The sequence below is a fragment of the Pteropus medius genome, unplaced genomic scaffold, assembly GCF_902729225.1.
Source record: "Pteropus medius unplaced genomic scaffold, Ma_sr-lr_union100, whole genome shotgun sequence".
NCBI classification, from domain to species: Eukaryota; Metazoa; Chordata; class Mammalia; order Chiroptera; family Pteropodidae; genus Pteropus; species Pteropus medius.
Genome location: NW_024354500.1, coordinates 4,617,583 through 4,672,963, shown reverse-complemented (window position 1 = coordinate 4,672,963; position 55,381 = coordinate 4,617,583). Strand labels below are relative to the sequence as shown.

The following is a 55,381-nucleotide window of genomic DNA, read 5'->3' as shown; positions in this document are numbered from 1 at the left end:
TAAGATTATTAATATTCATTCTGTTAAGGAGGCATATTGCCATACCAAGCATGATAAGTTGTAAATAATCAATATATGTAATTACAATTATTTTATTAACAATTACAGAAAAAGAGTAATAAGCATACAAATTTTTTTCAGTGTTAATCAAAATAACTAATAAAAATTATTCAAAAATTACCCAAATATTTGACAGTCGACCAAACTAAATATCACCTTTGGTTGGATATTTTTGAAAAATACTAATAAAAAAGTTTATTTCTATTGCATAAATATTTATTTTTTCAAAATAAACAGTTTTAAATAGTTGTAGTGATCAATATGTTGTGTTATAAACATATTTCTGATAAGAAGGTGAATACTTGTGAAAAATGTTATAGAGTTTCAAAGAGGACAGTTAGTACACACTTAATTTTTTAAAATAGAATTACTTTCTAACTATGATTCAAAACTTCATATTTATAATTTTTGGTGATTTCTTTCTTTTCAGAAAGGGCACGATAGTAATTTTGAAAATAAAGACTTAATTGAAAAAGAATATGTGAAGGAATTGGGATATAGAATTCTAAATTTTAATAAATTATTAGTCAATTCTCATGAGGATGCTTGGAAACATTCTGACTTTTTTCAATTATATAAAGCTACTTAATTATAATCATATCAAAATGCAAAAACTGACCATTTTAATATGCGACAGATATGACATGCAGTAGGATACAATATCGTATTAAAACACTAAATTAATTCAGAAAAAATGATAAAATAATTTTTTTATAGTATATGAATTTAATTTGTCTCTTCTCATAAACTAACTCTGTTAGACTTTTCCTGTTATTGGAAAGAGTGTTGTTGGGTAAAAGCTTCTGCTGTGATTACTCACTCTATTGCAGCTGCTCTTCTAATTGTCTAGTAATTTCTAATTGCCAAAATATCTTTCGCTAGTCCTCTTCTTAGAGGAGCATGGGTAATAATTTCAAACTCATGAAGTTAGTGTTTTCGCCACCCATTGGGCATGCAAGAATTTAAATATCTATGTGGACACCATGAGATCCTTGACAAAATAAGTAATTTCATGGCTGTAGTAAGGAATATGTAATACTTGGTATCTGGAAATGCTATTAACGCTGACTCTAAAGAATATTTATATTAAATATCTGGAAAGAAGAGTAGGCATACATAGGTATCTTAATTAGAGGAAATCACCAGGTAGCCTGTGATACTAAAAAATGGCACCAGCACAATGATGTATCTCATAATATGCTAAAAATCACTCATAGACATTTTTAATGGGCATTTTAAAGACTAATATTGAGAATTTATCAGTAAACCAATCTTTCCATGTCTTTCCAAAGGCAACATAATGGCTAAAGTGATAAACTTATGACTAGATGAGCAAAATATTATTCCTTTAATTCAGGCAATGTGCAAGTAGAAATTGACTACTATTACTCTCTGAAAGTCTGACAATCAGATTTTTTGATTTTTCTAAACCAACCGATATTGATCCAGAGCTACCAAGAGATGTGATGGAGAAAAAAATTTGCAGAAGGTACACTGTGATTCATAGTCTCTTAGACTAATGAAGGCAATATTTATATAAGCAATTGTGGGGATCTGGCCCAAGATAAATGTCTATTCCCATCACCTCACCTCTAGGAAAAAATGATAGGCTAATTAATATACAGTAGTGATTCACTAGAAGTAAGGGAAGGGGTTATTTCTATGCTTTAAAGTCTGTGTTTTAAAGTCTATGTTTTAAAGTCTGTGTTTCTCTGTATATTCAATTCTTGGGTACACCTGTCAGGAATACTCCTTGAATTAATGCTTCTCTGCCATGAAATACACACAAGAATCAATGGTTTTACTACAAACATTAATGTATGTTCAATTGCCTGTGGGCTGCCACGGCACTAACAACAGTATAAACTCTTGGGACTACAGGTTCAGTTCTACACCAAATTCATCAGACTCTTCATATTTGTAAAGAAAGAGATTTATTATTATTGTCATCGCTATTTCTACCTGTGGTAGGAAATTGTCTTTTCAATATCGAAAATGTGAACTACCCACTACATTAATGTTGTAGATTTTGTTATGTTTTGTTTTTTCAAATAAGCAGCTCCCTATGTGGTTAAAGCAGACTTGAACCTGCATTTGCATTAGTGATAATGATAGGTCTATAAAGATGCTGCAGATTGATAGGAAATGGAATATTTCTTCACAATGACAGTCAATGAGTGGTGAAGATTCTGATTTAGACCCAGAAATATAATCTGCAATGAATGTGCTTCTCCGTCCTTCCTCCCTTATGAAATTTTGAAGGCAAAGGTTGAAAATTACTAACTTATTGCCTCATGAATTCATTTGAGGTGTCATATATTGAAATTGAAAGCGCTATTACATAGGTAGCCCATTGTACATGGTGATAAAGAAGCTATTACTTAACTTGGCTGAACATCTGTCAAGAATAGCTCTTGAAATGAGTCCTGTGCACACTTAGACTCTCTACAAGAAAAACAAACTCATTTTTTTTATAACAAGAGATATCAAGTCATGGTCCCCAAACATGTGCAGGTCCTGCTGTCTGTGTCCCTGTCAGAGGAACATCAGATCCATGTGAAAAGCACTGAGAATTATGAGTTATACAATTGAATAGTTAATTCTTCTTTTTTTGATAAATTATTATTATAATTACTCAGTATCGACAATTATATCAGTCAGGATAGATTAAGCAATGCAAAAGACCTAAAAAAACCTCAGTGATTTTAAAAATAACAATGGTTTATTTTTTGACTATATGTCCATCATTGGTCAGCTGTATCCCCTTCTCTCTCTCTGTCTCCTGATTATCACCTTGGAACTTAGTGTGACAGCAGCTCCTTTCAAGAATATTGCCATGCTAATGAAGAGGCTAAAAAGCAAGATAGCAGAAAACATAATAGCTTTCTGCTCAGAGGTGGCACGTCACTTCTACTCTTATTTCATTGGCCAGAGCACCAATGGCTCTGTTTATGAGTCCCTTATATGAGCATGGAATCGTTAAGGACGAAAGTCGTCTGACCTTCATTGAATGAGTCATCTTATCCTTGTTATTTAGTGTCTCTTCTGTGCTAAATAGGTATTCGTCAGCACTGACAAAAGATTTATGCCTTTGTGTCCACTCACACACAAACTGGATGAGGCAATAGGTTTTTCAATCTCATCAGCTAAACTGACTTTTAGCTCACTCTCACTTGATCTTTGTAATTATATAGGTCAATGATACCCTTGTTGGCAATCCGTATTTCTCACTCATAGGACACCATAGTCTATTAGCCATCCACACAGAGCCCTGTAAGTCAGGACCTTTGGTTACCATTTTGGATTTATTGCCTATTATGGCAATTATGAAAACCTCATCTCTGGCAGTTAGTCACTATCATCTGATTTGTGCTATTCCAGAATTGTATCCTTTTTTTTTGCCACCAGCCAACTTCCCTACCATCAACTGTGACCTACCAAAGAAAAGGTAACAGATGAGTTTCCCAGTAATGCCAGTGCCTTTACCACTTGATCATTCCTTATTTCTTTAGTGAAAGAAGTATCTTCTAGGTCCTCCTGGTAAGCATAGGCAGCATATAGGGTTCACTGATGATATATAATAAATTCATTATAGCATGTCAACCTCTCTGAACCCCTTAATCCCTTCCTCAATACTCTGCCAAAGCAAATTTCACATTGACCTCTCTTTTTGCTTTTGGCCATCATGTTTTCCAAGCTTCAAGAAGCCATTTTAGCCATGTATCCAGATTAGCTCCTGGTACCTTTATTCTTTGTTAAATCTTGAATTATAGAAGTGTGTCACTCATGAATAAATTCCAAAGAATCTCAGATTTGTCTTTTTTTTTTGCTTTTTTAAAAATAAAATGCTTGGACATATTCTGAAATTCTTAATTGTACTTAATGCTCTAGTCAAAACGAAGGATGTTAATTCTTTAGTTAAAATTTACATTGGAAAAATACAGTGTGAAGTCTGATTAATGAAAACCAGACACTCTACTAGAAAGTAAAAATATTACCTTTTCTGGAGTGTATGCTTTCTGGCTTCTAATCTGGTGGCATGTGCAGGGAGCCAATTTAGTTTACTGACTATGTGGGAACAGGTACTAAAAGTGTTTTTAGCTATATCCATGTGAAAGGAGATTAGAGATAGTAGTACTGGTATTCCAAGACAAGGGCAGAGAGTTGGTCCACATGGTGGGCACTGAGTGCTTTATAATTTGTTAATTGTAAAGATTGTCCTCTCTCTTTAAATATTACTATGACCAAGAGACACCTGTGAATATGATGGAGGGCCCATTGTGGTGGGTTTCCTTAGATGCCAAAAGATATTCTTGGGAGAGGAAACGTATTTTGGTAACCTACACCTCCAAATACATGTCATGATTGGTAAACCCCATAGTCTGTTGGGTCTCTGCTGGAGCCACAATACTAATTTTAACAGAGCACGGAAGAGCTTAAATCTGCTCCTGATATGTCAAACACCATGTCTAGGCTTAAAAGCCATGTCTATAATAAAACTAACACTGCATTTAAGCATTGGTACATCTGTATAAGGGTTTACAACTATTTTCCTTTTCTTTTTCTTTTCTTTCTTTTTTTCTTCATCTAGGAAAGAAAGATTTCCCCCTCTCCTAACACTACCAAACACATGAGACCCTGACAGGTCCAACAGTTTTTTGGTTATTTGTTGATTTTTTAAAATAATATACAGCTGATATACCTTATTCTAGTCACCTTTATGGCAGTAGATAAGAACATACTCTGTATTTGATAGTTCTTATAAAGGTTATGTGCACAAGGCCAAGATATACTTTTGTTGTCACTCAAGGCTTCCATTCCTTGATAAGACCTCACCTTCTGATCTTATATTGAGACATAATAGCATAATGATACAGTTTTTGAATTTAAGTTGATTTTTCTTCCAAACCCTTCCACTAATTAGATACATGATATATTCGATAAGTCATGTAACTATCTCAACTTGTTTATCAGTAAAACAGAACAAGTGGTGAACAAATTATTACTATTATTGTTATCATCATCATCATTATCATTATCATCGATATCATCTTATGTATAAATAGGGCTTACTGAATTTTTTCTAGGCATGTTTATTTTTTATGTATCTATTTTTATTTACTTGTGAGTTTTGGGTTAATGTCAGCAGTAACAAGAATATTTTGTCTTTTGAGGGACTCTTATTTTTTTAAAAAGGTGGATTCAAGGGATATGATAAATTTAGGATGATTCATGTGGTTTGATAATAAAGAAGTGTATTGTGATTAATTTGAGTAGAATGATGTTTAGTAATAATTAATAATAAGTATTATTAAAAAATCTGGTTTACTAATGGATTATATAATAAAAAAAGAGGACAAATTCATGTTGTCAAATCCACTATCGGTAAGTAGTTTTAATAAGTAGTGATAAAAAGGGAAACAAAGCACTCAGTCATTAGACAATGATTGGGTGTTATCTTAAGGGAAATCAAGGACTGAAATGTTTTTATTTTCCTCAACTGACCCAGAACTTATAGCACTTGCCTGAATTATTATGAGTACATAACAATAATTTCACTCATTATACAATTTCTATTATGGAAGGAAAGGTCATATGAAGTGAAGAAATGTAAATTGGATATGTACTCATATGAAGAGTAGTTGAGTAACTCTTATAGTCAGACATTTAATTTCAAGCTATACTTTTTAGTAGAAACACTTTTTAATATACTCTGGTCTGTTGTATGCTAGTGAAACTTTTTGCTGGAATTCCTTATATTTTGATGAGCATACCAGCTCTATACTAGTTATTTTACTGAAATTCGATGCACTAGTGAGTCTGCAGTAAGGAATTCTTTCAGGCACACTTCAGGAATTTTTTTGAAGGGATTCATCTCCAATAAGTAATCTTTTACAATTTCACTTTGATTATATCACCTCAAAGACATGGGAAGAAATTTTTAAAATTATTTAAGTATAACTTCACATGAAGCATTCCTAGATAAATTGCTATCAAAAAGCAAGGGCAGAGAGCACAACTATATATGAGGTAATCAGAGATAGGGTACATTTTTCAACAAGAATAATCACTTAGAATATAATGCAGGACAGTTTGATGAAAATAGTCCATGACTGTAGCATCAAACTAAAGAATAAGCTTCACAAGTATATCATGATTCGGAAGTATGGAAGTGCTTTGACAACCTCCTCCACATAGTGCATTATTATTGATTTATAACAGATTTCACCATGATCCATAATAATGACTTTTTATAAGAAGTAAGTAACTGATGATCAAATTTTTGTGTTCTTTATAGGCAAGTAATATTGGATGTTCTGAAATATATAATATCTGAAAAACATAATCTAATGGTCAATTTCCTTAAAATTAATTAACTTCAGTTTTCTCATCTGTAAAATGGGAAAAATAATAATGCCTATCAAGTAAGATATCAAGTTATCAGGAATATTATATAAAATCTCTGAAAATTGTGGCAAAGTTCTGGGGCAAGAGTGTTAGAGGTGTGTGTGTGTGTGTGTGTGTGTGTGTGTGTGTGTGTGTGTGTGTGTGTGTAGAAGGGTTTCATTGAGAAGCCAAGAGCATAAATCTAAGTCCAAGTGTCAAAAATAGGGAAGGCAATTTTTTATTCGTGCTCTTATACTTTCCCATATAACATGGATGCATCTTTGCCAGTTAGATTGCTATAAAAGTTTTGAAAGACATAACCTATCATAAATTAAAAGTTATATTAAAGCAAAATTATTAAGATATTGTAGTATTGATGCTAGAGTTCTTTGATTATAGGTAAACATTTATGGACATGGAGGAACTTCGAGAATGTTGTTCCCATGTGACTGTCATGAAGAACCAACTAGAAAATAGGATTCAGCTATCCAAGAGAAATAACTGATGAAGTTTTGCCATGATAGTATTGATGAGCATATAATAAATTTAACTTTATACCTAGGACTAGGTAGTAGGCATAGAGATGACAGACTTAATGTTGCAACAAGTATAAGCATAGAATGGGGCGATTCCATGGAAAGTAGAATAAGCTCCCTGATTATTACTTCACAGATGTAACCTGAGACTAAAGGTAATCGGTCTAAATGCGATACTAGGGAAGAAATATAGGAACTTATTGTGATTCAGTAGAGTCTGAAAAGAGAGGGAACTAAAGATGATCTATTAAGAAATTAGTATAAATATATTTAATAAAACATTATTACATTCCTAAAAATTAGAATATACATAGTAAGAAACATTAGTGATGTGTGTGTGTATAAAAATATGAAAGAACCAATACCAGTTTACTATTCTCCAGTAGAAGTACTAGAGTTCTTGGAGAAATGATTGATTACAATTTTAAGACAAGACTGTATGAAATGGGTATGTAACAGCTTTTTGAGCCAGAAAGCAAATATGTTCAAAAACTAATATGGCCAAGTCAAAATGACACAGAAGACAAATAGAAAGAGTGACCAGTTGCCAAAGTTGAGACGATTTAGACATCAATCAATCAATCAATCAATAAAGACTACAACTAAATGCGACAGGTTCAGCCAATAAGAACCATATACACAGAATAATTTTAAATAGCAGTAATAGTGATTGCCTTGCTACTTTTTCTCCTAATTATAATGGAGCTGCTTTGAGTAGTTCACCATTAAATGATTTTTTCTATTTCTAATATGCCATGAGGATTTGATTTTAAAAATCAGAAAAATTTTTTAGGGTAAAAAAAGAAATTTCAAAAATAAATATACTTAAGAACTTGTTTGTTTTTGTTTGTTTGTTTTAGATTTTGCATATAAGAAAGATCATTTGTTTTTCTCTGCCTGACTTATTTCATTTAGCATGATGCCCATGAGGTTCATTCATTCATCCATGTTGTTGCAAATGACAATATTTCATTATTCTTTATGGCTGAAAAATATCCCTCTCTGTGTGTGTGTGTGTGTGTGTAACAATTTATTCATTCATCTATTGAGAGACACTTAAGTTGTTCTCATACCTTGGCTATTATAAGTAATACTGCAATGAGCCTGGGGTGCACATATCTTTTAGAGTTAGTGTTGTCATTTTCTTCAGATAAATACTTAAAAGTGGAATTGCTGGATCATATGTTAGTTTTATTTTTAATTTTTTAAGAAATTTTCATACTGTTTTCCATAATGGAAATTTACATTACCACCAGCAATGTATAAGAGTTCCCTTTTCTCCATACCCTCACCAGCACTTATTATTTTTTAATTTGTTGACGAGAGCCATTCTAACAGATGTGAGGTGACAGTGTGGTTTTAATTTGCATTTTTCTGATGATTAATGATGTTGGGCATCTTTTCATGTACTTGCTGGTCATCTGTATGTCTTTTTTGGAAAAATGCTTATTTAGATCTTCTGCCTGTTTTTTAATTGGATTTTCTGTTTTGCTGAGTTGTATGAGCTCTTTATATACTTTAAATATCAGCCCCTTATCAAATACATAATTTGCAAATATTTTCTCCCATTAAGTAGGTTGCATTTTCATTTTGTTCATGATTTCTTTTGCTGTAGAGAGCTCTCTAGTATGACTTAGTCCCACTTATTTATTTTTGCTTTTGGTTTCAGATTTTAAAAAAATCATCACCAGGATCTATGTCAAGGAGGTTACCACTTATGTTTTTTAACATAGTTTTACGGTTTCAGGCCTTTAATTCATTTTGAGTTAAATTTTCTGTATGGTGTAAGATAGAGGTCTAGTTTCATTATTTTGCATGTGGCTGTCTAGTTTTCCCAACATCATTTATTGAAGAGACGGTTTCAGGTCTTTAATTCATTTTGAGTTAAATTTTCTGTATGGTATAAGATAGAGGTCTAGTTTCATTATTTTGCATGTGGCTGTCTAGTTTTCCCAACACCATTTATTGAAGAGACTGTCCTTTTCCCATTGCATATTCTTGCCTTCTTTGTTGTAAATTAACTGATCATATGTGCATAAATTTATTTCTGGGCTGTCTCTTCTGTTCCATTAATCTATGTGTCTGTTTTTATGGTAATACCATACTGTTTTAATTACTATAGCTTTGTAATATAGTTTGAAATCAGGGAGCATGATGCCTCCAGCTTTGTTCTTTCTCAAGATTGCTTTGGCTTTTGGGTTCTATACTAATTTTAAGATTTTTTTTTCTTTTTTTTCTTTTTTTTTTTTGAAAAATGCCATTGAAATTTTGATAGGGATAGCATTGAATCTGTAGATTGTTTTGGGTAATATGGACATTTTAACAATATTTATTACTCCAATACATGAGCATGGAATATCTTTTAATTTATTTGTGTCTTCTTCAATTGCTTTCATTAATGACTTGTAGTTTTAAATATATGGTTTTTCATCTCCTTGGTTAAATTCATTCCTATGAATTTTATTCTTTTGATGCAATTGTGAATGGATTGTTTTCTTTATTTATATTATTAGTGTATAGAAATGCAATAGATTTTTGGGTATTGATTTTATCTCCTGCAACTTTACTGAATTCATTTAATAGTGCTAATTGTTTTTTGATGGAGTCTTTAGGGTTTTCTATACATAACATGTCATTGGCAAATAGTGGCAATTTACTTTTTCCTTTCCAATTTGGATGACATTTATTTCCTTTTATTACTTAATTGCTCTGGCTAAGACTTCTAATGTTATACTGAGTAGAAGTAGTGTGACTGATCATCCTCATCTTGTTCCTAATCTTAGAGGAAAGGCTTTCATGTTCAGGTATATTCTCTCTATATCCACTTTGTTGAGAGTTTTTATTATAAATGGATTATGATTTTTGTTGAATGGTTTTTCTGCATCTATTGAGATAATCATATGATTTTTATCTTTTATTTTGTTAATGTGGTGCATCGCATTGAATGATTTGCAGATGTTGAAACATTCTTGCATCTCTGGAATAAATCTCTCTTGATCTTGGTGTATGATCCTTTTAATGTATTGCTGAAATTGGTTTGCCAACATTTTGTTGAATGTTTTGGGGATTTTAAAAGAGATTTCTTAATTTTTATAAGTTAATTAATATGCATAAAATTTTTACATAATTTGAGAAAAATAAAATGTATTTTAATAACATTTATTAAGTTAAACCACCTATTTACTCAGATTAATGCTACTCATTAGTGTTATTAGAAGTAGAAAACAACTTACCTATAAAACTATCTACTTGAGAAGTCTTGTCTTATCTAATTGTTTACTGGATTTTGATTTGTTCATACTATTTCCTCTTGTATATTTTACTCTTTAAAGTCTTGCATAATTTTTAAAATAACAGTGACACTGCTTTTGATGAAAGTAGCAACTGTTTTTACTTCTACATTTATTTTTATTTATTTATAGGTTATCCAAGATTACAGAGATTTCAATTTCATTGTACCAGAGACTTTTTGATTTATTTTGCTGTAGTCATAAGATACCAAAACACTGTTTATTATTATTCTCATGGTTGGCTTTGCTCTCAGTTATAGGCTATATGTAAATAGTAAGCTGAAGAAGTTTTAGAAGTGCTGTAAATACACAATTATTAATTGTTGGTCTAAAGTTTTATAGGTAATTAAATAAGAGTTATTTTTTAAAAACATATATACATTGATCCCCTATAAGGTTTGATAGTTGGGTCATATTTTTTGAAGTTCCTTTTAAGATTCTTGATTCTTTGAATAGTTTAAGGGAATATAGATATGTGAAGTTAAAAAAGCATCTGCTTATTATTTTTTAATATAGAATTTTGTGATCTGAGAAAGTCAGAATGTATATTTATCTGTTCTAGTCCATCAATATATATTTATTTACACATATTTTTTCTTAGGGAATTGAACCCTGCAAAAATCTCTCTTGAAAAAAATTTTGCAACAGTATTAGAATGTAGAATAGAATCATTCAACTCTCTGAATGTTGACATGGTTAGAGTTATCAGTAGTGTTATATTAGTAAAATAATTTGATATCATAGATCATTGGTCATATATGGGTTAGAATATCTTCATTACTGTTTACATATTCATCATAACTGTTCTTAATTACTACATACACATATATTAGCTACTCGCCAAAGCTGCAATGAATCCTCTTGAGTAGAGATAAGTCATATTTGTATTAGAGATTCATTGCAGTTCATAGTCTATCTTAGAAATATGATAGACATTTAACAAACATTTTTAATTGAATAATTTTACAATTATCAATTTTAAAGATTTTACTTTAATGTTTTGTCTTTTGACCACTGAAATAGAAATATATATTTTCTATTTATTTTTATCATCCAATAATCTCAGAGTCACCTCAGCATTAGATGCATTTTCTTCTTTGCTACATCTCAGGATACCATTAATACATTCACAGTAATGTTTACTCACCTCAATCTATTACTTTCTGACATTGCCTTTTGATCTCTTCAACCTTGGTAACTATTATCACATTAAGCAACCTTTTACAATTATTAGTATTTAGAAAAGAATAACCCAAGGAGCAATTAAATGCGTTGGCCTTCTCGTAGTCTGTAATTTTCCCTTTTCCTATTAAATAGTGGACTTATACTCTTCAGTGACATTCTTTTGATTCTCAGGCACTTAGAATAAGTGTTTCTTTATTTCTTTTTATAACCTCTGCTAATCGAGTTTCATTCTGTGACTCTGTCTCATGCCTTTGCCCTAACATAGACCACGTAATTACTACTCTTACATTTTTACCTTGTAACTACATTTTCCTTGCGTTTTTAATGTAATTTAAATAGTGCCCTATTCTCAAGTTAGGGCACTCTAGGTTTCTGAAGGTGATTTTCTGAGATGAGACATATAATCAAAGTCCTAACTGCTTCTGTTCACAACACTTATTGGAATACATTGTACACTAATCGTTTTGTACTTAAAAACATCAGAAATTTGAAACATTTATTTTGAACAATAAATAAATAGCATTATGAATATTTGGCTCATTTTTTCAGGAGCAGTCTTGTATTAAAACACTGCATTTGAATCTGTAAATATAAGACTAAGCACACAAAAAATTAAATTATGAAGTTGACAAGTTTTTTTGTTGTTGTTGATTTTGTGTATATTTGATTAATTCTTTGAAAAAAAGGAAACAAAATTCCAGAATAAAATGAATATTTCCCATTGTCAATTAAGGTTAACAATTCACACAATTCCAGGTATAGTAAATTGTTCAACTTCGTAAGAAGTGTGTGTATGAAGAACTCTGGTAGTGAAACTAAAAGGTGAACAGTTAATATACTTCCAAGGGCACAATCTAGTTCCAGACTTTATTAGTCAGCCTGGCCAACCACATATCTATCTGGTCAACTGGCCTTGGCAGTGGGATGAGAACTTCCTGAAACGATCTATTTTTCATTCCCTAAGTAAGAATTCTTAAAACACTCCTCAGGTTATCTTCCAGAGATTTATTTCAAAGTTGATCTCTTGGATAGTAAACATCTCCTAGGTCATTTTGGTTTATGAAGGGAAAATACACACAGACACGTGCACGCACAGAGACACACATATGCACACACTGTACTTAGGATTTAATTTTAAGTTCACTAAAAGTCTATTCATTACAGTGCTAATCAAGTACTTATTTTGCTTTTCTTCAGCTTTCAAATTCTCTGAAAATTACATTTGAAACACTGAAAACAAAACAAAACAAAACACAGCTATTTTCTTTGGGAAAGTGGTAAGTGAGATTGATCACTCAGCCTAAAACAGAATGTGCAAAGCAGAGATAGATATTTGCTTTGATTTATGGCAATGTGTGTATTTCAGGTTAATGAAGATTTTACTCCTGGGGACAGTTAGAGAATGGATTGTAGTGTTTTGATATAGAAGGGCAAAGGGGATCTTGTTTTGTTCTGATTGGTTTCCTGGTTTAATCTCAGACTGTCTCAGGAAGTTGTGCAGCAATCGTTGAATATTCTTCAAAAAGGAGCTGAGTGTTTGAAATTTATTACATGGAAACTAAAACAAGGAAACTTGCTTTGATTGGATTATGGAACATTTGGTATATTAGACATTTGCAGAGTGACTCACATGGGAAAGGAATGCAGTTGTCCAGCAAAAACTTTGTCCCACCAGACATCTTTTTATATTATGAATGTTTATGATTTTGCAGGAATATAAAAGAATCATGATTGACAACTGAAAACCTAAATATGCTGCTGAGGCAGCACAGGGCAGCAATGGCGCAGAAGAGAGAGAAAGAGATTGAGTGACTGTCAATGATCATAATTGTGTGCATAGCTCCGGTAGCTCTGTGCGCAGCAAAGAGTCTAAATGAAATATCTCTCTCCATGGGTCTTAGAGTCTGATGTGATCATACTGACAACCAAAAAGGGACTCCTTTATTTATTTATTTATTTTGAAAAAAGAGTTTCTTTTTATTTTCCTTGTCAGTCAGTTGGTGGTGGCATCTCCCCGACTGAAGGAAATGCATGAGCCATATCTAAATGATCAGCATCCAAAATAGAACTGAGTAAACGTTGACTTTTGATATAAGCTTTATTGTCTTTTGTTACACAAAATTAATTTATATATACATTTTAGAAAATTCAAACTATCACAAAATGAAATTTAAAATTATGCATAACTACATTATCCTGATATAACCTCTGTTAATATTTTGTTTATATCTTTTCAAACTATTATCAATTTGTCTATTATGCATATAATTTAAAAAAATTTAGACACAGTTGGGGTTACAGTCTGTATTTTTAGTACTTTGCCATTTTTAACTCAACATATTACTAACAATTTTCTATTGTTTTAATGATCCTTCTCTATGATCATATTCACGGTTTGGCAATCCAATCCTGTGGATGTTCCAGAGTTTACTTGTAAATTATATTTACAAAAACCTATTCTCAGGGTTCAAAATAGGAATGTCTGAAACTAAACATTTTGGTGATGAGTGGAGAGAAGTACTCATTTTATTTGTTTGTTTTCTCTCCTGTCCTATTTGCTGAAATCACTGACTTTCTGCTTTTTTGTATTCCATAACATTACAGTTTATTGTGTGGTTTGGTAGTAAGGAATCAAATGTACAGTCTCTTCTTTCAGCCAAAGGTGACTTTCATAGTCTTTTATAATTTCTTGCTACTAACATTATTAGGATATTATTTTTTAAAAAGAATATTTATAATAAAGATACTTAGAAATAATATGCTTTAATATTTAATGACTTAAGAAAAGTTCCTAGTGTTCCTACTATTTGTTAAGGGATGCATTATTTATTTTAGTGGAAAGATTGTCTGTTATACAAAAACATTCATTTTAAATGAACAGAGAGGAAGCTCCAAATCACTGCATTGGCAATGTATGGTGAGATTTTAGGTAAATAATTAAACTTCACTGAGACTATTTTCTTATCTAAAATAATGAAGCATATTTTATAGGTTTATTAGAAATGAAGATAATAAAATCTATTTTTCAGAATTTTTAGAAAGTTTAGTGATGTGTTATTTATTAATATATCTATATATAAATTTTCCCCAGTGTATAGAATGCTCAAAAAATCATAGATACTGATATAATCAGTAATCCAGTTCTGTTCATGCTGTTCCTGATGAGGATGCTCCTTCAATAGCTTAGTTTCTTTCTTATCTTTCTCCTTTATTTTCCCTCCCTCATTCCTTCCCTCCCTCCCTCTGTCTTTTTTTTCTTTCTCTCTTTTTTTCCCCTTATCATTCTCTTATTCTCTTTCATTCATTTTTTTGTTCCCAATGACTATAGGACTAGGCTACATTTCTTTAACAAAAACTATGCAGAAGCCATACAGAGGTGATCAAAACACGCGTTACACACACATTCTAATTCCATATTGTACATTCTTTATTCTTCCCTGAAGCTTATGCCTGGTTACTTACTTAATAATATTTGCCACAACCTTATTTGCAAGTTTGCTAATTTTAAGTGTTATTTGTAAAAAAATGTTATGTTCTTTCTACCACCATTGATTTAATGTATTTTCTTTGTAGATAATACTCACATGGCATCCTAAATTGTTGTGTTTTTTAAAAATACAATATTCTGCCATTTATCCAAAAAGTTATTTCGTATAATTGAGAAGCACTTTTTTCCTTTTGATTTCGATTAAATACCATGGCTTGACATATTTTTTGCCAGTTAAAAGTCTGTTAAACACCTCAACATAACTATGATTAAAGATTCCTGTCTACAGAAACAAGCAGAGTTTTCGCCAGGTTTCTGGAGGAAAGCAGAAAGAGGAAGCTGACTAGGGCAAAATATTCGGTTTAACATGGACATTATAGAAGTATATTAAAGAGAGAAAGGAGGAAAACTATGTAAAGTAAATTTCTGCCAGGATGGAAAAGGAGAAAGGTCACTAAGCTTGAAATTGGAAAACCTGGGTTCAATTCCCAGAATTGCTACTTACTCATGTTATAGTATTATAGAAGCCACTTAACCTTTCTTAGCCTTTGTGGTATTATAAAAGTCACTTAGCCTTTTTAATCTTGGTTTCCTCATTTATAGATTAAAGATAAATAATACCTATTTTGAAAAACTGTTACGAGAATTAACTGAAGTAGATTTAAGTGACTTGTATACTGTCATCACATATATTTTTAAAATAAGCATTTATGTTTTAAATGGCAAAAAGCAACAAAGCTTTAGAAATAGATATAGTACAGAGCTGGGTACAGGAACCAGATGTGGGATAAAAATTAAAATCGGGTCCTTACATGTAATCCATCTAAAGGTAAAACAGTGGTTGAATTAAACTTATAATGGGGTGGGGGGAAGAAGAAAAAAAAGAATTACTACTTAATGAGTGTATTAGACATTTTTACTCATGTCATATTATTAAATCTTTAGGACAACTTGAAAGTAAGTTTTATTATCCTCATTTCACAGATGATTAAATAGATGCAAAATAAGTTTTCTAAGTTACTTGTTCAATATCACACAGCAAATGAAAAGGAGATGGAAATACATCAAAACTAGACCATCATGCCCCAAATGTGCTCTTCCTATCATACTACTTCTCCAATACAACTAGCAAAAGGCATACAGCGATATATTAGCAATTTGCTTATTCTTTTCTTAAGAATTCTGTTAGCCAATGAGATAAATAAGGAGTCAAAAACAAGGGCCTTAGTCAGCTTTGGAGTAAAATTACTAAGGAGAATAGGTTCTCTCTCATTAACAAAGAAGCCCAAATGCTAATACCTTCGATGTGCTCTGTTTTCATGGCAATATGTATTTCAAGACCAGTAACTAGAGTACCATACAAATTAAGTAAAAAAAAGTACTTATTTATTTATTTTTTAATAAAGGAGACATTGTCTTGAGAAAATTACCAAGAGGGTAAATATTTGAGGATGATAGTAATAAAATCATTCTTTTAGATGTGAACAAATCACTTAAAATATCTTTTCCCCAAACGATAGCCCATATTCCCCTGCTTAAGGTGAGAGAAATGAGGGACAGCGAAGATCAATGGTCCAAAAGGGAAAGACAAACTAATACATTAGAAATATGAAAATTTGAATTAACACCACCAAAAAGTAAGTAAACTTACCTTACTTTCCCCAACTTAGATTGTATAGGATTCCTTTGACTTAAAATAGTTAAAACTTTTTTTTTTTTTAATTATGTAAGAAAAATCAATTTAGGTCACAGTCTGGAATCAACTTACAAGCATAAAGCTTTTTATTTGTCTGAGGCTGTTGAAGCCAAGAACTCTAAAGGAAGCACTGAATCCTATGGGTAGACCATTGCTGCACTATAATTTCTCCAGCTGTTGGAAGCTTAACTATGTAGTGCCATATCCGAGAATGTGAAACAAACATATGATATGAAAGCATTATGATGTGTGATTACTTTGCATGTGGTGTGTGACAAAGGTTAACAGACTCCTCTCCCCATTTGGCTTTTCAGCTTTACACACACTTATAGGAAAGGTTGCCAAAAAGCTTTCCTCTTATTTCTATATTTCTAAATTTATTCCTGCTAAGAGGTGAATCTTTCTGTGTTCTACTCTAATGCAAAGATCATGATTATAGTACCTTTCCTAGGATTTATAGGAAACATATGGAAAGCAGATTATTCAGGTTGTAAAAATAACCACTTCAGATTTGGTTCACTTGACTTGTCATCCTTCCTGTCATCCAGTACTCTCTTTTCACCCACCATGTAAACATCATTTGGGCACAATATTCCACTTCTTAAGTTGATGAGATCTCATGGGTTCTTTGTGTGTATCTGTGTGCTCAAACATGCTGCAAGTGTGAATTTTTGTTTTGATGTGAAAGGAAAGAATTTTTTTTTATTCTTTATTATGTAGATACATAAAAAGTCAACATTCATTTAGTTTTAGTTGAACCCTAAGTATTTTCAAAACAAAAGGATTTGATGAGAAATGAGACAGATAAAAAATTGGCATGATGGCTGATATAGATGATCTTGAATCTGCCAGCCAAGAAAAGATACATAGATAAAGAAGTATACAATAGACAGTAAATGTTGACTGAAAAACATAAAGTCTTCTGAAAAATTGAAGGATGGGGAAAAATTCTGGCTGGAGAACCTAGAAGACGTACTGGAAGAGGAAGACTTTGAAAGGAATCTTTAAAGATGCATCAAAGATGTTGGCATTTGAGAAGTTTAAAAGAATGAACTTGTTATCAAAAAGTATAATTCCAGGCACAGAGGCAGGAAAACACAGTTCAATTTTATTGAGTTGCCATTGCAATTGTAAAGTGAGTGTATGTGAAACTCAGTTATAGGGAGAGTGTTGGAAAATCATTTGGGGTATATTTTAGAATTTTTTTAAATCCTTGGAGATAATTTATTTCTCAGGCACTGAGATATTTACAAAAAAAAAAATAGATGAAAAGTGTAATTTGAGAAAACTATTTTTGCAATAATGTAAAAGATAAATCAGAGACAGAGAAGTTAAGGGTGGGGAGACCAATTAGTAGACAATGTCAATAATAAAGAGCAATCAAAGGGTAAATTTGTATGATTTTGGAAGGAACCAACAGGAATAAATTAAAGCAAAAATATTACAGAGAAAATCTGCACAATAACACAATGTATTATATTGAAATACAGTTGGAAGGGGGTATAAAAAATGTGACTTAAGCTGGATACTTGGGTTGGGATGGAGGATGTGGGTAGCCAATAAGTTGCTGATACCCAAGATCAACTCTGTTTACCTTCTGGATTGATTCTACTTTAGGTTAGGAAGAAATTGGGAAACATAGTTGTAAGATAAAAAAGATCAATATTTTACTGAGTTGAGAAGAAGAAACCAGTGGAGAGGGAGAGTTTGAAATATAATAGAGAGAAGATTGACAGAACAAGGAAGCTAGAAGAGTGTCAGGATCATAGTGGATAGTTAGTCTTGGAAAACAGGAGGAGATTTTATATTTTTCTCTAACTCTGTATGGGAAGGAGGGGATAATGGATGAAAACAAACAGATATTTTCAGATTAGACAGAATAAATTTGAGGGACATAGAGTTAAACAACCTACATCAAAATAAAGTCCAGGGTAAGCTAATCTTCTAGTTGTGGAGGAACTATAATTGTGACTGGAAACAGAAGATTGTAGGTAAGTGGAGAAGAATGATTGGAGAGTGTGCAAAACTCTGCAACATCATGTACAAGGGCATACAGCTGCATACCCTTCATGACAAAGTTCACACCAGCTGTGGGAAATTGGTATCATTCAATCTGCCCATAGCAACAATTTTACTAAAGCTCAGATGGAATTTGAATACCAATTATACTAAATAAGTCATAACAGTTTATGGAAATGTGACTATTTCCTGTTTTTTGGAGTCTTTTTTTTCATTTATATTTTAATTGTCCCTTTTAAAATTTATTTAGGTGTATAAACATCATCAAATCTTTTTTTCAGGAATATGTGATATAGTATATATATTTCTCTAGGTTTAATTATGGATTTCTAATCTATATTCTTATGTTCAAGTGCTCTCAATCTCAAATTCCATTTCCTGTCTAAAACAGAGGAAATAATCATTAGTTACCCTAAGTTTTACTTAAAAGTATATAGGTAGAGAGCTGATTTGCCATTTTGGTAAATAATAATGTATATTTTTATTTATACAGTGTGTTTAGTTGACAGAGAGCCTTGGTATACATCTGATTACAGTCTTATAAAAACCAAAGAGTAGGTATTGTTTTACTGTTATTTTAATTTTGACAGAACTGAGTTGTACAGAGGTGAGGTGACTCACCCAAGGTCTCCAAGTTGACTTCACTTGATGAAATTTGGGGATCCATATATAGTTAGTAGTCAGTAGTAGACTTTATTTTACCTTTAATTTAGTTAGTAGATTATTAAGTTATTCTTAGATACTCGCTGATTTGTCAGAAATCAACTAATTACAAAGAAGGATCATGTCTGTGTTCTTAAGCAATCGATGTTCTATTTTGGAAATTACAACACATGTATGTCAATCTTCTTAGTGAGGGGACTACATTAGGAAGAAGGTGTCTGTGCTTTAGATTCCTCATTTCCTAGTATTTTTTGCTCTCTCTAAATTTTTCCTGATAAAGAAGTAAATAATGTAAACTTAGATGGAAGAGATCTCTGGTCTCAGAGACATCAAATGACAAAATTCTTTTATTTATTGAGCAAAAATTGTTAAACAATTTTTGAACATAAGTTGGGGACAAATACAGTAAATATCTGCTCAGATAAATCTGTTACATTGAAAACATTTATAAATCAAAATAAATTTTCTTGTCTATCTTAGTACATATTATGTGAATCCAAAATAAATTTTTCTTTCTTTATTTATATACCAGTGCTAAAGCTGCATTGGGAAAGAAGAGACGATATTTAGCACAAAATATTATTTAAGTTATAACCTCGGTACATAAGATTTGCTTTTGGATTCCTATAAAAAAGGACTATCACTTTTTTATTCATTTAAAAATAGTTACTTCTCTTTTTGTTCACATTCTCATGAAATCCTATTGCTGCTCTGTATCATTTTGGAAACAAGGCAAGAATAACTAAGTTACTATATTTCAACAAACCGATGTTAACCAGTTAGTGGCCACTGAAATAAGCTTTTGCCTTCAGTAAAATTTCATTATAGTGTGTTCAGTTTCTCTTCTTTAATATTGCTTAACTTTCAGGACACTTGCATTAGAGTAATGAAGATAAAAAGGACATCCCAAAATGATATTGATTGGTTAATGTTCCAAAATTTCAAGAGAAAGGCACATTCTCTCTTGAGCCAAAAATTGATTTGCTTTTCATGGATTCTATTTTGAAAGCACTGAAGAAGAAAGAGTTTTGCATATCCTATAGATTGTATAAACTAAACCTTCTCATTTATTTAGAATTGGATTCTATACTTATTTCAACAATATCCAGGTCATACACAAAGTATGATTTAGAAATAATTTAACTTTAATTTCTTACGTTTATGTAACCTTTATTTCATCTGACATCCAGGCCTTATTTTATATTTCCTTTAGCATTATTTAAGACGTTCTACATCAATTGATCTTGACCATAATATATTTATAGTAAATGGCCCTAAGCCATAATATGCCTTTTGCTTAATAAAATTTCACTCTGAATAGTTAAAAGGTGCCTGTATTTAATGGTGAATATAATGACGGCTGCTTCTTTCCTGCGCCAAGTTGCTGTCTAGTTCAAGGTGTTAAATAGCATAATGAGTTTGGTCTCTACTAATACTGAAAATAAAGACTCAAGAGAACTTTCACGGACAGGGAGTTTTACAATGGGAGATGACAAGTCGTTCTGAATATGACTTTTCCAAAAGAGGAAAGCTTCTAACTTTTCAAGGCCATGTTCATTTTCCCAATTAATGAGGTGATCAGAAAGCTCTCTCAGACAGAATTGTCAATAGTTTAAGATGTATTTCAAATACCAGCATTGAGAGATGTTAGTATTTTTCTTTTCTGATTCTGCCTGTAAGAACAGTACTCTTCTCAGAGCAAGTAATTTGGTAAAATAGTGTTTAGTTTAACAAAATATATTCTGTGTAAAAAGTATGAATTAAATCCTTCATAAATCCTAAATCATTGTTTAAGTTTTACTTTAATTGGTGTTTTTTAGTGGTTATGAATTTTTTGGGGGGAGATATGGAAACCGAATGATTTGACTTAAGATTTGAAAATAATTATCTTGGACTTATTGCATAGTAATACTAAAATTAAAAAAAAAAACTCTTTAAGCTTTGATTTTTAAAATAACTTTTTTTAAAAAAAGAATTAATAGACGATAGCAAATCTCATAAAGAAAATAACTACTATTTTAAAATAATTATTTTTATAGTGTTTAGATACATTTTAACCCATTGGAATTTACTTTTTTATTTACTTAATAATCAAGCTTACTAATTTTTTACATAAAAAGACAAACCAGGTAAGAAGTGAGATCTAATGTAGAAAATTTCTAAACATAAATCACCTTGATAAACCATAAGAATGATGTGTAATGTAAAGGCTTCTTCTATTGCTATTTAACCTCTACATTGTAGAATACATTGATTTCATTATAAAGTAGCTGTCTCCAAAGATGTCTTAGAAGATTGGATGTTATTTCTAAAACTAATTTCTTTATTTTTTAATGTTTTTTTATTTCAATGTAATTGGTATACAATTATATTGGTTGTATTAATTTTAGGTGTACAATATGGCGATGCTACACTTTTACACCTTACAATGTGATCACCCCACTAATTCTAGTAATCATCTGTCACCATGTAAACTTATCACAATATTATTAACTATATTCTCCTTCCCCTCTTCATCCCTCCCCTGATCCCTACCTTCTGGCTACCATCCCTTTGGTCTCTGTTTCCATGAATCTGTTTTTGTTTTATTTTTAGATTCCATGTATAAGTGAAACCATGCAGTATTTGTCATTCTCTGTCTGACTTATTTCACTTAGCACAATTTCTAATAAAATATATTTAGCAAGAACTCAGTTTAAAAAATTTAAACAGATTTTACATTTTATTGCAGGACTTTTCAGAGCCTTTCAGAACCTTTTCTATTATTTATTGTGATTATTCAAATGAATGTCTGTAAGATTAGAATGCATTTACTAAATTTTTAAATGAAGAATGGTGCATTCACAGAGCATCTCTGTGAGATATTCTGACAAATGGTAGACCCAATCTTATCATGTCTCCACAAAAAATTCACAATGTTTCCCTAAATTTAGCCTACAGAATATAGTTCAATTTCTAACACAGTCTATAATTTTCTCTTGAAATTGGCCACACTCTATTTTAATTCTTCATTTACAGACAGTCTCTTCTCTTTGCCCCCTTTCCACTAGAAAAAAAGAACAAAACAGAATGCCTTCATTTTGTGAACAATTCAGGCACTCATGCCTCCAATTTATTGAATAATTAACTTTTGTCTTTTTAGTAAAGAAGAAATTGTTGTACTTGTAAAACTTAAAAAAATATTTCCCTCAGGGTACATGGTCTGACACTTCATCTAAGGCTCTTTGAAGTTTATAACGGATACCTCAGTATAAAATTCTTTATCGCAATAAATGATACTACAGCAAATTCTATTTTCTTATGTGTATGGATAACTGATATACTCCACTGATTTAATTAAGATACACTGAAATTGAATTTAAAAAAAAAACCTATTATCTTTCCTTTGCTTAATAAATTATTCAGAATAGGTTCTGAAACAAAATTACCAGGATAGTAATGCTAAATTTTCATGAAAATAAAATAACTCAAATGTGTTTAATTTTCCAATTTATAAATGTTTATGTTAACTGCCTCTGGAGGACTTTTATAACCATAATTAAGCCTAATAAACTTTCTATGGAACCAATACAACTTCATTAATTGAAACTCTACTAATTTTTGATCATGTGTTCAGAAATCACTCAATTCTATTTATCAATAAGAGGTTTGCTGCATAAATGATGAATTAGTTATGTCTAGCCACTAATCAGTAATTCTGACAAAGTCCTTAAAAATGCTTTGCATCTTAGTTCAAGAGATGATTTGAGCTAAGTACAAAATTACTATAAAATTTATATTTGGCTTTGTGAAATAAAAGTAATTATTGTCACTTTAGTTAATTTTAGTTTATTATAAAAGATATGCATTCTGTGTGATTTAATATAAATAGGCACATTTAAGATTTGAAATATTATAGAAATATAAAGAACATGAAAAATATTAACCATAAACTCAGATGTGATAATATTTTGCAATTAATTCTAAGTTCACATATGCATACACACATGTAAAATTTAATCACATATATAACACATATTATATAAACATATTATATAAATACATATGGATAATATAAGTATATTAAAGTTGAGATTATGAGCAGCCTGCTTTCTCAATTAATATTATATTGTATATGCTCTTCTCACTTATATAGTTTAAGAAAACATTTATTAGCTTTTTACCCATAGTAATCATTTAGTTGGGTATTGTTTGTTTTCAAGTATCAATTATTATAAATAATATTGACTTAAATATGTTCACTTACAAATCTTTGAATGGATAAGATTGTATCTGCAAAATGAATTCCTAAAACTAAATTTATTAGGTCAAACTACTAAATAAATATGCCATTTTTTGACCTATAACCTATCAACATTTAACTATCCCAACTGTAATGTATAGAAATATTTACAGTACTGTCTCTACCACAGAATTGGTTATAATATTTTTAAATAATTTGAAAACTTAATTGCTTAAAGAGTACCATATTTCTGCTTATTGATGTATTGATTTATTTGGTGAAATATTTTTTATATTTATTCACTATATTTTTGCTTTCATTAGTGACCAATTTAGATTTCTTTTTAAAATTGGTATATTCATGTTTTTTTCTTATTTATTTAGAAGATATTTATGTTGTTAATCCTGGAAATATCTTATGTGTTGCAAACATTTTTCAAGTATGTGCCTTACATTTTGACTTCACTTATAGGGCTATTGTAGTATGGAAGTTTACATTTTTAACCTGCGTAGAAACAGTTTAATGCTCATTACTCCCAGATTTCAGGGCCACTTTTCTGAGGTAATCACATTTTGCCATTTCTATTTTCATTTCTTTAGGCATTCACATATAGATGTCTAAATAACTTGCTCACAATAAATCTCATCACTTGAATCCTTGATAAATGAAGAGTTTGCTAACTTTTATCCTTGTTCACCTCTATCTGTAACTCCAGTTAATTTTGTAAACCCACCTTTAATTCCTCTATTGATTATTATTTTATCTTTAAATCATATTCTTAAACCTAATAAATACTCCTTGATTCCTTTGTCACCTGTAAACAAACTTAATCAAGGACTGCCTATTCTCTTTTGCTTCTTCCTATTTCTTTTTTTTTTTCATTCTCTTTTGCTTTTTCCTATTTTTTTTTTTTTGCACACTTTATTAAATGTTTCTTGCTTTACTTATAGGTTGATTCTAAAATTGAAATTAGAAAACATTATTTATGTGATTATGACTAGATAGATAAAATTCACTACAGAGTCATATTGTCTTCTATATCATACTTCTTTCTCTATGCTTTCAATGTCAAAACTCCAGTACCTATCAAAGGATTCTTCTTTGATTGGGTGTCTAAAATTATACTGATTTTGCTCTCCTTCATACTTGTATCAGACTTTTTTTTTTTTTGTATTTTAGGTTTCTCCTGGGTTGCTAATTATTTTGTAGGGAAAAAAATTAATACATGTAATCTTCTTTATCAGTCTAATGATATTCATGTTTGTAATGATGTCATCCTATTTTTATTTTTATTATACCCATTTCATTCTATTTTTCTCCTTGAACACCAAAGTCTTGCTTTGTCTTGGACTGGATTCTTTACAACTGATCTGTGGCTTTCAATTACAGTTGTTTGTTTTTCCTGAAGTTTCTAATTGCTTGTTTTTCTCCCTGGTGTTTTGTGCCTTTTTCATAGCTATTTTTTCTAATTTCTCCTTTATAGTAATTATTCTCTGGAGCACCTTTCTCTCTATGCATGATCTTTTGGCCTTTCTGTAGATCTAAAGGGTTATATCAGCTTAATCTTAGATCTCTTAACTTTTTCTTGTTTATTGTGCTTTTGTGTTTGTTAAATTATATCCTCAGTATCTTTCTACAAAAAGTATCCAGGAAGTAGGAGTTTTTTCAGGCATGAAACACCTTTGTTCTGCATCCACATCTGAATGAATAAAGAATTCTATTCTAAAAGTGTATTTGTTCAACACACAATGTTTTAAAATTTGATGTATTTAATTAAGCTGTTAGTTTTCTTTATAATATCTTCCACTGCTCTTATATTTAGTAAATACTCTTTAATTCCTCGAACAGATCAAAAGTCACTTCATTTCCCTGTTATTTAATAAATTCATATTCAATTTGTTATTCTAAAATATGGTACATAAGATTTGGATAAAAGTTTATCTTTTCCTTTAATAGACACATTTCTCTACACCACTTGATGAACAATCAATCCCTTCCCTTAAATTATCTGTGATACAGCCTTTGGCATATTCTAAATACCAACTATCTATATTTAAATATTAATATCAATTATGCTTGACTTGTCTGTTAATTCTTATACTAGTATACCATTATATAAATTATTAAAACTTTGTGCTATGATTTAGTATCTTGAAGACACTTATCTGTCATTATTTTATTGCTGCTCTTATTTTTTCTGGTTAAAGATATTTATGTGCTTGTCATCACATATCATTCTATATATAAAGAAAATGAAAGTCAATGTATTACTTTAATATGCATAAAATGTTAATAGTTTGTCTACAGTTTCCATTTTTTGTTTGTATCAAGGCACAACAGAAAATGTACACATACATCATTGAGTATACCATGACTGAATAGAATTCCCTTGCGAAGATATACATTTCTATAAATGGCTTGATAATAATGGACATTTCAATAGTATTTCATTTTGTCTATTTAGAAAAAAAGTATGGATATCCTTATACATATGTGTTTGTACTCATCAAATTATCTAATTTATAAAAATTCCAAAAAGTAGAATTTACTTATTAATATCTAACTTATATCTATTTAAGATATTTGTATGTCTTCTTGTAAATGAGAAATAATACAAAGTCTATGAAATACCTTCTATATGGTCAACAATATACAAGGTGCTGAGGTTTCAGCTGTGTGTTTATGGAGTTTATCCTCCAGTGGCCAGAGGTATACTATAAACATGTTTAAAAATTAAAATAAATTCACATTATGATGCAATAAATAAAATAAAGTTAGTTGAATTGGATGGAGAGTCTAGGGCAGCAGAATCTTCAAGGGAGTATTTGGGAAGGACTTTGAACTTTGAAGAGTAGCTATTTGAGTATGCATGATGAAAGAGATTCACGTCTTAAGGAAGAATATACCAGGGAAAGGTAAAAAACAGAAGGCCCAAGAAAGTAATTTTCAGTTTTATGTAATTTTTTAGATTGGTAATGCTAGCATTATAAAATTATTGGGCAAAATTTTGAATTTTTTTGTTTTCTGGGATATATTTCAGTGGATTAGAGATTTTTCGCTTGCTGAAGTTGTGATAGTATTTGCCAGAGAAATTTTAAGGATGTAGCTGTATCTGGTTTGGTGCTTCTTTGATACTTTTTCTATTTCATATATATATTGTTATTGGTTAACTCCTAGATTTTCTACTACCTTAGAAAACCATTTTAATACTTGTTTATGCAAATAATTGTTTTCAAATTTATTTCCATCATATATGGACTATTCTCTCATGAGTTTTAATGTACCCTCTGTGATTGCTAGTTCTTTTGTAATTACTTTTGTCAAGTAATATTTTTCATTTTCCTCTGAAAGTGCTTCCAAAGTTTGCTCTTTTGTTGTCTTTTTTTCTAGTAGTCACCTTTTTACAAAAAAGTATCAGACCATGAATCATCAGTTCTTCTTTTTCTTTTGCTTCTGAATTCCTTATTTCTTTGAGTATTATTGCCTTGTCCTTTTTATAACATCTTAGATCAAATTTTTTAACTAATAAATTGTCTTCCTCATCAAAAAAATCCCTTTGACAACATCCCATATGTTTTGATGTATAATATTGTAATAATCAAAATTTTCTCTTCCCTTTGACCCAGTATTATTTAATAAGAAGATCAAATACTTTTACATTTCCATGGTTCTTATTTTTGCATAACACATTGCAGCCACCAATTAACATTTACTTGTTGCTAGTTTGATTGGCCTTGTAGTTTGTAGAAATTTCTCCCAGTTGTTACTAATAAGTAGATTTTTAGCCAAAGTTTTCAAAGTTTATATAAATCTATGTGATTTCATTTATATCTATAATTAAATAAGTGGTATTGTTTAATAGTAATTTTCTTAAATGCCGTTAGCTTGATATCATTTTGATTAATTCATTCCTTCATTTAATATATATTTATTGAGCTTCTACCTTATGCTAATCATTGTCTCAAGAAATGGAGATAAAGCTACTGTAAGAGACAAAGAAGATCCTGGCTTTATGTAGCATTATAAATGCAATTTATAATGTAGAAAAACAGAAAAAACTACACATATTTAAAAAGATACAAAATCATCCAAGTACTATTCCACAAAGATAACCACTTATCTATCATGTTGGTGTATTTATTTTCAGTTTTTTTTACTAATGTTTAAAATTAAAGATTTGAAAAAGAGATTTTATTCCCTTTTTAAATATAGCAAGACAAATTCTGAAGACAATCACATTATATTTTAAAGGTCTTAAAGTGGGTCAAAAAAGAAACCGAAACCATTTGAACCAATGTCCTCAACCTTTTTGAAAGCTAGAAATAAGCCAGGCTTTCTTTGTTGCAAGCTTTCTATTAGCTGTTGTTTAACAGAGAACATTTCAGATGCTTCTCTTTGCATTGCTGTCTTGATTTTCTTTTTTTCAATTTCAAGAGAGGCTCATAAATAAACATGTTCACGGCTCAGGTTGGGAGTGACAGTTTATTCCTACCATTTTGATGGATTGTACAAGATATCTACAGTTCTCTTCTCTAACTAAACATCCATGCATGGACTGTAAAATTAATCATAACATGGCAGGATGCCTAAGAATTTGGAACTGTTTCTCTCTTGGTGACTCTCAGTGTCAAATTGAAACTTTCATTTTAATAATAATTAACAAAACCTAAAAAATCTACTTTTTTGGAGATTTATCTTCCAACTGATATATATGCTGCCCTTTCTTTCATATATAACGTCACATATGTTCATCTGTCTTTAGATTCTATTTGATTAGAAAGTGAGTCTCTTACTTTGGTTGTTTAATCATTGTTGATGCTTTTAATAGAACCTTGTTGTTATATTTTTCACATATTTACTGATGACCTTGATGTCTGTGTACATAGACAGTGCTTCATCATTAAAGATTGGCACCCAACTGTGGTAATGCTCTTCTGTGAACCTCAGCTGCTCTACACCTTGAGAACAAGCTTCACCCCAGTTGCAGGGGAAATGGGAGGTAAAGGAAAGGATATGTATATATCACTTACCACCAGTACAAGGAGATGTCACACTAGTTCAAATGTTTACTCTTTTTTTAAATTCTTCTTCCAGCTGAGCCCTTTCAACTCACTTAAAATAGGCTAGTACTTGAGATCTGAAGGTCATGAATTCTATTTCACTGGCAGTTTTCATGGATGTGGTTAGCAGATGACTATGATGCCTATATTCTTTGTATATAGGGTCACAGATCATTAAACATCACTTCCATTAACATCTGCTTCTGTCTTTCAACAGTAACTTATGTGAGCCAATGGAATGTCTTAACAGGGGAAAGGTAAGAAATTTATTGGCCCTGCTTCACAGGCATGTTTGCACACATACACACAGAATTATTAATGGCTATACATTATATAATTATCCAAAGAAAAAATTTTCCCTTGTATACTATATAAAAATATGACTAAATGAGAAATTTAAAAAGTAGAACCCCTTTTCTTGAGATCCTGTTAATTCTGCCTTCATAATATCTCTCTTCTCTATCACTTCTCCCATGTTCTATTGCATACTCTTCATTTACAGTGCTGAACTGTTGTGTAACTTTCAATCTAATCTTCACATCTCTAATGTGAGCTAATGTGTCAGTGTCATATCGGTTTGTTTAGAGCACTGTTTTTTGTTCTCATCAACCTCCTGCTCAAAATCCATGATGGCCCCCTTTATTGACACACAAAGTACTCAAACGCTTTAGCCTAATATTCAAAGTTCTTATTAATATGAACTAAGCCTCCCTTTTAATTGTTCTTCTTACTGTTATGCTACATATACTCTTCTTTAGCCAAGTAAGCCACATATGAGAGAGTGTTATATAGTCAATACTTAGGGTGTAGAGTTGAACAGATCTGTAGATAGAACGCTAGTTTTACCTCTTGTAATGCATTTCTAAAAATAGTTATGAGTCTCTTCTTCAATAGGAAACCACTGTCTTTACTGGATAATGACCTAAAGAAGATAAATTGCCTACTCAGAGCTTGAGGCATTGGAGATGCCCTATATAGGAAACTAGTATTAATAATAATAGTGGTGGCAAATTTTCTCAGCTAGTAATTTCCAACCATTTTCATTACTCAAGTCCAATTCCTCAACTAAGTTACAGTATTTCCTGTCTTAAAAGTTTTTTTATGTTTATTGTACACTTACTGTAAATGAAGAGTATGCAATAGAACATGGGAGAAGTCAATGCAATTTACTAGTTGGTGACAACTGTTTAAAAATAGCCAAGATTCCATTTCTTTCAATTTTAGCTAAATCTGTTGCATCACACGGATTCTAGTTGAACTGAGTAATACCACTAGATTATTTTTAGCCAATCAATTCTATGTCAGGAACATGCTTCTCCAATAGTTTCAAACATGTTATATTATTCCTGTTTTACAGATGATAACAATAAAATTCAGAAACAATTAGGACAATGCCCCAATGTGGAGAGCTATTGTGACAGATTGGAGTAATATTCAGCAAATATCGTTCACATCCCTGCTTCCTTCTTGGCACATGGTACAGTAATGCCTCATTTTGATTTGGCCTTGTGATTTTGAGAATGGAGTATTCATAATGGGATATTACATAAACAGAGGCTTTAAATGTGTTATGTAGTTTAGCTTGCCTTTTGCCTTTATGCTATGTACTGTGATAAGAGTACACTCTGGCTGGGCACTGATCCGTAAAGGATGTACCTAAACCTAACCTGTAATGAGAAGTCAAGCTTATCCTGATCACAGTGAGAATTACTGCCCAGCCCAAGCATAGCTTACAGACTGAAACTGCCTTGACCTGTAGATGCATGAGCTAGAAAATCAAATGTTTGTTGTTGTAGAGTTGGGGGTGATTTGTTAGGTAGCATTAACATAGAAATAGCTGACAAATCCTCTAGTAAATGGATGAGCTAAGATTTGAAGTTAGATCTGCCAAAATTCCTACCAAACTTAGTTGACAAAATGTACATGGAAGGACTGCAGTTGGAGTGTTTCAAAATCTTAGTTCATATGGTTTCATATTAATCAAAATAACATTCTACATTCTTTACATTGCTATGAAAATAATTCTATGAAAAGCACTCTGATTGTCAAATGAACATCATTGAAAATCTCTTCTTAATGTCTGTGAATCCATTTTTTGTCATACCATTCATATACTGAGGACATCCAAATCACAAACTGTCACTTTGAATGTCTGCTGTCACATATGTACACTATTCTCAACAAGTCCTGCTTGAGGTGAATTCATTATTGCGAGACAGTTCTAAATCAAATATAAAGTTTAGGAATTAATTGTATATTCACCAATGGTAGACAATAATTCTTCAGAGGTAGAGGGTAAGTTATTACTTTAGAAAGTCACATCAAATTGGAGAGTGGACGATTCACAAAATGTTAGTTGGCAAATATGATAGGTATTGAAAAGGTAATGATCGACATATAATTTGGGTTATTAGTACATCATTTACTGTTTGTAATATTTGTATATCTTTCTGATGGAAATATTGAGTGCCTAAAATAGATTACTAACAAAACTGAACTGGCTAGAATTAGCAGTATTTGATTAACTGGTACTAACTAGTAGTTTCTAGTTGGTATCTAATTTTGCCAACATCTCAATATGTTCGTTATAATCTTACAATTTAATTTTGAGCCTAAGAATTCTTAAATAGCAGCAGCCTTGCCTAAAAATTGTTGGGTTTTCATTTGATATCTAAAGTGTCACACATTGAAATTCTTGTTAACCACCATTTCTCTTTCCTTAAGTGCGAGCTTGATAGCGATTGTGGGAGATGGCTGCAAAGATGGTTGCCAAAAATTCATCACATTCTCCTAACCACAAGGTGGAATCCATTTTCCCTCTCCTAGAATTGGGGTGGACCTTGTGACTAGCTTTGACCAATATAATGTGGCAGAACTGACACTTTGCCAGTTCCAGACCTAGACCTTAAGAAACCTGGTTGCTTCAGTTTTTACTCTCTTGGCATTCAGCTTCCCTGTAAAGAAATGTATGTAAGACTTCCGAGTGTTGAAAGACCATGAGTGCAGAGCAAGTTCAGGCCAGCCCTACAGCTTTTATAATTATTCTGGCTGGAGTATCAGACATATGAATGAAGCCATGTTTGATTTTCAAGGCCCTCAAGCCACCCCAAACAATAGAGAAATGTAGGGCAGAAAAAAGATGCCTTCAAGTTGTATAAATATGACCAAAAAAAAAAAATGGTGTTGGTTGTTTTAAAGCACTAAGATTTGGGGTGGTTTTTTATGAAACAATTGATAACTGAAACAGCGATATAAGGTGCAATAGAAAACAATGTTTTTAAACTTTTTCTATGTATGATCTCATTTCTAATATAAACACTTCACCAATATCTCTTTTTTCATTTTAATTAAAGTCATTGAAAAGTCATGCTTTACTGTATTCTTTTTTCATTTTTATTCAGTTTGCACCATGGGCTAGCTCAACTAGTTTTTAATCATCACTTTTTATAAATGTATACATATATGTTTAGCAGAAATAAAGTACACATACAGAATATAAATGATAAATCATAATATTTATTTTAATGATTTCAAATTTGGACTTATAATAATATATACTGAAAATGAGTCATTTCATAGAGTTTTCAATAGTAGTGGGTAATAATTACTCATACATTGGAAAATATTTCGGCAGAATATTTTGATGTTTTTTTAATACATTATTTTATACCCAAATATGCAATGATGTGGAATAATTTACTGTTTCATAATGACTACGTTAAAAGTGAATTATAATCAAGTACAATTAATTACAAAGTAGCAGCATAAGGAATAACAGTTTAAACTTGGCTTTAGACTTACAATTATTTCTTTTCTTCAAAGTTTGGGAATGTTCATAGTTGAGAAAACATTTTTTAAAAAGTTATATGTGATAATTATGACAATAGTAAACTTAGTACATTAATTTTAAATTCATGTACACCTGACCACTGTGTCTAACAAATTAAATAAAACTGCAAGTATGTTCCTGTATGTACCAATTTAACTGAGAATCATTTTACATACATTTTCAGATTAAGTAAGTCCCTATTAGGTAAAAAAGTCAAAGACAGAAAGGCAGTAGCTAATTTATTATTAAATTGTTTGTAATTATTAAAGTTAATTTAGCTTGGATATCACCTTGGACCAGAAGTGACCATCACTCATCTGAGTATAGAAGAGGTGGACTGGAAACTTAACCTATGGTCTAACTCTCCTGATTCTATATGTATATTTAAATAGAAATGATGGTATTGCAATGCTTGATTCAGATTGTCTAGATGAGCATTGAAATATGGAACCTCAAGAGGCGTAGGAGGACTAAGGAAAGTAATCAATCTCAAGTTCACAATCAGAAATATTTAACTTTGACAAATTCACAATCAGAAATATTTAACTTTGACAAGCTCAAAAATTAAGGCTGGGAATGTTTCAGGAATTCAAATGACTCATCCTTTCTTAATAATCATGAAATATGAAAAGGGCTTTGTAAACGCATCTTCGCACTGAACGATGAGAAGTAGAACCATAATATGTTTATCATCATTATTTGAGGCATCGAAATATTCAAACGGTGTAAGAGTATTGGGCTTCTTTCAAACAATCTGAAACTTGATCACTATTCATATAGGGTGGAGTTTAAGAATTTAATTACTTAAACAGCTGGCTCCAGAATTGTAACTTTAGAAAGAGAACTGTCTTTGTTTGAGGAAAATACCTTTTTAAGCCACTTGGAGGTTGCCATGCAGGTAAAATCAACTGTAATCTGCTTTGCACTGGATATAAACAGAAAAGTCAGGGCTGTGAGAGAGTTTAGAGAATAGGGAGGGAGAAAGGAAATGTCTGGGCAGCATGGCAGGAGGATAAAACCTGAAGCAAGGAAAGGGCTGTGAAGGTTAATATGTTTTAAATGACATTATTTTTTAGAGCAGTTTTAAGTTCACAGCAAAGGAACCGTTCTCATATGTTCCCTGTTAAACACACACACACAAACACACACACACACACCCAAGCCTCCCCCATTAGCAACATCTCCCACCAGTGTGGTACGTTTGTTATAATCAATGAAACTTCACTGACACGTTAACATTTAAAGACTATACTTTACATTAGTGTTCACTCTCGGCGTTGTATATTGCATGGGTTTTGACAAATATAAATGACATGTACCTACTATTTATTATAGTATCAAACAAACTAGTTGTAATGCCCTAAGTATTCTCTATGCTCCGCCTATTGGTTTCTTCCTTCTCCCAACTCTAATACAGCTTTATACACAAAATATACTGAGTTCCTTCTCAATGTTAGAATTTAAACACAGGAAAAGACAATTTAGACACTTAATCCTAAATGTAAATAAGAGAGCAGTTAAAAATCAAAAATATCTTCAGAAATCCATAGAAATCTTGAGGAAGATATTTGATTCTCTAAAATATGTAGAATAGAGGTTTGAAACAATATCATTATGATCTGAAGGAATAGGTTTTAGTTCACATTTGGATTAAACAAGTCACATAGTATTTTAAATGCAGTTGCTGATAAACAACAGTGGCCTCCAATTTGGTTGCGCTGGGTGTAGCCATTGTAAAATTAAGTAAATTGCTCAGTTTCCTTGTAAGCTCAATCAAAGGACTCACAGATCACCATTTCCTCAGAGTCTAGCAGAGTCTTACACACATAAACTGGTCAATCAAACCTAAGTGGGTTTGTCTTCAAGTGATACTTTTACTATTCATAAAGAGCTGACAAGTTTTGACATATGGATTTTTTTTTTTTTTTTTTTTTTTTTTTTTTTAGGTGGGAAGGATTCTTTCAAGTAAATGAAAAGTAATTTCAGAGTATTGGTTTCTCTGGAAACATTGTTTAAAAATAAAACAAAACAACATCAAGAACAACAAAAACCTCAAAGGATTTTTCCGTCTGTTCAAGGAATGGATTTTCCTGAAGGAGATACTTATTTGCACCATATATAGTCAAAATAAATCAGAGAAACAGCCACATTTTGGGGAGAGGATCTTTGATCCAAGAGCTTTGGGAAAATAGACTGAGCAGACATTTTAGCAGAGTAAGAATAGGAAGTCCTTTTGTGTTAAAGCTGGATAAGTATGTGAGAAGAGAAGAAAGACAGAGAGAGCACAGACGGTGATTAGAAGGAAGCTAGGACACCATAGGCTCTGAGTAGTTCATTGCAGGGAGTTTGTCCCACAGAGAAAATAGAAAGGTTAAAGATACAGTATAAAGGAGAAAAACATATGCGACAAGGAGAGAAAAACATTAGAATAATAGTAACAACTGAACTGATGTGTTATAGAAGAATTAAACCAACAATAGGCATGGTAGAGTCTCTGCTGACTGTAGAGACTCTAGAACCAGTGAACCTGTATTAAAGTTCTGAAGCCATCACTACTGGCTATGTCACCTTGGGCAAGTTACTTAACCACTTTGTACCTCAGTTTCCTCAACTGCGTGATGGATATACCAATAGCATCCCTTCCTCATTGGGCCACAAGGACTGAACAAGTTAATCTACATAAAGCATTTAGAACAGTGTTAAGCATATGGTGAGCACTCAATACATATTAGTTATTATTATTACTAATATTAATCAATATTTAATAATGATAATAAAATATAACAACTTCTAGTAAATTCACTGCAATATAAAATAACTGGAAAAGAGACAACAGCTAATTGAACAAGATGATTCACAAGGACAACTTGTAACAGATAAGAAATTAGCTCAAGAGCAAAGAACAAAAAAAGAAGTTAATAGGAATTTTTAGGTGAGTTTCCTCCTCCAGCCCTTAGCAAGAAGCCACACACAAGTAGCCTTGATTCAAGTTTGTATATTTCATAGAGATATGTCTGAATTAAGTTATATATAACTTATAAAATGGTTTACTAAATCAGCTTATGTATTTTTTAGCCATACTGTTCTCATCGAACAACTTTTAACTCTGTTTTAGTTTGTGTATAGTTTCAGTTTTAAAATTCTAAGTAGGAAATTTCATAGAAATGATGCCTGAGTCAGTCCAAATTCCACTGATCTGGCTCAGGGATGGATATTCCAAATTAAAGGGGCCGGGATGACCAACTCTATATCCACATAGGTAACAATGAGCACCCTGATATTTCGATAGCACCACAGGAGAACTGGCACTCTGGGACCCACTACAATTCACACGGGCAGGGTTGTCCAGTCTTGCACACATTGGCTGTTAATTGATTTACTTTCTCTGTGAGGGACGTGTCAGCATTTTGATCAGTCTGTGACTCTAAATGTGAGATATGACTAAGTTTTCATAGTTAATAGGAATTTTTAGGTGAGAGAAATCATAAACAGTATGTAGTTGTCTCACTTTATAGAATAGGGAAGTATACATGAGCACAGAGATGTTAGGTGAATTTTCTAAGATCCTACAGCCTAGAAATAAAACCAGGACAAGAAACCAGATGGCTTTATTCCTATTCCTGCACACATTTGACAAACCACCCTTGCTGCAAGGGTCCTCACAGAATGTTAGTAGTTTTCAGAAGCCAGGTTAAAAATGACAATACAAAGTCAGCAAAAGGAAAAGGAACAAGACAATGGCTACTGAAAATTATGGAAATTTCTCATCATGATTATTATGTAAATGCACAATTAGCACTTATAAACTGCATTCTCCTGAATTATTGTATATATTGCTGTCCTGGTTCTGGTGTGTGTGTTTGTGTGTGTGTGTCTGTGTGTGTGTTTGTACGTTTGTTATATGTTTTTACTTTAGTATGCTATAGTTAAATCCTACTTATTTAGTAACCATTTTGATCTTTTGATCCCTATTAATTTATTAACTATTGTATTTTAAGTATCTTCAACATTCTTTTTTTAAATCTCTAGATTACAATAAAAACACTTTTCTATTCCAGTCTTATTTTATTATTTATATATTGAGAGTGAGTGTGTGTGCATGTGTGTGTGACTTGTAGATATCATGCCTATGTCTGTATATCTCTCTGTATCTTGTTATCTTTGTGTGTTTCCATGTAGCTTAATTTTGCTTTCTATCTGTGTCTATTAGTTTTATGCATCTGTGCAACAAATTATTTATGTTTTAGGGAAAATACTTTAATGGGTCTGTTGCCCCATGGACTAGGACTAGACAAAATGTTAACTTCATATGCAGAGCACACTAATTAACAGAGACCTAGGGTTTTGGGGGAAAGAATGCTTGAGAAGAGTGGGGAAGAGGTCAAGGACAAAAAGGAGATATTGGCAATCTAGGAGTGAAGCTAAATCTTGAAAGTAAGAGACAAGTGGAAAGATTCCATGGAAGAAATATTGAAAAAAGGTTTAAGAAAAAAGAATTGTTTATAATTTATTTAAAAATTTTACTGGGCTCTAATGCTCTGAAAATTGCCCCCTCCACTGTCCAATATCCACACCTACTGTTTGCCACATATACATCCATGAATTGGTGGTGCTTTAAAGAATGAAATGATCAGGTGGCACAATGATGTAGAAATGAACACCAGGCCCTGAAGACAGTGTGAGTAGAGAAGCAGCTGGAGAATGCTTGGCTGGGAAGTGGAAACGAGGCACATCTATTTTGTCCAGACATATCAGAAGATGTCTACCCTTGAAGGAGGCTGGGAGACTGACACGGGTGTTACCTATAACACGTGACCATTCCCTGCAGAACCCAGTGCTATAACTAACATTATATCTAATCTCTGGTAATCACTTCATTTTGTAGTGTAGACAGACTGCAAAGAAATATAATCATTCTCTCAGTACTTTTCTATTAGGCATAACTTCATAAGAACTCCATTGTGAGAGAAGCTTAGTTTATATTTCATGATATTTCATATAATAATAATGTGGTTCCTGTGTAACTGTACCTCTAAAAATAGCACCCTATCTCTGTAATTGCTAGCATAGTTGATAGTCTTTGTGCGCTAAGCAGGAATGTGTCTCATTTCATAAATCATTTACAAGTGCTGCAGTGATCCGACATCTCATAATCTTAAGCAAATAAAAATGAACATATGTCTATTCCCTGGACAACTGCATTCATACACTGACCCTCCACTCTTCTCTAGTTTGTTTTTTTTTTTTTTGGTTAAAACCAGAAAAATAACATGTCTATTTTGGTAACTTTTAGTATTCTTGCAGAGTTCCTTTAGACCTTATCTCCTAACAAAGTGTAAGAGAATGCTAAATGTGGGTAATGTGACTGCCTTAAAACATGTTACATAAAGGTTCCATCTAATCTATTACATGAATTAATGTGTCATCCTTGACAAAACCAGATTTAGAAATTTATAAGACTTACCTAAGGATCATATTTCTGAGTAAAAAAAATCACCATAATATTTGGTCATTATGATTATTTTAAGACTAACCTGGCCTTGATAGGGTTTCCTTGAAAGAGGCACCGAGATATCAAAAAAAGGGAGAAAGACAAATCAGGATTGGTGAAGGAGTAACTCTGCTTTTTCCATGACCACTTAGCCAAAGAGTCAGGAAGTGGTAACAGAACTCATATCTTTATGTTGCCAATAGCATAGAATCCTAATTTCTGCCTTAAAATAGTGCTTCAGAAATATTTTATCTCTGTAGTAAGCTATTTAATTATATTAATATAACATTATTTAAAACTGTACACATTTATAGAAGTTTCTATGATGCAAAATATTCATTAGACTGATTTTTTTCCCTCTTTTGAACAGACTAAATGAACTTGGTATATCCTATTACCATTCATTTAGCCCTCTTGTGCCTCTCTCCCATGAGTTGAAGAAAATTATACAAGTTGGTAGCAGAATTGCACCTAACATCAACATCCGACCTGGCACGTTACAGGTATTGAATATATATTGGTAGTTGACATATGTAGTTTTTGCTGGACTAATTCCCATTCCAACTTTTAGCACCCATATTTTTTTTTTAGAGATTCACCCCTCCTCCATCCACACTCAGTACACATCATTTGAGTGACACTTGACCTTCTGCCTCAACCTAAAGCACAGATGTATTATCCAGGCTGGCTCTTCACATATTTTACGTATGTCTTCCCTTGGCCAAAAGGAGTATGCAACTTAAACCAGGATGATAAACATTCAATTCTAGGATGTCAGCTGGAATTTGGGGAATTAAAAACAAAAAACAACAAAAAAATTGCTATCTAATAGAAATTCTGGCTGTAAAAATGACATGAATCTGGAAATGTCAGGTTTCTCCACATCAACAATGTCTGTTTGGGAATGAGTTCAAAATAGGGAGGGAAAAAAAAGAAAGAAAGAAAGAAAGAATGAGAGAGCAAGCAAAGCAAGACAGAGAGAATTGACAAAATTGGCTGAATTCCTACATTCTGCCATGTCTAAAGCCAAATACACTTCTGTATTTTTCTGGTATTCGATCACATTTTTTAAAATTTAAATTTATCCGAATTAGGTTATGGTTACTTGCAAATGAAAGAATTCTGATTAATACATTATAAATTGTTTTATTTTTCTCCCCCAAATAAATAATATGTTCTGTTCATGAAGCAAAAATGTGCCACATAGATATGTCATATTCCTAGAAGGGGATGGGAGTGTTGTACTTATATTTCTTTGGGCTGATCAAATAAAAATATCTTAGAAAATGTCTGTACAAGAAATTATTTATATTTTTCTAGCTCTTATTTCCTCTGATTTCCCCAAAGACTCCATTCCTGATATCATGCGTTTGTATAATTTCCTCTCCTTGAGTGTAGGCTGGATTTGGTGACTTGCTTCTAACTAAAAGGAACCTGCGTAAGTGATGTGATGTTATTTCTGCAATTAGGTTATAAAGAGCCAGTGACATCCTCTTGAAGATCTCTTGCACTCTCTTGGATTTCTCACCACGTCATGAAGCTGTCCTGTTGAGGGGTCCACATAAATGAGAATGAATCAGATCATTCCCCATTCAAGTCTCCAGATTAAGCTGCAGCTCTATATCATAGGTTAACTGAAACCTGAAAGAACATGAGGCATAGACACCTAGACAAATAGCCCACAGATTCTTGAACCACAGACAATTTGAGATAACAAATAGGTATTATTTTAGGGTGTTAAGTTTTGGAGTAGTTTATTACACAGACATAGATAACAATACATAGGGGCCAAATGAGGATCAGTACTAATACAATGTAATCAGTTTCTATTGTAAAACTCTAGCCATATTCTGCCACCAATTAGCAAAAAGCAACCAGCCAAGGGAAATTTGGCTTCTTTCAGTTTCATCTGAGTCCACCAGACGCTATTAGCATCATGAAGGGCTTGAATAAAGTTATCTTTTCCAAGCAAACTCAACATACTATTTCAGGCTTCCTACCTTATGTTATAGGTCTGCCACTACATTCATTATTGTGTTACCTGCAATTATTATCCTTAAAATACAAACATACTCTGAAAAGTAATTGCAAAGAAACTTCATTTCTGCAAACATGACCAAGTAAAGTGAGGACTAAAAAATTGAGGGATATTCAGGTAAAATTTTGCTAAAAGTTTCCTCTAGAGAGCTTTTATGCACAAATATGTTCCATTAGAAAGTTTCACTTTGGAGTTAAATTTTTATAAAGTTCTTGTGAATTTTCTTAAAGTCCATGTTTACTGAGCTTCTACACTTTTATAATATATCTGAGAAATCAGGACCCTAAGATCTAATCCTGCTAAAATATACTATCTTGGAAGAAAGTAAGCAAGTAGCAACAGTTAGAAAATTTCAGCATGTAGTCTGAATAAAATCATGTTTTCTTTTTGTCATCATTGAAAGAACTATTTAATGGATTTTTTTCTAAACTGATGAATTTGGTTCTCTAGTATAATTTTTAATATGGTTGATTTTATACTACATTTATAGTTATATATTTGTTTATTTGCTTATTTATTTACATTTTCTTTAAAACCCAAATCACAGAGTTGTCATTATGAGAGAGTGATATATATGATTATACAAATCTTCTTATGATTTTTTTCAGGGATGTATAATCTAGGATCTCCCAGAATGAATACCTGGAAGTTTTAGAAAATTTCTAAAATATTCTATCTCCCCATACAATGTGGCAATTTCATTTAGGAACAAAAGAAAGAATCATAGGCAGAATGTGATAGTAAACACATTCTTGGTTTTCTGGTGAAATCTGAGTTATATCAATTCGTAAATCTGCTTTGTCTCTTTAACTTTTGTCATACTGACAGAATTATTTGGCCATTTGTTTAATAATATGAATCACTGGCAGATCAGAGTACTAGAGATCACAGGAGAAGGAAATATGAGAGAGAGAGAGAAAAGAGAAAATTAGAATTTCCAGACCTATATTTTCAGATCTGTCTTACAAGGTACCATTTCCTAATAAAATGGACCCAGTAGCTACCAGGCTCTTCCACATATTACCAATGAAAAAATTAACTTCTCTCAAAAAGAAGAGAAATTGGGAAGATTGAAAAGAGGGATTGGGACTGTTGACCCAATATTTTCCTCTTGTTGAGAAAGGCAGAAGTTTTCTTTCTGTGTGAAGTAACAACACCCTGAACAGATAATTTTTCCTACCTCGTGTGTGCCTTCTGTTCTAGAGAACTATTCTTTTACTCATTCGACAATGCTTATCAAACTTGAATATGTATATAGATCACATGGAGATCTTATGAAATATAGATTTGATTCATCCTTTTCCATTAAAAAAAAAAGTGCAGCTATGTTTTCTAGGATTTGACATTTTCAGCTATTGAACTACTAAAAACAGAATGTTATAAATTGAATGATGTCATTTGTTCCCAAAGACTACTGATATACTAGATCGATGCAAAAATAATAATAAAAGTGAGATATTTCATTGCAAACTTTGGTGGTAGGGTTAGAATGTAACTCGTGAGTTATCTTGGGGCAAACGGGAAAAGGGCTCATTTGGTCTGGGTGGTGTCAGAGATTCTACATTTATATAGTTTCCAGGTGATATCAGTCCATAAACTACATTTTAGCAGCAACAATTAGGATATCTGATATTTTACAAGACTCTCTAACTCTTAGTTACTTTGGAATATATACAGACACTGTTCTCAAGGAGCCTACAGTATATTCAAAAAGAAAAGTCAATCCGTGTATAAAAATAGCTCACACATTAAAAAAATTGACAGTAATTAGTGCATTGGGGTGGTACAGACAGGGCTGGATTCATGGGCATGTGACCTGCACTATCTCACAGGGTCCCAAATTTAAAAGGGACCACGCTTGGTTTAATACTCTGCTGTGACTGTCTTGACAAATGGAGACTCATGTCTTGAAATTCTTAAGTTTTGAACAAGGGACATTTCATTTTCGTTTCGTACTGGACTCCACAAATTACATAGCTGGGCACAGATAAGTTCTTATTGGGCATGCACGAGGGAGAAATCACAGCCTGCTGAAAGAAATAAAAACTCGTTTTCAAAAGGAAGAAGCATTTGAGCTGTGCCTTGATAAATGTGCAAGATTCAAAGAGAGATATATGTGATAAAGTAACGAGGGAGAGTAATCTGCGCAGAAGAGTTGGTACAATAATCAAAGGGATGAAGCCTAGAAAGGGTGACATGTGGGAAGAATGGCAAGTAGTTTAGTCTGACTGGAACATAAAATGCTAAGCACATAGAAGGCACTCAATAAATTTTTGTTGAATGAAGGTCTGTTGAATGAATGTCCCAGAGATCAACGTACTGTCTGTATTGCCACCCTACTAGAGTAAAACAGTAATACCACTGTATTAAACTGTCGCAAGCACTGTGGCCTGTACTAAAGGTTCAAAAGTGGAGATGGTTGAGAGTGAAAATTCAAATAAAGTTTGTTAACAGATATGTTTCCCAGCTCTGCAAAATGGTGGACTCTTTAACTTGTCACCAAATATACCCTAAGTGATTGGGGATGGGGGTGATTTCCTTTTCACTAAAGCATTATGTTTTAACTTTCATTCATCTAGAGAAATCCTGTTTTATGTTTTAGACTTTTTTTTAAAAAAAGCACACATTGAAGCAAAAAAAGAGTTGCCTTTGAACAGAATTAGAAACTGAGATTAAACTATTAATTTCCATAACTTTAAAAACAAATATCAATAATTGATAAAGAAAAAGCATTCAAATTACAGTTGGAGAAACCCACACATAGGAGTGTGAAAGTCTGAAATAACCGCAAAACTGTGGAAGAGTAATGCATCATTTTGCTAATTGTTCTCTGTTAGATGTGAATGAACACAGCTTTTATTTGTCTGTTTTTGCAAGAACTTTGAAGCTAGAACTTTGAAATAAATTCACTTGGGGAAGGCATACAGCTTTCTAGGGCTTATCTGTCTGCTTTAAATTTAGTGTTTGGTGTCCAATTTGACAGCTGGGGAAATTTTTATGCCTGATTGCAGTGCTACTTTGCCCCTTTGCTCTTTAGGCGTCTCTTAACTTTCCCAGAATTTGTTCTCAATGTCCTCACCTTCCATCCCTGCAGAGACAGATTAAATGGACAAGACAAGAGAATGCCACGGACATGGTCACTCAGTTAGTTCCCACTTGAGATACTAAACACACAGGTCAGAGTATTCAGTATGTTGCCACCAAAATATCATCTCCAGGGCCAACTCGGTGCCAAGATTCCCCTTGAAACCAAGAGCAAAAGCAACACTGCAATAGCATTCCCCATAGTGAACCTCAGAGCAGTGGAATATGCCCTTGATTCCTAAATCCCCTCTGCTGGCTACTGAATAGCTACTTCTGCATGGTGTGATTGTGAATGTAGGGATATTGCCTAAAAGTCTTATATAAACCAGGCTCTGTGTTTTGTATATGCTACAACAGTCTCTTTTCCCCTTCCATTTTGTAATTGCTGTAATCATAATTAATTTTCCTATCCTTAAAATAACTTCTCAAGACGAAACTTTGAAAGGAAATAGAATGCACCAAAGCTTTAAAAAAACATGAAATGTTTAACATTAGAGTTTCTTGCTTTCTTTCTGAGGAAAACAGAATAAGAAAAAAACATAGCTGAAATGAAACAAACTTTTTAAAAATTATTATTACTCTAGAAACAAAAATCTGGAAATTAAGTGTCACGAAATGGGTATTTATAATTCACAATTAGCTGATGAAGTATGCCTGAATTGCCATAAATATGGAAAAAAAACAGTATTTAAACTGTTTATTTCTTCATCTTCAGAGTTATCAATCAAAAAGCAAATATTGTTTCTGTCTTCTGTCTTTTGGTTAGTATATTATCTATCTAGTCAGTCAGACTTTGTTCGTAGAGTGTAAATGCAGATATAGTGAGTTTCAGAATAAACTACAGATCTGTTCACTTGGGTCAGCTTTTCATATATGGTCTACATCGGAGGTGTTCATTGCTCCCATTAATCAGACACTTTATAAATACTATGTTCCTTTAGTGTCACAGAGATTAAGTGAAATTTCCCAGTTGAAGAAACAGGTTGGCTTCTTGTTGCTGAGTCTCTTTGGAGTTTAAACAGAAATAAAACAGATCTACTTTGCAATACCATTATTTGGATTGCCTCACTTATTTTCCTAGGTACCTGGGATAGTCACTCTTCAGAAAACATGTCCCTTGCTATGGAGACATTTGCATGCACTGAGGACAGACTAATGTCATTGAATTGGCAAGTCTCCACAGTCAGACTGAAGTGTGAAGTGCTGTAATTAATTGGGATGTTTCAGACAAAATCCTATTAGTCAAATAGTTAAAAGAATTGTGGAATGAGGACTTCTTTCTTGTGTTATTCAATAATTACTTTCAATTTCATTTTGGCTATGAAAATGTTCCAATAGATACCAGATTTGTGACATTTTGGTCTGAGTGAACCTGCTGGCACTGTTGCCATAGTGAAAGATTTAGAAAATATGCACTTAACTGGTTTATGAAAATAGGAGATTTTTAATTTATCCTTAAATCTCTGAACACAGGTAGGCACTCTTTTCCTTTCACAATTAAACCTTTTATACTTTAGGGACCACCACCAAAAAAAGACTAAAGGAAATAATTGTTGATTTTAAAAAAATATATGTATATATAAATTCTAAAATATATACAGTATTAGCAAGACAAAGCAAAATAACACCAAAACTCATAGCATTAATGGTGGCTAATATATTTATCTAGTTCAACATTAACCTCATTATTCTAAGAGTATGTTTAAAGATATACAAAGGAAGATAGGTCACTTAAAGTTATAAGATACTACATATGTAACTGAAAAGAGGGACTAGATTCACTACTGAAATTCTGAGGTTCTGACTCATGAAATATTGCACCAACATGGAGCGATCAAAAAGAATTTTAACTTGTGTATACTTTTTATTCAATCATCTGCCACACTTACCCTCAAAATTAAGAATGTTCCTGTACCTCTAAATGCTTAAATAGCCAATATGCCGGGGCATTTACCCAGTTCTCAACTTCTGAGTAAAACTGGTTAAAGTGGGTGGGAGAATTGGGAGTGGCTCTTTCTCCACAGGACTCTGATTTTAGCACAAATAGTGAGATAGACATCAAAGAACACCCCAGGACAACCAGAACAGAACAGCTGCAGACTTCCTTTGATCTCTGCTCAATGACCTCTCTATCACATTTAGTGTCCTTCTGAGTCTGGGATGTGTTTTGAATCTCTAGTCCTTCTAGAAAAGCTGCTGCCTATATAGACTAATGCTAGTTAACAAAATGTTTTCCACTGGGGAAGGAACTGTACTGACAACAGTCTTCTTTGTGGTCTGTGTATGTTCTCTATGCTTATTTAGTACTGAGATCTTTGGTTTTTCACTCTCCTCTTTTTAATATAGCAACATCCCAATCTGTCGTAATTGGGCTGCAATTAGCAGGAAAACTTTGATAATTCAGAGCATGTCATCCATACGCTGCCTAGGTATTTTGTTTTTTTTTCAGTATTTAATCGTTCTACTGATTTTGTTCCCTTTACAAATAAATTAGTTGGGGGAAAGAAATTCTCAAATCAGACAATTGGTTACCAATTCTAATAAGACAAATGGTTAGAAAAAAAAGCAGCTTAACTAAATAATTTAGTGATTTCAATTTTTCATATCCCCATGTTCTGTAGAAAATAATTACAATCATGGTTAGGCTGTTTATACAATTGTGGACCTTCTGTTCAGTACTCAGACTTTTTTTTTTTAGATCAATTACTTCAAAACTGTTAGTATGATTTTATAGATATTTCACTTATTTCCATTGCATTTCATTTAACCCACCAAAAATTTGTTAAATGCTAACTATACAACAGACACTATGCTAGGGCTCCTGTGGGAAACTGAAAGGAGGAATAAATGCAGTAGCAGACGATCTTCCAATGGTGTAGACCAATTCACACACACACACAAAAAAAACTGATACAGAGAGAAAATGTGATATGCGATAAATACTAAAAATAATAGAAGATTTATCTATATTTATAGATAGAGTGCCAGTTTAATGGAAAAGGTGAGATTTAAGCAATTCAGTACTTTGTTGCAAAAATACATTATGCACATAGCATCTTGAGCTCTTGAATAAATTTATGCATCTATTTATTCCTAAGAGAATCTATATGAAACAAAAAGTACCTGTGGATTTCTTCTGGTGTATTGTCAAATTACATCTCAGTACTTTGGGGCGTATAGAAAGAGCTGAATGTACTTCTGTCCATTAACTTTTCGGTTCATTTGTTTTTTTGTTGCCATAAAAATTTAATAGAAAAAAATCAGCAAGAGAAATGTTTTATACATTAATTAATACAATCATATAGTAAATATTTCTTAATAATATTGAGTCTTATTCTAAAAGAGAATTAAAATGTATATCATATTGATCACTTTCTCTCTGGTGAACTACAGGTAAGCTAATAGAAGTGGATTATAGTGCTAAGAAAATGGCATATTATTATATGAAGTCACTGTTTGATCCTCATTTCTTCCTGGAAACCTAGTTAGATAAAAGCTATCTATCTATCTACCAATGATCCTAACACTTGACTTTTACAGCACATAGCACCCTTGTGATTCTTGTTCAATGTCTCTTTTCACTGCTAAATTGTAATCACTATGAGGGTAAGGCCTTTCTCATTATTTCATGCCCAGAGTATACCATAATAGATAAATAAATATGTCTTTAGTAAACGAATAAAGAACTACATTAAAGGCTATAAAGAACACTTTTAAAATTGTGGCAAAATTATCTTAGTTTATATAGTTTTTTTTTTTAATTGAAGTATTTCTTATTCTCTCTGTGCCATAAATATTTTGTAGACTTCTACAGAATAATATCCCACTTGAATGGTTTCACTATCTGTTTATAAGTCTGTTCATTTTCTTTGACTTCCAGATCTTGCTCAAGGATCTGATAAAAGAATGTCTTGGAGAAGTGCAGTATTTAGAAAGGGAATCTCAGGGCTGGAACTTGATAAACAAAAAGGAATGTTTACTCAGGATGGCTGAAACATGAAACAGTATAGCCAGAAGAACTGAACCACTGTCTGGAAGGATCCATAGTTAGTTAAGGCCCAAGTTTAAGATAAATCAAAGTAAGCAATTAGGATTTTAGGTTCAAGCTCAGAAGATATAAAAGAGGGAAGGATCAAGAGTGAAAAGTAAAGAGGAATAATAATGCCCAGCTAGGGCCTTAATCTGTCAAGGAACACTGAAGTTGCCTTTTTATGAATAAATAGTCAACTACAGTGGCTAAAAAACACCATATTTGGCCAGACTATTAATTATAGGTATTATATCTTGTCTTTGATTTCTAGCACTTTGTACAGTTGTCGAGTGTATAGTAGATAACCAGGAAATAGTTATTGAATTACTAGATGAATTAATGTAAGTCTTTCAAATCCCAGACAACTTTGTCTTTTGGTCTGCTGCATTCTTTTATCTTACAATGAGTATGTTTTCAAAACAATTTGATATTGTGAGAATTATAAAGATTACTGTCAAAATGATTAATAATTGAGATTCAAATGCCTTATGTGAAGAGAAAATAATCAAACTAAATACCTATTAAATGTATATATATTTATTTATTCAAGAATGAAGTAGTAATATAAAATTAAATTTATTTTCCAGATTAACATTCTAGATTTAGATTTTATCTTGTTGGCAATATTATCATTTATGAATTAATGGAATATAATATTAAATATATTCACTTTCTGATGATGTAGTGTCTTTTTTCTCAAAAGACAATTTAAATGTGGATTATAGTATACAGTTAATAGACCCTGAGAAGAAAATATCATTCATTTTGCTTTGCTGTTTCCAACTCTTGCTTTCGGTTAATGTATCATTAGTAATGATTTTTATACATCATTAATATAGTGATCTTTAAATCATAAAGATTACATAAATCTTTATCATATATATCATATTTATAGAATTATAGTTTGCGAGGGCTATTATTCTATGATAAAATTGAAATGATAATCATTACAGTTCCTTAAAAATTAGTTTAAAAGTTTCCTTTAAAAACATAATTACTTAAGCATTTATAAAAGGGCTATGGGATGTTACAGACTAGGAGAGAGAAATGTCAAGAAGCAGCCTACATGATCGGGGCATCACTAGAGAAGAAGAGTATTGTCGAGACCATTCATTCATAGGATGACTTGAATCTTGCCCAGCTTGAGAAAGGGTATCAGACTAGACAACAGACACAAGAAAGGCCTTAGCTCTGTATCAATGACCACTTTCCTCCTACTACACACTCTCAAAATCTTAAATCCCCATATGAACTATTAAATAATAGATTGGAAACCAAAACAAGCAAATAAATAATGTAATAAGTGTGACCTTATCATTGTCAGTTGAAGGCAACAGGGAACACCTTTAGGTGTGTGATATCCTGACTGAGGGTACTTTCCTGGATAGGGGAGGCCAAATGGGTGGAAGGGAAGAACCCAAGCAGGCAGATGCAAAATCTGGTAAGTGGAAGGCCAGGCACTCAGTTGGTGCTCAGATAAGGCTTCATATAACTTCAAAAGTTGACTTGTTCACTTTGCTTCATCTTCGTCCAGGGAGAGAAACAATAAAAGAACGAAGTAAGAATAGTGAAAAAAGTGAAGGGATTAAGAAATATAAATTAGCAGTCACAAAATAGTCATGAAAACGTAAATACAGCATAGGGGATATAGTCAATTATATTATAATAACTATAATGTATGATGTGAGGAGGGTACTGGACATATCAGTGGACCACTTTATAAGTTACCTGAATGTCTAACTACTACGCCATATACCTGAAACTAATATAATAGTGAATGTCAATTGTAATTGAAAATTTTTTTAAAGAATAGAATAAATAATAATAATAAATGTTAATAATGAAGAATTAAAGAAGTAAAAGATAATATTTTAAACAATAAGAGAGTATATAACATTTTTAAGGTCATTGGAATTTTAATCAAAAATTTCCTCTTTATGATTAAAATTTAAACCCTCTGTATCTAGGCGGGTTCTTTTTATCACTATTTAAAAGCTTAACCTTAAAATTATTAATTTACGGTATGTTGAGAGCAGTGGTTCATTGGGACACCAAGCTTTCCTAAAGATATAAGTAACAGAGAATATTTTTGGGGGATGGTAGTGGGAGGGGAATAGCCACTAGTTGCTTTAAAAGATAAGCATAACAATGAAAATATTGTTCCTGGTCTTGGAAAAGATTTTTCTTTTTATACACCAAAAACAATACATATATGTGCAATTTTATTATATTTTGACTTTGATTCTTAATTGTTAATAAAGGACTAATTCTTCTAGTAGTAGTTTACACTCTATTTTGAGTAGATGGCCCTTTCAATCATCTTGAATATTTTAAATTAAAGCTAAAATGTTTTCAAAGTGCATGCACTGCTCCAGGGCTTTAGGCCAATACCCATCAATTGCTTTGCTCTTTCGGTTGAGTGCGATTCTCATCCATGACAGCTTTCTGTAAATTAGAGATAAAGCTTTACTCTGCCTTTCTAACATTTGCCATGCAGCTTGATAACTTCTGTATCTTTTCTTTTCCAAGGCCAAAAAAAAAAAAAAGAAAATTTGTGTTAAATTTACTCCTTTTTCTCGTTCTCATCAATTCTTTGCCTTATATTTATATAAAGTTTTCTTCTTATTAGCAATCAGATTAAAGTCACAAATTGTGCTCAAATGCATACCAGTTCCCATTAAAGAAACATGTGTCTTTCCATAGGAGAAATGATTTTTAAAACCACTTTTAAACATAACGAGATTTAGAAACTGGGATGTACATTGATTGTACCATTTGGCCTTTGTCCTAGCTATGTGAAGCTATCAAAATATCTTATCACATCCTATCTCATCCATTAGCATAAACCAATTCATTCTTTGTAATAAAACTACTCTGCAGTAATTCAAGGTTACAATTATCTTTGCATTTTAAATGATTGTCACTGTAACATAACCTAAAAATATAATTTCTGTGCACTAACATTTAGCTTGTGTCTTTTTTTATTAATTAGAAGATCTTCTAGTTACTAAGTATAGGAATATCATTTTTACACTCTCTTTAAAATATAACAAATAACTTTGATTCTGTAGTATAATGATGCCTTTTATTGCATTCTACATAGAAATTTATATTTCTGTGGCTTTTATTTTGATATTTGCTATATTTATTTTTTGCTTATTTTGGTTTATTGTGGTTTTCATATTAAGGAAGTAGTAGTTTTCTTTCATATTAAGGAAGTAGCTGTTATCGGCTCTTGCTATTTTTGTCAAGATGGATTAACAAAAATGAATCTTTATTCAGGATGGACTTTGGTACTTTGGACTAAATGAGTGATTGCTGAATCACAAAAGTGAACCAGGTGCTGCTTAGAACATAGGAAGAACACAAATCCTACTTCCTATGACCTTCTGGACCCTGACGTATATATCCCTTAGTTCCTTAAGTCTTGTTGTAGGATTTATATGTGCACAGATCATGTCCCCACTCAGTGTCATCCATGAATTATGTGAAAACCCCCTTCAGTCACCCTTTTCAGTCATTGGAGCAGGTGATGAACCAGGCAAACCCAGCACCATTGCCCATTGGACTCTACAGAGCAGGTTAGAGTCTTCCTAATGCCAACCATGCCTGGCTATGATGCCCTTTACTTTATGTGTACCTGCTCATGTGTTTCTCATTTGTTTGGATAGCAATACCAACCAAAAGTATTTTAAAGTTCAGTTTCATCAGACATTGTATCCGATGTTTTAGGAAAGTGTGTGTATTCCATCTACTATATCCTTTTATCTTCTATTTTTGTCTATACTAAAGCATAGCCCCTCTCTGCTGCCAGATGCTTCTTCTAGATCCCTCTCATTAGCCAAAAAGAAGTCTAAGATTCCCTACAGCTGTGGCAGGCTCTCCCTTCCCCATTTCACTCTCAAATCTCTCATTTTTATGCTACCTCCCTGTGAGGAGAAGCCCACTAATATATTCCCTTTCTCAGCTGCACAACTTCCTGGGGCAGCCGCCAATAAAAAACCTAAAGCTTTCTCTTTCGGCTGCACAATTTTAAATCCTCCCCACCACAGGCTGACCAAGACATCTGGATTTTATCCTAAAGAAACATTCTTCCATTCGTAGTTAAGAATATGGTGATCCCGGCTAAAAGAGATATCACTACCCTTGTCTGCAAGAAGCCCACAATGCCTTATAAAATATCACTTGTTTTGTATTTAATTTAATGTTATAATTTTTTTTTAATTGCTGTGAGTATAGGGGAGCAGAAGGGATACAAATTTTGGTAAGCAGTTGTATAAAATAATTTATGCTAAGGAGAATAGGATCTGGAATTCTAATCACATAAAAAAGGAGAGAAAAATTGGTTTAATGGAGCAACATAGACTTTACGTCTAGAAAGGAGACTGTATTTGCACAATTCTAAATACCTTTGTGATGAGCAAGACTTTGGTTAGTCATCCACATTTTTCTAAATAGCTGAATATTTGATATTGAGTGGGTATTGTGAACAGTTATATTTATAGTGATCCCAGACTTTGTAAGTGTTGACCAAAAATAAACATAATAAAAATGATTTTTAAAAAGAGGAATGAAATACTGATCAAAGTCAATACAACCACATCTCAGTATAGATTCTTTTTATCCCTGGAGGGTCTGCAAAATCTGACAGTGCTCCATAGGCAAGCCAAAGCAGTGTGTCCAGAACACCATCCAACATCAGAGGATGCGTGACTTCAGTTTCAACAACCTTGACAGATGTGCACATCTCCATTATAGAACTAGGGCACACATGTGAGTAGATGTCCTTGCCCTCGGTTACTTCTGCTTTATAAATGCAAATGCCAGTGTAATTAAATGATGAGCTCAAATGGGCTTCCCAGACAGAAACGAGCCTCCATTGAAAGTATTTTGATTTAAAAATGTTAAGAGGAAAACACATCTATTTAGTTTAAGAAGTATTTAGAAGGTCATGTTGTCAGAAAAATCAGTGACCTGCTACGAGTCTTTTTCTAATTTAAGCTCTGATGGATTATCCATGCACAGGCAGTATGCACTTATAAACCAAAGCACAGATAAGTTTGATATGATACAGTGGCTTTACACTGTGCTTTAATTTGCTATTTGAACCACTTCCATTTTTTACAGATATTGAAAATTGGAAATGATTCAAGCAGTAGCATGTTCCAACATACTGCTCCATGTTAACAGTATATCACTTCACCATGTACAGTGAGAGTCTGAAAATTAATAACCAAATAAGACACTTAGCTAGAAAAAAAAATCACAAAATAAGAGACTAGAACAAGCTTTTATTAAAACCCGACTATTGTGGAGAAAAGTACTAAACAGATTCCAGAAATCCTGACAGTGACAGTTGCTAACTCTGTGACATTGGTCAAATCCATATCTCTCTAAGCCTCATTTGCCACATCTATTAGATGGAAAAAATACCAGCCATTTGTAGATAAGCATAATTAATGAGAGAATCAAATCTGATAACAGATTTTGTAAATGTAAGAGATCTCTACAATGTCTGATCTTATTATTACTTTTGTAACTATTACTATTGACCAGTGCAATATGATTTCATCAAAATAATTATTTATATATATTTATATATATTATTTATATATCATTATTATTTATATATATAATTTATATATTATTTATATATTTATACATATTATTTATATATATAAATATATAAATAATATATATTTATTTATATATATTTCTCAATTGTATATTTTACTTCATCTATTTATTCACTCATTTATTGTACATTGAATTTGTCATATATGTTGACTGTGTTTCCTTTCCTTATGGATTTCCTGTCTGATAGGAGAGATTAACATAAGTAATTGTAAAAGGTATCATAAATAAAAAATAAAGGCATATAACAGGTATGTTTATGCCACAATAAGAGAATATTCAACTAACTCTGGAAGAGTGAAGAGTTACTTTGCACCAAGATAGTTGATCAAAAATTGTTCTGGGTGTTTCTGTGAGTGTGTTTCTATATGAGATTGGTATTTGAATCAGCGGACCTGAGTAAAGCAGATTGCCCTGTCTGTTGTGAGTAAGCCGTATCCAGTTAGTGGAAGGCCTGAATAGAACAAAAAGACTGACCTTCACCTGAGTAAGAGAGAGTTCTCTAGCTGACTGCCTTCAGACTTCATCTGCAACATTGTCTCTTCTTGCCTGATGGTTTTCAAACTAGAACAGCAGCTCTCCCTGGGTCTTCTGTACTACTCCCCTACTCTGCAGACTTTGGATTTACCAGCCTCCATAATTGCATGAGACAATTACTTATAATAAATTTCATATGATTTTATATTATACATACATACATATATATATATATATATATATATATATATATATATATATATATATATATATGACTCTCAAGAGACAGAGAACCAATTATTGTGTTCCACTTATGCCAAATATTAAAGTGTGAGTGGGAGTTTGAAAAGAGGATGAAGAAGTAAAGGACTTTATAAGTAGAGAAAGCAGAATGTGAGAAACTAGAATTGGGTTGTGTGGTAACTCCATGAAGTTCAGTTTGGCCCATCAAGTTAGGATGGGTGAAGTAGGGTACAGAGACAAGAGATGAGTTTGGGTGTGAGATCATGGAAGTGCTTCAAATGCCATATAAAAGCTTTTGGACTTGAACCTATAGGAAATGAGAAGCCATTTAAGGATTTAAACAGGGAAATAAGATGATTAAATTTGCATTTTAAAAGATTACTCCAGCTGCAGTGTCAGGTATGGATTAGAGAAGGTCAGGCTGCTGGCAGGGAGATTATTGAACAAGTATAAACCAGGATAATGAGGTCCTGCACTAAGCCAGTAGTGGTGGAAACGGAAACGAGATGGATATAAAAGATGCAGAAGAGATGAAATCAACAGAATTCAATAAGTAGTTTGGCATAGAAAAAGGGATGGGGTGGTTAAATAGCCTAAGTAAGATGCTCAGCATTCAGGCTTGGGCAACTGGATGGAACTGATCTTGTACTATAGATGGAGGAGGAGGTTTGGCAAAATGAGAATTAGTTACATTTTGAGCATGTATTGTTTATAATACATGTTAGTAGCTCTGGAAAAAGATGTTTAAAAGGCAATTAGATACATGGATCAAAAAAGAAATTAGAAGTCAGGGCTGCAGTTATAATGGTAAGGGGTGTTTGGGAAGCTGGATATAAAAATTATCGGTATTGATTAAATCATTCAAAAATCTGTGAAAAGTAATAAAAGGGAGATAGATAACTGAGACAGAATCCTTGAAGGCCCATAAAAATTGAATCTCCTATTTGCTGGTTAAGGACACTTGTGGAGTTAGAGTGAATGGCTCTTTATTAGATGTTCCTTGAAAGATAACAGATATTTAAACTTAAACACTGTTATGATTTATACTGTGTAAGCATGTAGTTTGATGTTGCTTTGATATATCATCATCTATCTTTCAACCTGATTAATTACATCTATAGCATCAGTATTTTGGTGAGATGCAAACACTTTAGAAACCTTGGAAAAAGAGAACTGGCATTGATTTAAAATTGATGACTTTTTTTTAATGTTTAAGTTAGGGTTACAGTTTAGAACAGGGATGGGAAGAACTATGGTTAGAGTTAGGTTTATAGTTTTGGTTATGGTTATCGCTAGGGTTAGATTTACTGTAGGTTTAACAGGTTAAGGAGTAGGGTTAGAATTGAGTTTATGTTTGGCTTAGGGTTAGGGTTAGATTTAGCTTTGAGATTGTGATGTAATTTACTTATTAATTTATTTATGTTTATTAAAATTATTGGGATGACATTGGTTAGTAAAATCAAAAAGGCTTTCAAGTATACAATTCAATAATATGTCATATGTATATTGCATTGTGTGTTCACCACATGAAGTTAAATTTCATTCCATCACCAAATATTTGACCTACCTGGTATCTTAATAGAAAATTATAGAAGACAACATATATTTACAATTTTTCTCTGAGTAAGTTTTCCCATCAGAAAATAAAACAATTTCAAAAACAATTCAGCATTAAATTAAATGATCTTAAGATCATTATTAGTAATAACGATCCATGCATGGTCCTATGGTTAGTATCCTTCTATTGTTCTTAATTAAGTGGCTCCTCAGGACTGTATTACTTTATTGTATGGGAGTATCAATTTGGACATTTTAGGAGGAGAGGAAAGGAGAGAAAAGGGGAGGAGAGTGAGGGAGGAGGAAAAAAGAAGAGGAGAGGAGGGGAGGGAAAAGGAGAAGCAGCAGCAAAGACAGAGGCTGTATGTAGCCCATAAAGCCATATATATATAT

At 32.2% G+C, this 55,381-nt stretch overlaps 1 long non-coding RNA gene across 1 annotated transcript; it reads left to right on the top strand.

Annotated features, from left to right (window-relative positions):
- The first annotated feature begins 6,078 nt into the window (after positions 1-6,078).
- On the top strand, positions 6,079-28,858 carry LOC120595020 (uncharacterized). The gene is made up of 3 exons (XR_005650761.1): positions 6,079-6,320; positions 12,656-12,735; positions 28,823-28,858. It is a non-coding gene; the product is annotated as an uncharacterized LOC120595020 (long non-coding RNA).
- The last annotated feature ends 26,523 nt before the right edge of the window (positions 28,859-55,381 follow it).